This window comes from Balaenoptera acutorostrata, chromosome 2 (genome assembly GCF_949987535.1).
Source record: "Balaenoptera acutorostrata chromosome 2, mBalAcu1.1, whole genome shotgun sequence".
Taxonomy (NCBI): Eukaryota; Metazoa; Chordata; class Mammalia; order Artiodactyla; family Balaenopteridae; genus Balaenoptera; species Balaenoptera acutorostrata.
The window spans coordinates 170,870,757-170,942,845 of record NC_080065.1 but is presented as its reverse complement, the minus strand read 5'-3'; the positions used below and the strand labels follow the sequence as shown (position 1 = coordinate 170,942,845).

Sequence of the window (72,089 nt, the reverse complement as noted above, 5' to 3'; positions counted from 1 at the left end):
CCTGGGATGTGCAAGGCCTGAGTCACCTTTGTAGGACAACTGTTTCTGAAGTGGTTACGAATGGGGGGTTGGTCACCAAGGTCACCTTTGTGGGATGGATGTAGCTGGAGTAGATGCAGGCTGGAGGAACTTTCTCAAGGTGTGCTGGAATGAGCCAGGGCTGCCTTGGTGGACATTGCATCTGGAGTGGGCACAAGTCAGGTTTTTCATGGGGTGTACTGAGCTGGGACAGGGCCACATTGGCAGAATGGCTGGAGCTAGAATGGGCACTAGCTGGGGTTTTTCACAGGGTATACTGGGCCAGCCTGGTGAGAGTGAAACTTGGTTGGGTGGCTGTAGCTGAGCAAGTGCAGGCCAGACTTTTCTCAGAGTGCACTGGGCTGGGCTGAGGTTGCCTTGTGCACTCAGGTTGCCATGGCTGGAGCTAGAGTGAGCATGAGTGATAGAGGTCCCTGGATATGCCAGGCCAGCTGTGGTTGTCTTGATGGGGTGGCTGGTGCTGAAGCAGGCACGGGCTCTGAGGCATGCTGGGGCAGCCTTGCCAGGGTTGCTGGAGCACCAGGAACCTTTCAAATTACTCCCTCTGTGCTGGGATTTGGAGTGAGTTGGTTTGTGCACAAGTCCTTTAATAGCAGGATCCTGGTTTCCTACAACTTTCTGGCTCTCCTGAGTGTAGCCTGCTGGCTTTCAAAGCCAGACATTTTGGAGGCTCAACTTCTGGGCCAGGCCCCCAGGGCTGGTATGCATGATGCAAACTTCCTAGTTCATGATATCCTGTCCTGCTTGTGGGTCACTGCACCAGGGGTGTGCGTCCTGACTAGATTGTGCCTTTGTCCTTCCTACCTGTCTCAATGTGTTTTTTTCTTAATATCCTTAATCGTAGATATTTGCTCTACCAATCTTCAAGTCATTCTCAGAGACAGTCATTCTATATGTATTTGTAGTTTTGGTGTGTCCATGGGAGGAAATCAGCTCAGGATATTTCTACTCTGTCATTCAGATCCTACCCATATATGTTTCCTTTTCATTTTGTTGTTTCTTTTGCAGGGCAGAAGCTTTTTATTTTGGTGTAGTTCTACTCATTGATTTTTTTCTTTCATTCTTTTTACTTTTGGTGTCATATTCAAAAAAATCACTGCCAGTGTTGAACAGCTTTCCCCCCATGTTTGCTTTTAGGTGTTTTGTGGTATCAAGTTTTATGTTTAAGTCTTTGATCTATGTTGAGTCAATCTTTGTGAGTGGTGCAAGATAAGAGTCCAATTTTATTTTTCTTCATGTTTTCACCACACCATTTGTTGAAGAGACTATCCTTTCCCCCTTGGGTGTTCTTCACTCTCTTGTCAAATATAAGTTGCCTGCATTTATTGGGGTTTAATTCTGAGGCCTCTATTCAGTTCTAATGGTCTCTGGGTCTATTTTTATGTCAGTACTGTGCTGTTTTAAATTCTATAGCTTTGAAATCAGGAAGTGTGATGTCTGTTTTTCTTCTTCTTTCTTATGATTGCTTTGGCTATTTGGGGTCTTTTGTGGTTCCATACACATTTAGCATTCTTTTTTTCTATTTGTGTGATAAATGTCATTGGGCCCTTTGGTTTTGGATAGGTGAGGTTGTCAGGAAAGCAAGTGATGAGGACCAGTTAGTAAGAAATTGGAGGCATGGCAGCAGAGACAGATGGCAAGAAGCATGAGGACAAGGAAATTTCCCAGGAGCTTGCTTTCCTTCCAGCCACCCATTTCTGGTTCTGACCCCCATGCATCCCTCATGACTATGTCCAGAGCTTTTCTAGTGACCACGGTCTGTGATTCTCATTTCTACTCAGCCTTAAGTCAGTGAGTTTTTCCAACTTGATCTTTCTCAGCTGCTCCTGGCTTGAGCTGGCTTGGCTCCTGGGGCTTGGATGTATCAAAGAAGGGCCTGGGATGTGATTTTTTTAGCCCTGCTTGGTGCTGAGGCCTCAAGCTGCATTCAGGCCAGGCTTCTTTCCTTAGGCTCCTGGGGAGGGCAAAGCCTAGAGGAGGCTACCAGGAGAGCCCAGGCCTAAGTGAAAGAAACATCTGGAAGAAATGCACAGGGATTTTTGTGGGAGCAAAAGAGGAAGAGGAGAAAGCAAACAAAAAAGTGATAGTGATTGCATTGAATCTATAGATGGTTTTGGGTAGCATGGATATTTTAACAATATTAACTCTTCCAATTCATGAACACAGATATTTTTCTATTTGTTTCTGTCTTTGGTTTCTTTCAACAAAGTCTTGTAGTTTTCATTGTACAAAACTTTTCACTTCTTTGTATTCCTAAGTATTTTATTGTTTTTGATGTTATTGTGAATATGATAGCTTTTTAAAATTTCTTTTTCAGATGTTTCATTGCTATTATATAGAAATGCAACTGATTTCTGTGTATTGATCTTATATGCTGCAATTTGACTGAATTCATTGGTTAGATCCAATAGCTTTTTCATTGAGTCTTCGAGATTTTCAATATGTAAGATCATGTCATCTGCAAATAATGGCAATTTTATTTCTTTCTTTCCGGTTTGAAAACCTTTTATTTCTTTGCCTTGCCTGATTGCTATAGCTAGGACTTCCTTCCAATACTATGTTGACTAATAGTGGTAAGCCTGGGCACCCTCGTCTTGTTCCTAACCTTACAGGAAAATCTTTAAATTTTTCTGTTTTATAATTAAAAAATAAATTATAGTCCATTGAGTATGTTAGCTCTGGCGTTGTCATATAGCATTTATTATGTTGATATATGTTTCTTCTACATCTAATATGTTGAGGGGTTTTGTCATGAAAAGATGTATTTTCTCAAATACTTTTCTGCATCTATTGAGGTGATTCTATAATTTTTATCTTTCATTCCACTAATGTGGGGTATCACATTTATTGACTTACATATGTTGAATTATCCTTGCATCCTAGTGATAAATTCTACTCGGTTATGGTGTATAATCTTTTTAATGAGTTTTCAAATTTTGTTTGTTAGTATTTTGTTGAGAATTTTTCATCTATGTTAATCAGGGATAATGGTCTATAGTTTTCCATTCTTTTAGTGTTCTTATCAGGCCTTGGTGTCAGGATAATTCTGGCTTTATAAACTGAGTTTGGGAGTGTTCCCTCCTCTTCAGTGTTTTGGAAGAGTTTGAGAAGGATTGTCATTACTTCTTTAAATGTTTGGTAGAATTTGCCAGTAAAGCCATCTTGTCCTGGTGGTTTCTGTGTTAGGAGGTTTCTGGAATGTTCTAGAGATGTTTGTTAGTTCCATTTATTATATTGTACAGTTTAAGTGTATTTTTTCCATTCTGATTTTTTGTCGGGATGATCTATCCATTGTTGAAGGTGAGATATTTAAGTCCCCTACTATTTTTTAACATCATTATTTTTTATTTATTTTTTAGTTACTTTGTATACAGCAGGTTCCCTTGGTGACTGATTTTATACATATTAGTGTATATATGTCAATCCCAATCTCCCAATTCATCCCACAACCATCACCCCCCATCCCTGCTTTCCCTTTTTTGTGTCCATATGTTTGTTTTCTACATCTGTGTCTATTTCTACCTTGCAAACTGGTTCATCTGTAACATTTTTCTAGATTCCACATATATGCGTTAATATATGATATTTGTTTTTCTCTTTCTGACGTACTTCACTCTGTATGACAATCTCTAGGTCCATCCACATGTCTACAAATGACTCAATTTCGTTCCTTTTTTATGGCTGAGTAATATTCCATTGTATATATGTACCACAGCTTCTTTATCTATTTGTCTGTCAATGGGCATTTAGGTTGCTTCCATGACCTGGCTACTGTAAATAGTGCTGCAATGAACATTGGGGTGCATGTGTCTTTTTGAATTATGGTTTTCTCTGGGTATGTGCCCATTTCCTGTCTCTATACTTTGTCTATAGCACATTCTCTACCTACAGCCCTGGAAGACCTATTGAAATCACATGCCTTTCACATCCAGCACAACCTAAGTTTCTGATGATCACAGATAAAAGAGATCAGCCTTCACAGTTAACATGACCATTTTTGTTTTGGAAATTTGTGTTGTCCTAAATTTACAACTCTTTAAACATAACTGTAAGTTCCTTTAATAATCACTCTCTCTTTTCTAACCACTGCTTCTTAACTATCATGTTATCTCCATTCTTGAACTTACTTCTTGACATACAATAGTACCTAATTGAGCAAATCTTTAAAAGAAGTTCTAAACATGGTAGGTATAATGTCAGCATCCTTAGACATCTAAAAATATACTTATTTTCTTTCATATATTAATGATAATTGCCTGGATAATAAATTCTAGGTTCTCGCTTGCCTTTTTTAGGACTTTGAAAATATACTTCATTTTCTCCTGTATTCATTATTAAAGATGAGCTCTCTGAAGTCCACCTATTTTTTATCCTTTTAAAAAAGAAAAATTGTAGATGGCTTTCTGTATCCTTGGGGTTGTAACACTTTTTCCAGGGTCTGTATAAGTGCTAGTCTTTTCTCAGTTATGTTGCTCAATCCACAGTGCTCCTTTAAGTATAAAAAAGTATGTTTTCTTCAAAGCAAGAAGATTCTTTTCTTATTTTTAAATTTTTTCCCTACTCCTACCTTTTAATCTATTTCCATCTGTAACTCTCTTTAGGAAGAGCTGAGTTTCAGTCTTCAGAGTTTAGATCCCAGGGAGAGGACTGGGGTTGGCGGCGTGAACACCACCTGAAGGGAGCTAGTGTGCCACACCTAGCAGGGAGGGAGTCCAGGAAAAAGTCTGGAACTGCCTAAGAGGCAAGAGACCATTGTTTCAGGGTGCACAAAGGGTGGGGATTCAGAGAAATGCCTCAACCAGCTCCAGAGAGGGGCGTGAGCTGCAGCTATCAGTGTGTACACCAGAGATGGACATTAAATGATAAGGCTGTTGCTGCAGCCACCAAGAAACCTGTGTGCAAGTACAGGTCACTATCCATACCTCCCGTCCCAGAAGCCTGTGCAGCCTGCCACTGGCAGAGTCCCGTGATCCAGGGACAACTTCCCCAGGAGAACACATGGCATGCCTCAGGCTGTTGCAACGTCATGCCGGCCTCTGCCACCACAGGCTCGCCCTGCATCCTGTACCCCTCCCTCCCCCTGACCTGAGTGAGCAACAGCCCCCTAATCAGCTGCTACTTTAACCCCGTCCTGTCTGCGTGGGGAACAGACGCCCTCAGGTGACCTATATGTAGAGACGGAGCCAAATCCAAAGCTGAACACCAGGAGCTGTGCGAACAAAGAAGAGAAAGGGAAATTTCCCCCAGCAGCCTCAGGAACAGCAGATTAAATCACCATAATCAACAGGATATACCCTGCATCTGTGGAATACCTGAATAGACAACGAATCATCCCAAAATTGAGGTTGTGGACTTTGGGAGCAACTGTAGACTTGGGGCTTGCTTCCTACATCTAACTAGTCTCTGGTTTTATGTTTAAATTAGTTTAGTATTTACAACTTATTATCACTGGTAGACTTGTTTATTGATTTGGTTGCTCTCTTCCTGTATTTATATATATATATATATTTTTTCCCTTTTTCTCTTTTTGTGAGTGTGTATGTGTATGCTTCTCTGATTTTGTCTATATAACTTTGCTTTTCCCATTTGCCCTAGGGTTCTGACTGTCCCCCCCCCTTTTTTAATAGTAATCTCTTTTTTTAAAATTAATTAATTTATTTTTTAATATTTATTTTTGGCTGTGTTGGGTCTTCGTTTCTGTGTGAGGGCTTTCTCTAGTTGTGGCAAGTGGGGATCACTCTTCATCGTGGTGCATGGGCCTCTCACTATCGCGGCCTCTCTTGTTGCGGAGCACAGGCTCCAGATGAGCAGGCTCAGTAATTGTGGCTCACAGGCCCAGCTGCTCCACAGCATGTGGGATCCTCCCAGACCGGGGCTTGAACCCATGTCCCCTGCATTGGCAGGCAGATTCTTAACCACTGCACCACCAGGGAAGCCCCCCCCCCTTTTTTTTTTTGATAGTTTTTAGTGCTTTTTATCATTGGTGGATTTGTTTTTTGGTTTGGTGCTCTCTTTCTTTTTTTCTTTTTTAATATTTTTTTCTATTTTAATAACTTTATTTTATTTATTTATTTGTTTGTTTGTTTATCTTTCTTTCTTTCTTTCTTTTTCTCCCTTTTCTTCTGAGCCATGTTGCTGACAGGGTCTTAGTGCTCTGCCCTGTTGTCAAGCTTTAGCCTCTGAGGTGGGAGAGCCGAGTTCAGGACACTGGTCCACCAGAGACCTCTTGGCCCTGTGTAATACCAAATGGCAAAAGGTCTCCCAGAGATCTCCATCTCAATACTAAGATCCAGCTCCACTCAACGACCAGCAAGCTACAGTGCTGGACAACCTATGCCAAACAACTAGTAGGACAGGAACAAAAAACACACCCATTAGAAAAGAGGCTGCCTAAAATCATAAGTTCACATACAACCAAAAACACACCACTGGACGTGGTCCTGCCCACCAGAAAGAAAAGATCAAACCTCATCCACCAGAACACAGGCATCAGTCCCCTCCACCAGGAAGCCTACACAACCCACTGAACCAAACTTACCCACTGGGGGAAGACAGCAAAAACAATGGGAACTACGAACCTGCAGCCTGTGAAAAGGAGACCCCAAACACAGTAAGTTAAGCAAAATGAGAAGACAGAGAAATACACAGCAGATGAAGGAGCAAGGCAAAAACTCACCAGACCAAACAAATGACGAGGAAATAGGCAGTCTACCTGAAAAATAATTCAGAGTGATGATAGTAAAGATGATCCAAAATCTTGGAAATAGAATGGAAAAAATACAACAAACATTTAACAAAGACTTAAAAGAACTAAAGAGCAAACAAACAATGATGAACAACACAATAAATGAAATTAAAAATTCTCTAAAAGGAATCAATACCAGAATAACTGAGGCAGAAAACAGAGAAGTGACCTGGAAGATAAAATAGTGGAAATAACTACCACAGAGCAGAATAAAGAAAAAGGAAGGAAAAGAATTGAAGGCAATCACAGAGACCTCTGGGACAACATTGAATGCACCAACATTCAAATTATAGTGGTCTCAGAAGAAGAAGAGAAAAGAAAAGGGACTGTGAAAATATTTGAAGTGATTATAGTTCAAAAATTCCCTAATATGGATAAGGAAATAGTTAATCAAGTCCAGGAATGGCAGAGAGCCCCATACAGGATAAATATAAGGATAAACACGCCAAGACACATATTAATCAAGCTTCCAAAATTAAATACAAAGAAAAAATATTAAAAACAGCAAGGGAAAAGCAACAACTAACATACAAGGGAATCCCCATAAGGTTAACAGCTTATCTTTCAGCAGAAACTCTGCAAGCCAGAAGGGAATGTCAGGACATATTTAAAGTGATGAAAGGGAAAAACCAACAACCATCATTACTCTACCCAGCAAGGATCTCATTCAGATTCAATGGAGAAATTAAAATCTTTACAGACAAGCAAAAGCTAAGAGAATTCAGCACCACCAAACCAGCTCTACAACAAATGCTAAAGGAATTTCTCTAGGCAGGAAACAAAAGAGAAGGAAAACACTTACAATAACAAACCAAAAACAATTAAGAAAATGGTCATAGGAACATACATATCGATAATTACCTTAAATGTAAATAGATTAAATGCTCCAACCAAAAGACACAATCTCACTGAGTGGATACAAAAACAAGACCCATATATATGCTGTCTACAAGAGACCCACTTCAGACCTAGGGACACATACAGTCTGAAATTGAGGGGATGGAAAAAGATAGTCCATGCAAATGGAAATCAAAAGAAAGCTGGAGTAGCAATTCTCATAACAGACAAAATAGACTTTAAAATAAAGACTATTACAAGAGACAAAGAAGGACACTATATAATGATCAAGGGATCAATCCAAGAAGAAGATATAACAATTGTAAATATTTATGCACCCACAGCACCTCAATACATAAGACAAATGCTAACAGCCATAAAAGGGGAAATCAACAGTAACACAATCATAGTAGGGGACTTTAACACCTCACTTTCACCAATGGACAGATCATCTAAAATGAAAATAAATAAGGAAACACAAGCTCTAAATGATACATTAAATAAGAGGGACTTAATTGATATTTATAGGACATTCCATCCAAAAGCAACAGAATACACTTTCTTCTCAAGTGCTGAAAGAACATTCTCCAGGATAGATCATATCTTGGGTCACAAATCAAACCTTGGTAAATTTAAGAAAATTGAAATCGTATCAAGTAATTTTTCCGATCACAAAGCTATGAGACTAGATATCAATTACAGGAAAAAATCTGTAAAAAACCCACAAACACATGGAGACTAAATGATACACTACTAAATAACCAAGAGATCACTGAAGAAATCAAAGAGGAAATCAAAAAAATACCTAGAAACAAATGACAATGAAAACACAATGACCCAAAACCTATGGGATGCAGCAAAAGCAGTTCTAAGAGGGAAGCTTATAACAGTACAATCCTACCTTAAGAAACAAGAAACATCTCAAATAAACAACCTAACCTTACACCTAAAGCAATTAGAGAAAGAAGAACAAAAAACCCCCAAAGTTAGCATAAGGAAAGAAATCATAAAGATCAGATCAGAAATAAATGAAAAAGAAATGAAGGAAACGATAGCAAAGATCAATAAAACTAAAAGCTGGTTCTTTGAGAAGATAAACAAAATTGATAAACCATTAGCCAGACTCATCAAGAAAAAAAGGGAGAAGACTCAAATCAATAGAATTAGAAATTAAAAAGGAGAAGTAACAACTGACACTGAAGAAATACAAAGGATCATGAGAGATTACTACAAGCAACTATATGCCAATAAAATGGAAAACCTGATAGAAATGGACAAATTCTTAGAAAAGCACAATGTTCCGAGACTGAACCAGGAAGGAATAGAAAACATAAACAGACCAGTCACAAGCACTGAAATTGAAACTGTGATTAAAAATCTTCCAACAGGGAATTCCCTCATGGTGCAGTGGTTACGAATCCGCCTGCCAATGTAGGGGACATGGGTTTGAGCACTGGTCCAGGAAGATCTCACATGCCATGGAGCAGCTAAGCCCGTACACTGCAGCTGCTGAGACTGTGCTCTAGAGCCCATGAGCCACAGCTGCTGAGCCTGTGTGCCACAACTACTGAGGGCCATGTGCCTAGAGTCTGTGCTCTGCAACAGGAGAGGCCACTGCAGTGAGAGGCCTGCGTACTGCAGTGAAGCGTGGCCCCTGCTCACCACAACTAGAGAAAGACCATGCAGCAACGAAGACCCAATGCAGCCAAAAATAAATAAGTAAATTAATAAAAAAAAAATCGTCCAACAAACAAAAGCCCAGGACCAGATGGCTTCACAGGCGAATTCTGTCAAATATTTAGAGAAGAGATAACACCTATACTTCTCAAATTCTTCCAAAATATAGCAGAGGGAGGAACACTCCCAAACTCATCTATGAGGCCACCATCACCCTGAAACCAAAACCAGACAAAGATGCCACAAAAAAAGAAAACTGAAGGCCAGTACCACTGATGAACATAGATGCAAAAATCCTCAACAAAACACTAGCAAATAGAATCCAACAACACATTAAAAGGATCATACACCATGATCAAGTGGGGTTTATCCCAGGAATGCAAGGATTCTTCAATATATGCAAATCAATGAGATAAACCATATTAACAAACTGAAGGAGAAAAACCATATGATCATCTCAATAGATGCAGAAAAAGCTTTTGACAAAATTGAACACCCATTTATGATAAAAACCCTCCAGAAAGTAGGCATAGAGGGAACTTACCTCAACCTAATAAAGACCATATATGACAAACACACAGCCAACATTGTTCTCAATGGTGAAAAACTGAAACCATTTCCACTAAAATCAGGAAAAAGACAAGATTTGCCCACTCTCACCACTATTATTCAAAATAGTTTTGGAAATTTTAGCTACAGCAATCAGAGAAGAAAAAGAAATAAAAGGATCCAAATCAGAAAAGAAGAACTAAAGCTGTGATTGTTTGCCGATGACATGATAATATACATAGAGAATCCTAAAGATGATACCAGAAAACTACTAGAGCTAATCAATGAATTTGGTAAAGTAGCAGGATACAAAATTAATGCTCAGAAATATCTTGCATTCCTATACACTGATGATGAAAAATCTGAAAGAGAAATTAAGGAAACACTCCCATTTACCATTGCAACAAAAAGAATAAAATACCTGGGAATAAACCTACCTAAGGAGATAAAAAACCTGTATGCAGAAAACTATGACACTGATGAAAGAAATTAAAAATGATACAAACACATGGAGAGATATACCATGTTCTTGGATTGGAAGAATCAACATTGTGAAAATGACTATACTACCCAAAGCAATCTACAGATGCAATGCAATCCCTATCAAATTACCAATGGTATTTTTCACAGAACTAGCACAAAAAATGTCACAGTTTGTATGGAAACACAAAAGACCCTGAATACCCAAAGCAATCTTGAGAAAGAAAAATGACGCTGGAGCAATCAGACTCCATGACTTCAGACTATATTACAAAGCTACTGTAATCAAGAGAGTATGGTACTGGCACAAAACAGGAATATAGATCAGTGGAATAGGATAGAAAGTCCCGAGATAAACCCACACACATATGGTCACCTTATCTTTGATAAAGGAGGCAAGAATATACAATGGAGGAAAGACAGCCTCTTCAATAAGTGGTGCTGGGAAAACTGGACAGCTACATGTGAAAGAAAGAAATTAGACCACTCCTTAACACCATACACAAAAACAAACTCAAAATGGATTAAAGCCCTAAAGGTAAGGCCAGACACTATAAAACTCTTAGAGGAAAACATAGGCAGAACACTCTATGACATAAATCACAGTAAGATCCTTTTTGACCCATCTCCAAGAGAAATGGAAATAAAAACAAAAATAAGCAAATGGGACCTAATGAAACTTAAAAGCTTTTGCACAGCAAAAGAAACCATAAACAAGATGAAAAGACAAACCTCAGAATGGGAGAAAATATTTGCTAATTAAGCATCTGACAAAGGATTAATCTCCAAAATATACAAACAGCTCATGCAGCTCAATACCAAAAAAAACAAACAACCCAATCCAAAAATGGGCAGAAGACCTAAATAGACATTTCTCCAAAGAAGACATACACATTGCCAATAAACACATGAAAGGATGCCCAACATCACTAATCATTAGAGAAATGCAAATCAAAACTACAATGAGGTATCACCCCACACCAGTCAGAATCCCCATCATCAAAATATCTACAAGCAATAAATGCTAAAGCAAGTGTGGAGAAAAGGGAAGCCCCTTGCACTATTAGTGGGAATGTAAATTGATACAGCCATTATGGAGAACATTATGGAGGTTCCTCAAAAAACTAAAAATAGAACTAACATATGACCCAGCAATCCCACTACTGGTCATATACCCTGAGAAAACCATAATTCAAAAAGAGTCATGTACCACAATGTCCATTGCAGCTCTATTTACAATAGTCAGGACATGGAAGCAACCTAAGTGTCCATCGACAGATGAATGGATAAAGATGTGGCACATATGTACAATGGAATATTACTCAACCATAAAAAGAAATGAAATTGAGTTATTTGTAGTGAGGTGGATGGACCTAGAGACTGTCATACAGAATGAAGTAAGTCAGAAAGAGAAAAACAATACCATATGCTAACACATATATATATATAGAATCTAAAAAAAAAAAAGTTTCTGAAGAACCTAGGAGCAGGACAGTATAAAGACGCAGACATAGGGAATGGACTTGAGGACAGGGGGAGGGGGAAGGGTAAGCTGGGATGAAGTGAGAAGTGGCATGGACATATATACACTACCAAGTGTAAAATAGATAGCTAGTGGGAAGCAGCCACATAACACAGGGAGATCAACTTGGGGGAGATCAGCTTGGTGCTTTGTGACCACCTAGAGGGGTGAGATAGAGAGGGTAGGAGGGAGATGCAAGAGGGAGGAGATATGGGGATATATGTATATGTATAGCTGATTCACTTTGTTATACAGCAGAAACTAACACACACACACCATTGGAAAGCAATTATACTCCAATAAAAATGTTAAAAAATATCAATTAAATCATCTGTTCTACTGTGTCATTTAAAGCTTGTGTTTCCTTATTAATTTTCTGTCTTGATGATCTGTCCATTGGTGAAAGTGAGGTGTTAAAGTCCCCCAATATTATTGTGTTACTGTCGATTTCCTCTTTTACAGCTGTTAGCAGTTGCCTTATGTATTGAGGTACTCCTATGTTGGGTGCATATATATTTATAATTGTTATATCTTCTTCTTGGATTGATCCTTGTTCATTATGTAGTGTCCTTCCTTTTCTCTTGTAACCTTCTTCATTTTAAAGTCTATTTTATCTGAAATGAGTATTTCTAATCCAGCTTTCTTTTGATTTTCATCTGCATGAAATATTTTTTCCATCCTCTCACTTTCAGTCTGTATGTGTTCCTAGGTCTGAAGTTGGTGTCTTGTAGACAGCATATATATGAGTCTTGTTTTTATATCCATTCAGCAAGCCTATGTCTTTTGGTTGGAGCATTTAATCCATTCACATTTAAGGTAATTATCAATATGCATGTTTCTATTACCATTTTCTTAATTGTTTTGGGTTTGTTTTTGTAGGTCCTTTTCTTCTCTTGTGTTTCCCACCTATAGAATTCCTTTAGCATTTGTTGTAGAGCTGGTTTGGTGGCTTTTAGCTTTTGCTTGTCTGTAAAGCTTTTGATTTCTTTGTCAAATCTGAATGAGATCCTTGCCGGGTAGAGTAATCTTGGTTGTAGGTTCTTCCCTTTCATCACTTTAAATATATCGTGCCACTCCCTTCTGGCTTGTAGAGTTTCTGCTGAGAAATTAGCTGTTAAATTTATGGGAGTTCCCTTGTATGTTATTTGTTGCTTTTCCCTTGTTGATTTTAAGAATTTCTCTTTGTCTTTAAGTTTTGTCAGTTTGATTACTATGTGTCTCAGTGTGTTTCTCCTTGGGTTTATCCTGCCTGAGTCTCTCTGCGTTTTCTGGACTTGGGTGGCTATTTCCTTTCCCATGTTAGGGTAGTTTTCAACTATAATCTCTTCAAATATTTTCTCGGGTCCTTTCTCTCTCTCTTCTCCTTCTGGGATCCCTATAATGTGAATGTTGTTGTGTTTAATGTTGTCCCAGAGGTCTCTTAGGCTGTTTTCATTTCTTTTCATTCTTTCTTCTTTATTCTGTTCTGTGGCAGTGAATTCTACGATTCTGTCTTCAGGTCACTTATCCTTTCTTCTGCCTCAGTTATTCTGCCATTGATTCCTTCTAGTGTATTTTTCGTTTCAGTTATTGTATTGTTCATCTCTGTTTGTTTGTTCTTTAATCCTTCTAGGTGTTTATTCTTTAATTCTTCTAGATCTTTGTTAATCATTTCTTGCATCTTCTTGACCTTTGCCTCCATTCTTTTTCTGAGGTCCTGGATCATCTTCACTATCATTATTCTGAATTCTTTTTCTGGAAGGTTGCTTATCTCCACTTCATTTAGTTTTTCTGTTTTTTTATCTTGTTCCTTCATCTGGTACATAGTCCTCTGCCTTTTCATTTTGTTTATCTTTCTGTGAATGTGGTTTTCATTGCACAGGCTGCAGGATTGTAGTTCTTGCTTCTACTGTCTGCTCTCTGGTGGATGAGGCTCTCTAAGAGGTTTGTGCAAGCTTCTTGATGGGCAGGACTGGTGGTGGGTAGAGCTGGGTGTTGCTCCAGTAGACAGAGCTCCATAAAACTTTAATCCACTTTTCTGCTGATGGGAGGGGCTGAGTTCCCTCCCTCTTGGTTGTTTGGCCTGAGGTGACCCAGCACTGGAAACCACAGGCTCCTCAGTGGGGCTAATGGCAGACTCCAGGAGGGCTCACACCAAGGAGTACTTCCCAGCACTTCCGCTGCCAGTGTCCTTGTGCCTGTGGTGAGCAACAGCCCCCCCCCACCTCTGCAGGAGACCCTCCAACACTAGCAGGTAAGTCTGGTTCAGTCTCCTATGGGGTCACTGCTCCTTCCCCCTGGGTCCTGAGGTGCACACTACTATGTGTGTGCCATCCAAGAGTGGAGTCTCTGTTTCCCCTAGTCCTGTCAAAGTCCTGCAATCAAATCCCACTAGCCTTCAAAATCTGATTCTCTGGGAACTCCTCCTCCTATTGCGGGACCCACAGGTTGGGAAGCCTGATGTGGGGCTCAGAACCTTCACTCCAGTGGGTGGACTTCTGTGGTATAAATTTTCTCCAGTTTGTGAGTCACCCACCCAGCAGTTATGAGATTTGATTTTAATGTGATTCTGCCCCTCCTACCATCTCATTGCAGCTTCTCCTTTTATAATAATGTATAATGGAAAATAACCTGAAAAAAATTTGTATAAAACCGAATCACTTTGTTATACACCTGAAACTAATACAATGTTGAAAATCAACTATACTTCAATTGAAAAAAAGTTAAAAAAACGCACAAAATGTAAATCTTTAATGTTCTCACCATAACAGCAACAAAATTGTAAATATATGAGGTGCATGATTTGTTGACTTACCTTATTGAGGTAAACATTTTGCAATATATATGTGTATCAAATTATCATATTGTACACATTAAATACACACAATGTTATATGTCAATTATATCTCAATAATGCTTGAAAAAATATTATTGAATACACTTAAAACACTGATGTACACATATATAGCAATGTTGGGGACACTGTTCATTTTTCCATAATACAGATTTTTATTATAACATTCCCCCCAAAACGTCATGTTCTTCCCCCAAAATTTCTTCTGGGGATCCTTCTAATTATCTAGAATATTTTTTACTCATTCTTTATAGTAGCTGTGCATTTTCCATGATATGGATGTACCACAATTTATTCAGTCATTATCACATTTGTTGTTGCTAATCTTTGAGAAAATAATTCCACAAAAAACATGAAAGCACATATTTTAAGTTTTGATACTTTTATTTCATTTATTTTGGAAAGTTCCTAAAAGGAGAATTCCTGAAAAGAACACAATTTAATTTTAATAAATTGGATTCCAAAAAAGCCATAACAGTGCACACTTATACCTGTGAAGCACATAAATGCCCTTTTCTACACATCATACCCACCAATAGATTTTAGAGTGCTTTTTGGCTTCTGATGAGCTGAAGGTTGTTAAATAATATATATCACAATTTAATTTTTTTCTTTGTGGGGCATAACTGGTTATTGTTGACACTGGAGTTTGCAATTTATTTCAATCACAAAGTTTTATTATGATTCATATGACCTGCTATCAAGGACAATTTCCTTAGTCACAGAAAACTAAAGAAAATCTTTTCTACATCAAGAGAATCTTGACTTGGACCTTATTACTGAGACTCACAATTACAACAAAACTTTATCCTCTTTTGTCATGTGAAATGTGGGATTGCCCCAGAGAAATGGGGGATTTTGTCATGTGAAATGTGGGATTCACAATGTCAGAGAAGAGCCTTACCTGGATGCCTTTCACAGCCATTGTTCTCAGTAGCAGCTGGTCAGGCTTCCTGCTTGTATTCTGTGTTCTAAGCAATAGAGGCATCATCCACTCTGGCCTTAGGTAGCCATCTGGGTTTGCATGTGTTTCCACATGCAGTCATGGATCTCCTCTTGGGAGTCCAATACAACACCTCTCTAATATTCGTATAACCAACTGTGAAATGTTGTTTATCTCTATTGGTTACTTCAGCCTTATTCATAGTTCAATCTGTTTCATTTTTTGATGAACCTTATAATTACTTTACATAGACTACCAAACTCAAAAACACTCCAATTATTTTTATCTCTGTGCATCAAATTTCACCTATTTATGCATTCATTATAGATAAATGACAGTGACTCCTAAGAGCTTAAAAGTATCCCATAAGGAAAAAGACAGCTATGAATATGCACTGATTTCAGAGAATCTGGGGAATATTTGGCATGGGCAGATGGTACCTTCTCTAAATAGGTGACAGGTAGGTGTAGCTTATTTCCACTTTCTATCTTGAGTTACCAGTGCACTTACTGGATGAAGGATCTGAAGCTAGACCAAAAAAAGCTTCTATCCAAGACAGGCAGGGAGAATAGAGCCAAAATATTGAGTTTTCTAGGGTATTTAAGAGAAAAAAATATTGTTTTTATTGTCCATGATAAAACCAATTCTTTTTTTACATTGTCAGTCACATATGTCTTTCACAGGAACTTGGTACTTCTAACAATGGAAATTAACAAGACCTGAAGCACCAATAATACCAAATAAAGCTGAGCCTCAAGAACACTGAAAAATGTCTAAATATTTCAGATATAAAAAGAGAAGATTGGAACTTTGTGTTTATGAACTGGTTTGATGAATAACAATTGAATTGATCCATTTTGAAAATACATTATTAGAAACTGATTGAGAAAAAGCTCCTTACAAACTATTTATGATTGAATTAATATTGTCAATCGAATTCAACCATGTGGTTTGCCTATAGGGCTACAGCAAAGTACTTCATGCTGGAAAATGTGAATTTGATGCTCCTGGAGTCTTTGTTCTTGACCCTCTAGATAACTGTTTTCCACCTTGATAGGTATGTGTTCCATTTAGAGACTGGATGTTTCCTCAGGACCTTCTGGAAAGCTCCTAACACATCTTTGTCTCTCAAGCTTAGATGAGTGGATTGAGCATGGGTGTGAGGACAGTGCAAAATACAGACACAGCCTGCTTCTGATCAGGGGTATGAGAGGAACCAGGTGTCATGTACATATAAACATATGGTCCTAGATAAAAGCTTACCACTGTTAAGATGGGAGAAACAGGTGACCAAGGCTTTGTTCCTGCCTTGGGGGGATTTCATATGCAGGACAGTGAGGAAGATGAAGGTGTATGAAGCCATAATAAATCCAAAAGGGATGATGATAAATGTGATGCCCATCACAGAGACCACTACTTCATAGGTGGAAGTGTCTTTGCATGAGATCTTCATGATTGCTGGGATCTCACAGAAGAAATGGTGGATTTCTCTGGAGCCACAGATAGGCAGATTCATAGCATAGAATGTGTGGGCTGTAGAAGCTAAAATGCCCCCAGCAAGACACTATGACCATTTGCACAGACCCCTTGGTTTATAATGACTGCATATCTCAAGGGGTTACAAACAGCTACGTATCAATCATAGGCCATGAGGGTCAAGAGGATATATTCAGCACCCCCAAGAGTAAAGAAGAAAAATAGCTGGGTTCCACAGCCAACACGAGTGATGTCCTTCCTTCCAGAGAAAAAGTTTACCATCATCTTTGCAACAGTGCCGCTGATGAGGGCCAGGTCTATGAGAGAATGGTGGCTGAGCAGAAAGTACATTGGAGTGTGGAGCCTCAAGTCCATCCATATCAGGAGGAGCAGGATGAAGTTCCCAATTACTGCAGCAAGCTAGATCAGGATGATAAGGTAGATAAGAATACTGACATACTTCATATTGGGGAAGAGTCCTGAGAGAATAACACCTGTTGTTAATGTCTCATTTTCTTCCTCAATGGCTATGACTGATCTGGTCGAACCAAAAGAAGAAGGAAAGGGGAACAAAAGTCAAACTAAATGCTTTAAATACTTTAAAAATATTTTATTGGTCAAGTATTGCTGTAATAATGTGAGATAAAAAATGACTCCACAAATGTCAATGGCTTATGACAATAAACATGTATTTTCTTGCTGCCATGTCTGTAAGTCAGGTGGAGCATTTTGCTTTAGGCTGCCAATCAAGTACAGATATACTCCACCAATACTTCTCTCATTCTGGGGCTTGCTCTTCTTAAGGAAGATGGCAGAAACCAAAAATGGGCAAGAAAAACTACATGATTCCCCCTAATGCCTGAACTTAGAACTGACTCTATTACTTGCTACCACATTCCCCTGACTAAAGCAAGTAGAAGCCCAACATCAATGTGGTGGAGAAATAAACTCCACCCACAGTGAACCACAAAAGGATGAGGCATGAAGAGAGAAACAGAAACAACTAACATGATCTATTATATTTCTCATAGTTCCTACCTCCACCATCCTCAATTTCATGATTTTGATGCTGGGTTTTCAGATGTTTCATAATTTAATTTTTAGTCTTCTGTTTAATGTGTTCTGTTAAGCCTCAGTAATAAAGATCTATGGGTTTCCTATGATCACAAACTATTTTCACTATGGAGAATGCCTTGAGATCATAGGCAGCCATTTCTTATAGCCACGGCTAGATATGCAACAGGTAAACACACAAACTTTTTTTCTTAGCAGTCCTCTACCTATGGATCTGGTTACATAAATCCATGGAAGAAACCATAGATAAATGTGAAATAGAGTGCAGCAAAATGAATCTGTTGTCCTTGTACTTGAATCTAGGAGGTCTTTTTCTAAAACAACACACATCAGCCAAGGAATGAACTGATATAGTCAGTGGTGTGTTTTCCTTTAGATTTATTCATAGAAACTTATATAAACCACATCAGGATAAATTCAGAAAAAATAACTAAATCAGATTTCATAAGCTCTACATGAGAAATAAGATTGTGCCTGCATTCAAGAGGAAACATATTCCTCCCTAAAAGTTTGTGGAAATAGAAATGGAGAATTTTCTACTCTAAGCAGCTTGAAACAGGCTAGAAGCAACTAAGCATGAAATGTAATTTTTACGACCATGTCACTAGTTACGCAGATTGTATTTAGGCGTTAAGAAAACGTCAATCTACAACAAATCTGTAGGGTAGGAAAATGCAATTAAGGGGTGGGGTAAGGGACAAATTTCAAAAGGAAAACTCTGATTGGTACATGAAAAGTTTATTAAGATTTCCCACTTTCCCAACCAACACTGCCAAGTGGTACCACCTGGTGGCAACAGTGGTGATGTGTAAATTCCCACTGAAAAATGAAGATGACACTGAGGATTTACTCTTAATGCTGCTTCATTGATGTTTACTAGGTTTACTTACTTCTGGGACCCAATAATTATGTTTTCCCATGAGCTGACTACTAAATTTCCAGATAGAGGTTATGGAAAGCTCTTAAGAACAGTGGGACAAGGAGGTGAAAGTTGAAGAAAGAACCAGATCCAAAAGGTGATTTAATTTAGTAAAAATGTTCTTAACATTTGTCCTGTATCCTTAAAGTTGCACCAGGTTAATTGAACTAAATATTCCCCCTTGGCTTTCCAAGTTGCTACAAAGGACTCTATTAAGGGGAAATATTTACCCCGAAGAGAGGCAAAACAGTAGATATAATTATTGGAAGCCAGGCCAGTCTCTTCATCATTTTACCTGTGCTTGTTTACCTATACACACTGGATTTTCCTCAAAAAAACATGCTTCCCCAAAGTAGTGATGTTCCTGGTTGCTTCCTGAAGAAGGCTTGGTGTTAGGAGACTGGAGCATTTTGTTTTCCACCTGCAAGTGGTATTTCTGAGATCATATAGACAATTACATGTACACATGACAACAGCAAGTGCCCCAGAAGATCCTTGAGGCAAATAGGAAACCACAGAGGAAGTGAGTCCCTAGATACCCATTAAGTGATATGTTTTTCTCTATTGCATTGGGTTTTCCTTAAAACAAGACTCTGGGGTGGGGAGGATTACCGGTGTTTATCCGGGATTTTATTCTCCTGTGTTGCTTAAATATGTCCCACATTTTAGTTTCTCATGAAGCCTCATTTATTTGGGATGGATTTTCTGACTCATCAATAAATTATGTTCTGGTAAACCATTACTGAATTTACTTGAAGATGGTAAATTTTACTTTCTCCAGTAGCAGTCACATACAGAAGGGATTTTTCTCTCTCGCAGATTCAAAACACGTTGTCGCTCAGGACAAACATAGCTCTTCATCATCATGAAAACTGGCCATCTTTGCTTTCAAATAATTTCTTTCCTAATGGTTTTCCACAAGTAATATGTAAATATATTATCAGTGATAAAGCTTTTTAAAAATACACAGTTACAAGAAGTAACTAGTGAAATCTACTTATTCTCCTATCTCTTCCCATACCCTCCCTGGAGGTAGTTATTGATAACAAATTGTTGTGCATCTTTCCAACCATATATGAGATTTCTCTCTGTTTCATTTCTAGCTTTTTAAAATAAATTTTTATTTTGAAATGATTTTAGATTTACAGAAAAGATGCAAGAATAATACAGAGAATTCCCATACATCAGCTTCACTTAATGTTAATGTGTTTGTTAAAACTAAGAAATTAACATTGGTATATTGCTATTAACTAAACTCCAGACCTCATTTGGGTTTCACCAATTTTTCCACTAATGTTATCTTTTTCCCTTCCAGGATTCAATCCACGATACCATGTTTCATTTAGTCATCATGCTTCCTCATCACCTCCTATCTGTGACATTTTCTGTGTTTCCATTTTTAAAGACTTTGAAAATTTAAAGAGTATTGGTCAGATATTATGTACAATATCCCTCAATCTGAGTTTCTCAGATGTTTTGCTATGACTAGATTAGAGTTATGTATTTAGAGAAGATTATCACATAGATAATATTATGTCTCATCAAGGGATACGTGACGTCAACATGAGTTATTGGTGGCTTGTTAACATTCATCACTTAGTTAAGGTAGTGTTAGCCAGCACATTTCCATTTTAAAGCTACTATTTTTCCCCTTCTGTACTCTATTTTTGGAAGTGAATCTTTTAAATCCAGTTCACACTTAAGGGGATAAGGGCTTAAGTTCCACTTTCAGGGAGTGAGTATCCACATATTTATTATTTGGAATCCTGTAAAGAAGTTTCATCCCTTCTTCCCCATTTGTTTATTAAACCATTTATTTTTATCAGTATGCTCTCACGTATATGTATATTCAACTTTGTGTTATAATCCAACACCACGTTATTTATTATTCACTGTGTAAATACCTAGAAGGAGAATTGTTGGCTTTTAGCAAGTCTGTATTTAACCTGATAAACATTTGTGAAAATGCTTTTGAAAGTGCTGTACCATTTTGTATTCCCACTCTGGCCATCAGTTGGTATTGTCAGTTATTTGAATTTTAGCTATTCTAACAGATACGTAGGGCTATGCTATGTGATTTAAATGTCATTTCTATTACTCACATTACTAACAGATTTGATCATCTTTTAATTGATTTTGGGTAAAGTTTCAGGTCAAATCTTTTATATATATATTCTAATTATTGATAATTCAGAGTTTAAAATTTTTTTTAATTTTTAAATTTTGATTTATTTAATTATTTATTTATTTGGCTGTGCTGCAGAGCTTGCAGGATCTTTTTTTTTTCTTAACTTTTTTTTTTAACATCTATATTGGAGTATAATTGCTTTACAATGGTGTGTTAGTTTCTGCTTTATAACAAAGTGAATCAGTTATACATATACATATGTCCCCATATCGCTTCCCTCTTGCATCTCCCTTCCTCCCACCCTCCCTATCCCACTCCTCTAGGTGGACACAAAGCACTGAGCTGATCTCCCTGTGCTATGCGGCTGCTTCCCACTAGCTATCTATTTTACATTTGGTAGTGTATACATGTCCATGCCACTCTCTCACTTTGTCCCAGCTTACCCTTCCCCCTCCCCGTATCCTCAAGTCCATTTTCTAGTAGGTCTGTGTCTTTATTCCCGTCTTCCACCTAGGTTTGTCATGACCATTTTTTTTTTTTTAGATTCCATATATATGTGTTAGCATACAGTATTTGTTTTTCTCTTTCTGACTTACTTCACTCTGTATGACAGACTCTAGGTCCATCCACCTCACTACAAATAACTCAGTTTCGTTTCCTTTCATGGCTGAGTAATATTCCATTGTATATATGTGCCACATCTTCTTTATCCATTCATCCGATGATGGACACTTAGGTTGCTTCCATGTCCTGGCTACTGTAAATAGAGCTGCAATGAACATTTTGGTACATGACTCTTTTTGAATTATGGTTTTCTCAGGGTATATGCCCAGTAGTGGGATTGCTGGGTCATATGGTAGTTCTAGTTTTAGTTTTTTAAGGAACCTCCATACTGTTCTCCATAGTGGCTGTATCAATTTACATTCTCACCAACAGTGCAAGAGGGTTCCCTTTTCTCCACACCCTATCCAGCATTTATTGTTTGTAGATCTTTTGATGATGGACATTCTGACTGGTGTGAGATGATATCTCATTGCAGTTTTGATTTGCATTTTGCTAATGATTAATGATGTTGAGCATTCTTTCATGTGCTAGTTGGCAATGTGTATATCTTCTTTGGAGAAATGTCTATTTAGGTCTTCTGCCCATTTTTGGATTGGGTTGCTTGTTTTTTTGTTATTGAGGTGCATGAGCTGCTTGTAAACTTTGGAGATTAATCCTTTGTCAGTTGCTTCATTTGCAAATATTTTCTCCCATTCTGAGGGTTGTCTTTTCGTCTTGTTTATGGTTTCCTTTGCTGTGCAAAAGCTATTAAGTTTCATTAGGTCCCATTTGTTTATTTATTTTTTTATTTCCATTTCTCTAGGAGGTGGGTCAAAAAGGATGTTGCTGTGATTTATGTCATAGAGTGTTCTGCCTATGTTTTCCTCTAAGAGTTTTATAGTGTCTGGCCTTACATTTAGGTCTTTAATCCATTTTGAGTTTATTTTTGTGTATAGTGTTAGGGAGTGTTCTAATTTCATTCTTTTACATGTGGCTGTGCAGTTGTCCCAGCACCATTTATTGAAGAGGCTGTCTTTTCTCCACTGTACATTCTTGCCTCCTTTATCAAAGATAAGGTGATCATATGTTCATGGGTTTATCTCTGCCTTTCTATCCTGTTCCATTGATCTATATTTCTGTTTTTTGCCAGTAGCATGCTGTCTTGATTACTGTAGCTTTGTAGTATAGTCTGAAGCCAGGGAGCCTGATTCCTCCAGCTCCGTTTTTCTTTCTCAAGATTACTTTGGGTATTTGGGGTCTTTTGTGTTTCCATACAAATTGTGAAATTTTTTGTTCTAGTTCTGTGAAAAATGTCAGTGGTAATTTGATAGGGATTGCATTGAATCTGTAGATTGCTTTGGGTAGTAGAGTCATTTTCACAATGTTGATTCTTCCAATCCAAGAAAATGGTATATCTCTCCATCTATTTGTATCATCTTTAATTTCTTTCATCAGTGTCTTATAATTGTCTGCATACAGGTCTCTGTCCCCTTAAGTAGGTTTATTCCTAGATATTTTATTCTTTTTGTTGCAATGGTAAATGGGAGTGTTTTCTTAATTTCTTTTTCAGATTTTTTCATCATTAGTGTATAGGAATGCAAGAGATTTCTGAGCATTAATTTTGTATCCTGCTACTTTACCAAATTCATTGATTAGCTCTAGTAGTTTTCTGGTAGCATCTTTAGGATCCTCTATGTATAGTATCATGTCATCTGCAAACAGTGACAGCTTTACTTCTTGTTTTCCGATTTGGATTCCTTTTATTTCTTTTTCTTCTCTGATTGCTGTGGTTAAAACTTCCAAAACTATGTTGAATCATAGTGGTGAGAGTGGGCAACTTTGTCTTGTTCCTGATCTTAGTGGAAATGGTTTCAGTTTTTCACCATTGAGGATGATGTTGGCTGTGGGTTTGTCATATATGGTCTTTATTAGGTTGAGGTGAGTTCCCTCTATGCCTACTTTCTGGAGTGTTTTTTTATCATAAATGGGTGTTGAATTTTGTCAAAAGCTTTCTCTGCATCTATTGAGGTGATCATATGGTTTTTCTCCTTCAATTTGTTAATATGGTGTATCACATTGATTGATTTGCATTTATTGAAGAATCCTTGCATTCCTGGGATAAACCCCACTTGATCATGGTGTATGATCCTCTTAATGTCCTGTTGGATTCTGTTTGCTAGTATTTTGTTGAGGATTTTTGCATCTATGTTCATCAGTGATATTGGCCTGTAGTTTTCTTTCTTTGTGACATCTTTGTCTGGTTTTGGTATCAGGGTGATGGTGGCCTCATAGAATGAGTTTTGGAGTGTTCCTCCCTCTGCTATATTTTGGAAGAGTTTGAGAAGGATAGGTGTTAGCTCTTCTCTAAATGTTTGATAGAATTCGCCTGTGAAGCCATCTGGTCCTGGGCTTTTGTTTGTTGGAAGGTTTTTAAACACAGTTTCAATTTCAGTGCTTGTGATTGGTCTGTTCATATTTTCTATTTCTTCCTGGTTCACTCTCGGAAGGTTGTGCATTTCTAAGAATTTGTCCATTCCTCCAGGTTTTCCTTGTAGTAATCTCTCATGAGCCTTTGTATTTTTGCAGTGTCAGTTGTTACTTCTCCTTTTTCATTTCTAATCCTATTGATTTGAGTCTTCTCCCTTTTTTTCTTGATGAGTCTGGCTAATGGTTTATCAATTTTGTTTATCTTCTCAAAGAACCAGCTTTTAGTTTTATTGATCTTTACTATCGTTTCCTTCATTTCTTTTTCATTTATTTCTGATCTGATCTTTATGATTTCTTTCCTTCTGCTAACTTTGGGGGTTTTTTGTTCTTCTTTCTCTAATTGCTTTAGGTGTAAGGTTAGGTTTTTTATTTGAGATGTTTCTTGTTTCTTAAGGTAGGATTGTACTGTTATAAGCTTCCCTCTTAGAACTGCTTTTGCTGCATCCCATAGGTTTTGGGTCATTGTGTTTTCATTGTCATTTGTTTCTAGGTATTTTTTGGTTTCCTCTTTGATTTCTTCAGTGATCTCTTGGTTATTTAGTAGTGTATCATTTAGTCTCCATGTGTTTGTGGGTTTTTTACAGATTTTTTCCTGTAATTGATATCTAGTCTCATAGCTTTGTGATCGGAAAAATTACTTGATACGATTTCAATTTTCTTAAATTTACCAAGGTTTGATTTGTGACCCAAGATATGATCTATCCTGGAGAATGTTCTTTCAGCACTTGAGAAGAAAGTGTATTCTGTTGCTTTTGGATGGAATGTCCTATAAATATCAATTAAGTCCCTCTTATTTAATGTATCATTTAGAGCTTGTGTTTCCTTATTTATTTTCATTTTAGATGATCTGTCCATTGGTGAAAGTGAGGTGTTAAAGTCCCCTACTATGATTGTGTTACTGTTGATTTCCCCTTTTATGGCTGTTAGCATTTGCCTTATGTATTGAGGTGCTCCTATGTTGGGTGCATAAATATTTACAATTGTTATATCTTCTTCTTGGATTGATCCCTTGATCATTATGTAGTGTCCGTCTTTGTCTCTTGTAATAGTCTTTATTTTAAAGTCTATTCTGTCTGTTATGAGAATTGCTACTCCAGCTTTCTTTTGATTTCCATTTGCATGGAATATCTTTTTCCATCCCCTCAATTTCAGACTGTATGTGTCCCTAGGTCTGAAGTGGGTCTCTTGTAGACAGCATATATATGGGTCTTGTTTTTGTATCCATTCAGCCAGTGTCTGTCTTTTGTTTGGAGCATTTAATCCATTTACATTTAAAGTAATTATCAATATGCATGTTCCTATTACCATTTTCTTAATTTTGGGGGGTTTGTTATTGTAAGTCTTTTCCTTCTCTTGTGTTTCCTGCCTAGAGAAGTTCCTTTAACATTTGCTGTAAAGCTGGTTTGGTGATGCTGAATTCTTTTAGTTTTTGCTTGTCTGTAAAGGTTTTAATTTCTCTGTCAAATCTGAATAAGATCCTTGCTGGGTACAGTAATCTTGGTTGTAGGTTTTCCCCTTCATCACTTTAAATATGTCCAGCTTGCAGGGTCTTAGTTCCCCAGCCAGGGAGAGAACCCAGGCCCCAGCAGTGTATGCACTGAGTCCTAACTACTGGAACACCAGGGAATAACCTTTTATATGTTTTCTGCATATAAGTTCTTTATCAGCTATATGTTTTGAAATTATATTTTTCCCAGTTTATGGCTTGTAATTTTCTTAATCATGAATTTTTAAAAACATTTTTATAGATATATAATTCAAATATTGTAAGTTCACCTATGTAAAATATATACAATTAAATTGTTTTTAGTAATTTAGAGTTGTACAACTATCATCACAATCTAATGTTAGAGCATTTCATCATTGCAAAAAGAAACACTATACCAAGTAATAGTCAACCTTCATCCTCCCTTTCCCCAGCCATAAGCCCTCACTAATTTACTTTGCTTCCATACATTTGCCTAATCTGGAAAATTCATAGAAATTAAATCATATAATGTGCGGTTTTTTGTAGTTTGTTTTTTTCACTTAGCACAATGTTTTCAGCGTTTATGTATGTTATAGCACAAATCAGTACTTCATTCCTTTTTAATGCTAAATAATAATCTATTTTATTGATATAACACAGTTTGTTATACATTCATCAGATTATGTGTATTTGGTTTTCATTTTTGTCTATTATAAATAATTTGTTATGAAAAATTTTGTGCTTAAGTTTTTGTGTGGCTATATAATTCTATTTATCTCAGGTATATAACTAAAAGTAAAATTACTTGATCGAATGGTAACTCTATGTTAAACATTTTGAGAAAGTGATACACAGTTTTTAAAAGTGACCACACCATTTTACACTCCCACCAGCAATGTATGAGGGTTAAAATTACTCTACATCTTTGCATACACTTGTTGTCCGTTTTTTCTGTCTTAGACACCCTAGCAGGTATGAAGTGATATTTTATTGTGGTTTTGATTTGCGTTTCTGTAATGACTACCTGAAGTCAACCATCATTTCAGTGCTTGTGTAGCCTTTGTATATCTTCTTTAGAGAAATGTCTATTCAAATCCTTTGCATATTTCAATGGGGTTTTTCATCTTTTTTATTATTATTTTCCAAGTCTAATGAGGAATAATTGACAAATATAATCATATATATTTAAAGTGCACAATGTGATGATTTGACATATAGATTATGAAAATATTATCAAGATCAAGATAATTAACATGCCCATCACCTCACATAGTTAAATCCTGTGTGTGTGTGTTTTGTGTGTGTATGTTTGTATGTGTGTGTGTGGTGAGAATGCTTAATATCTACTCTCAGCAATTTTCAAGTATTCAGTTCCATATTATTAACTATAATCGCCATGCTATACACTGTCCTCAGAATGAGTCATCTCAAACTCTTCCCAGAGGAAGAAACACTCCCATGCTCATTCTATGAGGCCACCATCACCCTGATACTAAAACCAGACAAAGATATCACAAAAAAAGAAAATTACAGACCAATATCACTGATGAATATAGACACAAAAATCCTCAACAAAATACTAGCAAACAGAATGCAACAACAAATTAAAAGGATCATACACCATGATCAAGAGGGATTTATCCCAGGGATGCAAGGATTCTTCGATATATGCAAATCATTCAATGGGATATACAATATTAACAAACTGAAGAATAAAAAACAAATGATCATCTCAAATAATGCAGAAGAAGCTTTTGAGAAAATTCAACACCAATTTAGGATTAAAAGTCTCCAGAAAGTGGGCAGAGAGGGAACCTACCTCAACATAATAAAGGTCATATACAACAAACTCACAGCAAACATCATTCTCAATGGTGGAAAACTGAAACCATTTCCTCTAAGATCAGGAACAAGAAGAGGATGTCCACTCTCACCACTATTATTCAACATAGTTTTGGAAGTCCTGGCCACAGCAATCAGAGAAGAAATAGAAATAAAAGGAATCAAAATTGGAAAAGAAGAAGTAAAGCTGTCACTGTTTGCAGATGACATGATACTATACATAGAAAATCCTAAAGATGCCACCAGAAAACTACTAGAGCTAATCAATGAATCTGGTAAAGTTGCAGGATACAAAATTAATGCACAAAATCTCTTGCATTTCTATACACTAACAACGAAAGATTAGAAAGAGAAATTAAGGAAACACTCCCATTTACCACTGCAACAAAAAGAATAAAATACCTAGGAATAAACCTACCTAAGGAGGCAAAAGACCTGTACTCAGAAAACTATAAGACACTGATGAAAGAAATCAAAGATGACACAAACAGATAAAGAGATATACCATGTTCTTGGATTGGAAGAATCAATATTGTGAAAATGACTATACTATCCAAAGCAATCTACAGATTCAGTGCAGTCCCTATCAAATTACCAATGGCATTTTTCACAGAACTAGAACAAAAAATCTTAACACTTGTATAGAAACACATAAGACCATGAATAACCAAAGCAATCTTGAGGGAAAAAAAAATAACAACAAAAAAAAAAGAGTTGGAGGAAACAGGCTCCCTGACTTCAGACTATACTACAAAGGTACAGTACTCAAGAAACTATGGTACTGGCACAAAAACAGAAATATAGATCAATGGAACAGGATAGAAAGCCCAGAGATATATGCACACACCCACGCACCTATGGTCAACTAATCTATGAAAAAGTAGGCAAGAATATACAATGGAGAAAAGACGGTCTCTTTAATAAGTCATGCTGGGAAATCTGGACAGCTACATGTAAAAGAATGATATTAGAACACTCCCTAACTCCATACACAAAAATAAACTCAAAATGGATGAAAGACCTAAATGTAAGATTGGACACTATAAAACTGTTAGAGGAAAACATAGGAAGAACACTCTTTGACATAAATCACAACAAGATCTTTTTTGACCTACCTCCTAGAGTAATGGAAATAAAAACAAAAATAAACAAATGGGACATAATGAAACTTAAAAGCTTTTGCACAACAAAGGAAACCATAAACAGGATGAAAAGACAACTCTCAAAATGGAAGAGAATATTTGCCAACAAAGCAACTGACAAAGGATTAATCTCCAAAATATACAAAGAGCTCAGGCAGCTCAACATCAAAAAACCAAACAACCCAATAAAAAATGGGCGGAAGACCTAGATACACATTTCTCCAAAGAAGATATACAGATGGTCAACAAACATGTGAAAAGATGCTCAATAACACTAATTATTAGAGAATTGCATATCAAAACTACAATGAGGTATCACCTTACACTGGCCAGAATGGCCATCATCAAAAATGCTACAAACAATAAATGCTGGACAGGGTGTGAAGAAAAGGGAACTCTCTTGCACTGTTGGTGGGAATGTAAATTGATACAGCCACTATGTAGAACAGTATGGAGGTTACTTAAAAAACTAAAAATAGAACTACTATATGACCCTTCAATCCCACCAATGGGCACATACCCAGAGAAAACCATAATTCAAAATGACACATGCACCCCAATGTTCATTGCAGCACTATTTGCAGTAGCCAGGTCATGGAAGCAACCTAAATGCCCATTGACAGAAGAATGGATAAAGAACATGTGGTACATATATACAATGGAATATTACTCAACCATAAAAAGGAACAAAATTAGCTAATTTGTAGAGACGTGGATGGACCTATAGGCTGTCATACAGAGTGAAGTAAGTCAGAAAGAGAAACACAAATATCATATATTAACACATATGTGTGGAATGTAGAAAAATGGTACAGATGAACCTGTCTGCAAGGCAGAAATAGCGACACATACTTAGAGAACAAACGTATGGACACCAAGGCAGGAAAGAGAGGCTGGGATGAATTGGGAGATTGGGGTTGACATATATACACTAATATGTATAAAATAGGTAACTAATGAAAACCTGCTGTATAGCACAGGGAACTCTACTTCACTTCGCTATACTGTAGAAATTAACACAACATTGTAAACAACTATACCTCCCCCCTCCCAAAAGAACTAGTTTATCTTATAACTGAAAGTTTTTGTGCTTTGACCTACATCTCCCCATTTTCCCTACCCACAGCCCCTCAGTATTATACACCCTTTTTTCATAAAATAGCTTTTTAAATTACTTTTAAGTAACATCAAATAGTATTTGTCATTCTCTTTCTGGCTTATTTCACTTAGCATAATGCCCTCCAGATTCATCAATGTTGTCACAAATGACAAGATTTTCTTCTATTTTGAACAATATTTCTCTGTGTGTGTTTGTATGTATCATCACATTTTCTTTATCCATTCATGTGTTGAAGAGTACTTCACCTTTGAACACTTTAAACCACTTTTTTTCTTTTTCTTAAATTTTAAGTTTTATTTTCACTTCTTTTTGTCATTAGGCTATATCCCACTGGGGATATACAGCTAAATTACTGCATTTTATTTATTTATTTATTTATTTATTTATTTATTTATGGCTGTGTTGGGTCTTCGTTTCTGTGCGAGGGCTTTCTCTAGTTGTGGCAAGTGGGGGCCACTCTTCATCACGGTGCGTGGGCCTCTCACTATCGCGGCCTCTCCCTTTGCGGAGCACAGGCTCCAGGCACGCAGGCTCAGTAATTGTGGCTCACGGGCCTAGTTGCTCCACGGCATGTGGGATCTTCCCAAACCAGGGCTCGAACCCGTGCCCCCTGCATTGGCAGGCAGATTCTCAAGCACTGCGCCACCAGGGAACCCCTAAACCACTTTTTTAACCCATTTCAATTTTTTTCCCGTATCTTAGCTATGTGAAAAATGCCACAATGAACATGGGAGTACAGATATTTCTTCAAGATACGATTTTGTTTCCTTTGGACAATACCAGGAGTGGGATTGCTTGATCATATGATAGTTCTAATTTTAATTTTTAAAGGAACATATGTATCAATATATTGCCATAATGGTTTTACTGACACATTCCCACCAAGAGTCCGTAAATATTCTCTTTTCTTCACATTCTCTCCAACACTTTTTATCTCTTGTCAGTTTGACAAGAGACATCCTAACATGTGTGAGGTGATACCTCATTGAGGTTTTAATTTGCAGTTCCCTGATAGTAAAATTGAGCATTTTTTCAAGTACTGGTTGGATATTTGGATTTCTATTTTAGAAAAATGTCTATTCAAGTCCTTTGCCCATTTTTAGTTGGATTATGTTGGTGGTTGCTATTGGGTTATATATGTTCTTTATATATTTTTTATATTAACCTGTTATCAGATACATGGTTTGAAAATATTTTCATCCATTCTGTAGGTTACCTTTTCAATTTATTGGTTGTTTTCTTTGCTGTACAGAAGCTTTTTAGTTTGATGAATTCCCACTTGTTTATTTTAGCTATTGTTGTCTGTGCTTAGGGAATCCTATCAAAAAAATTTATTGCCAAGACCAATGTCAAAGAGATTTTTTTCCCTATGTTTTCTTCTAGGAGTTTTACAATTTCTGGTCTTATATTTAAGTCCTTAATCCATTTCGAGTTAATTTTTCTGAGTTATGTAAGATAAGGGTCTAGTTTTATTCATTTGCATGTGGATATCCAATTTTTCAACATCATTTATTAAAGAGGATATCATTTCGCCATTGAGTGTTTTTTGAACCATTGTCAAAGATTAGCTGAACATGTATGTGTAGGTTTACTGCTGGGCTCTCAATCTGTTCCATAGGTCTAAGTGCCTGCTTTTATTCCAGTACCATACTGTTTTGATTACTATAGCTTTCTAATACAGTTTGAAAAAGGGAATTGTGATGTCTCCAGTTTTGTTCTTCTTCCTTAAAATGGCTTTACCTATTTGTATTCTTTTGTGCTTTCATACAAATTTTAAGATAGTTTTTTTTCTATTTCTGTTTAAAATGCCATTGGGATTTTGATAGGAATTTTACTGAACCTGTGGATTGCTTCAGGTAGTATGAACATTTTAGCAATATTAATTCTTCCAACCCAAGAACGTGGGATTGTTTTTTTCCATTTATCTTTGTCCCCTTCAATTTCTTTGGTAAAAGTCTTATAGTTTTGGTGTACAGATCTTTCAACTCCTTGGTTAAATTCATTTCTATGTATCTTAATGTTTTGATGCAATTGTAAATGGTATTGATTTTTTAATTTCTCTTTCAGATAGTTCATTGTTAGTTTACAGAAATGCAACTGATTTTTGTATATTGATTTTTTTTCTGCCACTTTACTGAATTCATTTTTTACTCCTAAGAGTTTTTTTTGTGAAGTCTTTAGTATTTTCTAGATACAAGATCATGTCATCTACAAAGACAATTTTACTTCTTCCTCTCGAGTGTGAATGTCTTTTATTTCTTTTTCTTGGCTGATTATTCTGGCTAGGACATCAAGTACTATGCTGAATAGAAGTGGTAAGAGGGAGCATTCTTATTTCTGACCTAAGAGAAAAAGTTTATAATCCTTCATCATTGAGTATGATATTAGCAGTCAGTTTGTCATATATGACCTTTATTATGTTTAGTTATGTTTCTTCTATACTCAATTTATTGAGAGTTTTGTAATAAAAGGGTGTTAAATATTGTCAAATACTTTTTCTGCACCTACTGAGATGATCATATGAATTTATTCTTTATTCTGTTAATGATGGATATCACAACTTGATTTTTGTGTATTGAAGCCTCACTGCATTTGAAGCATAAATCTCACTTGATCATGGTGTATAATGCATTTAATATGCTCTTGAATTAGGTTTTCTAGTACTTTGTTGAAGATTTTAGCATCTATTGTCATCAGGGAATAAATATTGGCTTATAATTTTATTTCTTATGTGTCCTTATCTGGTTTTGCATCCGGATAATACTGACCTTATAAAATAAGTTTGGAACTGCCTCCACCTTCAAGTTTGTGGAAAAGTTTCAGAAGGAATACATTTTCCATCCCTTCACTTTCAGCAGATGTGTGTCCTTAAATCTTATGTGTGTGTCTTATAGACAATAGATAATTGAATCTTTTTTTTTTCTATTCAACATTCTATGTCTCTTGAGAAATTTAAACTATTTACATTTAGAATAATTATTGATAAGTAAGGTTTACAATTACCATTTTTAAATTGTTTTCTGATTATTTTGTAGTTGGCTTTGTCCTTTTTATTCACTCTTGCTGATCTTCCAATGAAGATCTCTTTTAGTTGAGTCTGTTTGGGGATCTTTGAGCTTCATGTACATGGATATCCATATATCACCGAAGATTTTTGAAGTTTTTCACATTAGTTCTTAAATAAGCTTTCTGCCTCTTCTCCCTCTCTCCCTTCTCCTTCTGGGACTCCCATAATGCAAACATTATTTCACTTACTGATGTCCCACAATTCACATAGACTGTCTCCACTTTTCTCATTCTTATTTCGTTTTTCTCCTCTGACTAGATAATTTCAAAAGATCTGTATTCAAGTTCACAGATTCTGCATGAGTAAGCCTGCTGTTGAATCTCCTTACTGTATTTTTCATTTCAATATATCGTTCTCCTGAGTTATTGAGTTGTCTGTGTTTTCTTGAATCTCATTGCACCTCCTTAATATAATCATTTGGAATTCTTTTTTTTTTTTTTTTTTTTTTTTTAGGTAACTCACAGATCTAAATTTCTTTGGGGTTGTTTACTTAAAAATTATTCTGTTCCTTTGGTGATGTCATGTTTCCTTGTTTTTTCATGTTTCTAATGCCTTTGCATTGATATCTGTACATTTGAGTGAGCAGTCACTTCTTCCAGTCTTTATGGACTGACTTCAGTTTGGAAAGACCTTCAGTTGAAGATGACTGTGAGGGCACCTGTGAGGTGGGGTGTAACATCTCTGGTTCCAGGGAGGGTGCAGTGTTATGGTCTCCTTGAATCTCCATCAGCTGAGGTCAACTTTGGGAAAGACTCTAGGATTCCATGATGACCAAGACTAAGGTAATACTGCAGGTGTGTGTGGTGACAGTGGAGGCTAAGTCTATTGAGGCCATCAGTGCAAAAAGCTACTGGGGTCCTCTTGTTCTCCTTTTTGCCCATTGGGAAAGTTCTAGCTGAGTAAATTCCTCTTAGTGCCAGGTCTGGGACACAGGTACTCAGAGCATCAGCAGATTCATGTCCTCGACTAAAGGTTTTGCAGAACTATAGTGACACCTGGGGCCTGTGGCACAGGAGCACTTGCTGTGGCAGTGGTGGTGGTGTGTGAAATGTAGACATGTGAAAGTCACTATGGAATGAGAGTCTGAGTTACTGGAGCTCGTACTAGTGACTCGGTCCTTGGGGAGAAGCAGGATGAAGCAGCATGGGACCAGGGATTAAAAGGCATAGCAATGACCTGGACCAGCTGTGGGGTGCAATGGAAGCATGCCCTGGGGATGGCAGGTCAGAGTCCTGACTCAGGTCCCAGGGTGTAGGACACAGAGCAACAACATCATAGCTCAGTGATGGTGGCTTAAAGACCCAACTCAGGACCCTGTGGGCAGGGCATAGAGAAACAATAGTGTGGCTTCTGTGATAGTAGGTCGAAGTTGTAACTTAGAACACTGGGGGCAGTGTGCAACACAGTGGCAAGGCATTTTGGCATCCAAATAACTAAGAGAGAGGTGCATCAGGAACTTGGATCCCTGGAGCCATATCCAGCCCCAGAGAAGAGACAGGGCAGAGGCAGTGTCATGATAAGCAGGGTTTCCACACAAGAAGGACATTCTCAGGAGGTACATGCAGTACCCTGGAAACAAAGAGTTAACAATGTTAGGGCACCTCAAAAAGGCATGTATTAGTCAATCAGGTTAACAAGGCTCCCAGTGTGGTCTCCTATCCTAGGGAGTTCTACCCTGGGGTGGCCAGTGCAGCCTGAATAAATTAGTTTAGTCCTTAGTTTCTCAGGGCCTGATCAAGGCAGTTAGATTCAAATGATATTGTTTGTCTATGACATCAGTTTATCCTTCTCATGAGTGTGGGTGATATCCAGAGATGTTTTGGGTAGAACGTGCAGGAGCTCAAGGCTTCCTGTGCTGTCTCATAGTCAATAATGTCTGGTATGTCTCAGTTAGTAATTAAAACTTTACATTTTCTAAGACATTGTTTATTTTTATTCAGATCTTTTATCCAAAAAGGTTGTATGCAAGGAAAAAAATTTTTATTTAACCTAACCAGGAACACACATTGTGTTTAAGAATTGGTTAGCATAAAATCTTGAATTTTTAAACGATTTTTAAATGAATTTACATAACCTCCCACCCATTGATGATTAATAGCCATCTTAACTTTTCATCTTTTCAAGCCTTTGGAAAAGAGGTTGATGATGATGGAAGGCCTTTTCAGGGTACCCCATGGAGACAGAAGTATCAATGAATGTGAGAAGAATGTACAGTTGAAGGAAATGAAGATAAACTTGCTTACCTTACAATGCCCTGTTCAGCAAAATTATTTTTATAAAGAGGATACTGGTACATGACACGTTTGGACAAAGGTAACTAATATTATCAGGGAATATCACACACTGTAGGAAAATTGAATTTCTAAAATGTTTGCCTATCTAACAAGGTTGCTTCTTAGTTCTGTTAAAATGAGCACTCTTCTTATATGCAACACATTTCTCTGTTGCCCAAACAGAAGAAGGTAAGGAAGTATGCGACTTGTTCTGACCAATCAAAGACCTCATTGTTTTCTCAACAGTGACCAGATCAATAGTGTGCTCCTGACCAGAATAGGGCAGACCTTGATGACCACATGAGTCTTTTTGCTAAAATTATTAAGATGGATTCTTTGCTGATGGCATTCCCTGACCACCTGTAGGGTGAGTGTCTTAGGTGTGTGACACATAACGTTCCCCTAAAAAGTCAGTTCAGCTAAGCTGGTTTCTATTATAACTGGAAAAAAACATCTCAAAGCACAAGCTTGGCTGATATAGTTCTTTAGAAGATAAGTTCTTTGAAAACATTATATCTGTGACTTTAGTGTTACTGGTTAGAAGAATGACAAGAGAGAGACTTTTTCAGGAGGATACAAGAAAAGGCAATGCCTGGATTCAATCAGCCTTAGAGCTGGGGCCCTGGACTAATATCCAGAACTATCTAAAAAGCACAAGTCACCAGTTCCACTCAGAAATAGCCCTAGTGTAGAAGTGATGTCACCAAGATGATAAAGTAGGAAACCCCAACCTCTATCTCTCCACAAAGGTCAGCAATTAGACAGCTATCCATAAACAAAACAGCTCTGGGAGAGCTCAGGATTCCACTTAAGAAAGTTCAGCAACACAGTGAAACAAACAAACAAACAAAAAACCCTGGGAATAACTGTATAAAGATAGAAAGAACAGTTTTATTTTGCCTGCATCATCCCAACCCCAGACTGGCACTGCTCATTGCCAAGAGAAAACTCCCCATCTGGAAAGAGTTTCTTTCACTGACAAGGGAAGAGTGGAGGAAGCAACCAGCTTCCCAAGCTGGCACCACATTAGGTCTCACTTAGGTTACATCCCACCCACAGAATGACAAAATTGAGATGTATAAGGATGGCTAGAAACAAGAATGAATATCAGGGGATACCAATAACAGCCATGCAACAAGAGTGACCACAATTCCTAGGGACCTACTCTGCAGAAAAACCCATCAACTTTTGCCACTGAAGAAACCAATGGCCAGCAGAGCTGCTGTGGTCCACCTTCAGATTTAACTGGCTTTCACCCCACAAATACCAGTCACTGAGTCTCTTCCCACTCTCTCTCCCACACCCACACCCAACAGTTACTTGTAGGCCTAGATCTGGCTCTGTCTCCTGTCACTGGCCTGCACCACAGGGCTTACCTGCATCTAGCACCTTCAGCTGTATATCTGCATGATCAGGTTCAACTTCAGTCACTGACACCCACTGCCATGCACACATGGCAAGAACTTGCAGTCACAGGAATGCACGCTGACAGCTAGGGCCCCCACAGCTGCCAGTGTGCCCACAGTTGGACCAGGTCCTTGTTATTGGCCACTGCCTACCACTATGTGTACATTAGAAGTCGGCCACTGCTACTCATAGGCACTTAGAGCTGGCATCCACAAATGAGTATGTGCACACCACTATTCTGACAACCACTGCCTACTCTGGTCCTAGCCACTAGACTGGGAGCAAAGTTGAGGATCACAAACACGCTTGCAGCCACTGCAGACCCCTGGCAGTGCTTGCCAAGGACCACAGAGTTGTTGATGCTGTGGATCACAGCAGCCTGACCCAACAAAATATTACACACGTCCCAGACTCAGAGCCACAACACACCAAACTGCACTTGGTGATGTGCACCACTAAACCTAGGGTCACTGGATGCTCCAGCATGTTCCAACATGCAGGTAAAGGTTTTTCATCACAGAAATCAGTCCATAAAGTCAGAGGTGACTGCTTTGTCAAATACATAGGTAACTATACAAGGTGACAAGAAGTTTAAAAATCAGAGAAAATGACACCATGAAAGGAACACAGTAAACTTACAATAACTGACCCAAAGAAATGGAGATACATAAATAGCCCAACAAAGTATTCAAAATAATTTTTCTAAAGATGTTCAGAAAGCTATAAGAAAACACAGATGCACAAGTTAACAAAGTCAGGAAAACAATACAAAAACAAAATGAGAAGTCAATAATGAGATAGAAAACATTAAAAAGCACTAAAAAGAAATTTTGGAGCTGAAGAATACAATGACTGGCTTGGAGAATTTAATAGAGTGATTCAACATCAGATAGGACAAAGCAGAAGGAAGAATAAGTCAGCTGATGCTTTTGAAATTATCCAGTCAGAGAAGCAAAAAGAAAAATGAAAACAAATGAAAAAAGTCTATAGGACTTATGGGACACCATTAGTACAACTAATCTAGGTATCCGTGGAATACCAGAAGGAGCAGAGAGGGAGATTAATAATTTAAAGAAATAATGGTGGAAAACTTCGCAAACCTAGGGAGAGATTTGAACATCAAAGTTTGTAAACTAATAAGTGACCCCCAAAATACAATCCCAAACAATATTCTCAGGTGACTTCAGCATCATGTTGCTATGTGTCATTCCTCTTTTCTTTCCCCTTTGATTAACAACTAAATGAAGATCCATAACCAAACATAAATGCCTCTACACATTACACCAGGGCACCTGGAAGATTTCTATCCCCCTGTGCAACCTAAAGTGGGAGGATAGGACCTTGGTGGGAGCTACAGAACCAAGGGAGTTGGTGAGCCTGCCCCACTCCCACTTGCTGCAATCAGAAAAAAAGGAAGCTAGAGAATACAAAATTGGGTGAATACCTACAGGCACTAGAGAATTCGTGGAGGTCCAGCCTGCCTGAGAGGAGAATTTGGCATGCCATCAGAGCAGAATAGAGATAAGTTTGGAGGCAGAGGAGAGGGTGGACACTTGCCAAGTGTCACCCAGGGTGACACTGCAAGGGGCTGAGCTTTTAGCAGCAGCTTCTCCAGCAGAGGTGGTGGGAAGCAGCAGCCTCTCCTACAGAGCAAGAAGAAAGCAAAATTGGTGAGCTGCAACAGTTGTGTGAGTTGCAGGTAGAAGGACCTATTTTTCTCCAGCAGCACCCATATTTCTGAGGAAAAAATTCCGTGGCTGAGAGGAGTGAGAGAAAAAGAAGGAAAGCAGATAAAAATAGCAAAGGAAATTGAAGGAACACATTTCCTTTGGATGCATTTCCTCCTGTCTGCTTTGGGACTTCAACAGGAGGTCTGCCCATGGACTTCTAGATGTGCCCCACTCAACGATCCCCCCACCAGTCCATGTGCACCCACAAAGCTTCAGGTTCTAAACCCACACCTCCCCACACTCTGCTGCTGGCTCTGTGTGTGCACTCAAGGGCATCCACAAAAGCCAGCTCTGGAAAAAGGAACAACAAACTTGCACATATAGCACCACCACCTGGAATAGAAAAGAAAAGTTTCTAATAGCCAATCTGTTGAATTGTAAGAACAAAAGAAGACATTAAAAAATCTTAAGGAGTTGTCTACTACTTCACTTGTGAAAGCAGAAGGACATACTTTCAAAAAGAATTTTTAAAATCAAGGAAACATGGTATCACAAAAGGAAAATGATCATTCTCCAGCAACCAAAGTCAAGGCATGAAATATTTTGATCTAACTGATAAAGAATTCAAAATAGCCATTATGAAGAAATTCAGTGAGCTACAAGAAAACTCAGAAAGACATTTTAGTAAACTCAGGAATAAAATTAATAAAATTAATGAAGGGGCGTTTTACTAAAGGTATTGAAATTATTAAGAACAAAAAAAAGAACCAAACAGAAATTCTGAAGCTGAAGAATTCAATATTGAGATAAAGATTGAAATAGAGAATATTGCTAACAGGGCAGACCAGATCAAACAAAGAATAAGTGAGTTGGAGGATAGGAATATAGAAATAATTCAATTATAAGAGGAGAGAAAACTCAGATTTTTAAAAAGTAAAGAAATTCTGTGAGAGCTATTGGATTTAATCAGAAGAGCAAATATAAGAATAATTGGTGTACCAGAAGAGAAGTAGAAAGAGACAGAAAGTTTATTTAAAGAAATAATAGCTGAGAACTTCCCAAACATGGAGAAGGACTTGGATATCCAAGCCCATGAAGCTAATAGAACACCTTATTATCTCAATGCAAAAAGACCTTCTCCAAGGCATATTATAATAAAACTGTCAAAAATCAATGATTAAGAAAGGATCTTTACCGAGAAATTCTAGTTCTGGGTATTTATCCAAAGAAAACAAAAACACTAGCTCAAAAAGATATATGCACCCCCATGTTCATTGCAGCATCATTTACAATAATCAAACCATGAAAACCTAAATTTCCATTTGACAGATGAATGGGTAAGGAAAATGTGATACACAGACATATAGACATAAATATTATTCAGCCATTTAAAAAGATGAAATCTTGTCATTTGTGGCAACATGGATAGACCTCAAGGACATTATGCTAAGTGAAATAAGTCAAACAGAGAAAGACAAAACCATATGATTTCTCTTATATGTGGAGTTAAAAAAAAAAAACTCATAGATACAGAAAACAGATAGGTAATTGCCATAAGCTAGAGTAGGGTAGTAGGATGGGGGAGGGAATTGATGGAAGGAATCAAAAGGTTAAAAAAAAGAAAAAGAATCTTAAAGGCAGTGAAAGAAAAAAGGAAAGTAACTGACAAAGGAATTCCCATTAGGCTATCAGTGGATTTCTCAGCAGAAATCCTACAAGCCAGGAGAGAGTGAAATGACATATTCAGAATGTTAAAAGATAAAAATTTCCTGTCAAGAATATTTTATCCAGAAAAGTTATCCTTCAGATATGAAAAAGAAATAAAGGCTTCCCATATAAACAAAAGTTGAGGGAGTTCACCACCACTAGATCTGCCTTGAAAGAAATGCTAAAAGGAGTTCTATAAGCTGAAGTGAAAAGACATCAATCAGCAACATAAAGACATATGACAGTACACAACACTCTGGTAATGGTGAAAATAGACAGTCATAATTAGAAAACTATAACTCTCTATTAGAATGGCATGTCAACCACCTACTTATAGTATAAATGTTAAAGGATAAGATCATTATAAATAACTATGAATACTATAATTTGTTAATGAATACACAGTATAAAAAGAGGTAAACTTTTACATCAAAAATATATAAGGGGAGCAGTAAAAGGGTGGAACCTTTATTAGATAAACAAATATATGTTGCTATCTGCATAAAATGGGCAGTTTTATGTATGAGATGTTTTATGTAAGCCTTATGGTAACCACAAAGCAAAATTCTAGAGTAGATTCACTAGACATAAAAAAGAGGAGATAGAGTGTACCATCATAGAAAACCACCAATTTACAAAGGTAGGCAGAAACACAGGGGGGGAAAAAAACCACTGGAGATACAAAACAAAGGAGAAGGCAAACAATAAGATGGCAGTGGTAGGTCCTTACATATCAATAATTACTCTAAATGAAAATGGATTTAATTCAATCCGAAGGCACAGAGTGGCTGGATGGATAAGAAAAGCAAGACCCAAGTATGTATTGCCTACAGGAGACCTATTTCATCTGGGGAAATGGGTTGATAATATTTCCCAAAAAAGGGATGGAAGATAATATTCCAAATAAGTGGCAACCAAAAATGGTGACAAGAGACAAAGAAGGTCATTATATAATGATAAATGGGTCAATACATCTAAAAGATACAAGAGTTATGAATATATACACACCCTATCTGAAGGGAGAAATGGACAATACAGTAATAGCAGGGGGCTTCAATACCCCACTATCAACAATGGATAGAACATGAGACAGAAAATCAACAAGGAAACATTGGAATTGAACCCTCCTTTGGACCAAATAGGATCAACAGACATATACAGAATATTCCATCCAACAGCAACAGAATATACATTCTTATCAAGTCCACATGGAATATTCTCCAGGATAGATTGTATGACAGGACATAAAACAAGACTCAGAAAATTTAAGAAAATTGAAGTCATACCAACAATCTTTTCTGACCACAATAGTATGAAGCTAGACATCAAAAACAAGAGGAAAGATGGAAAAATCTACAAATATATGGAAATTAAACAACACAATATTGAACAACGTATGAGTCAAAGAAGAATTCAAACGGAAAAATTTTAAATATCTTGGAAAAACACAAAGGAAGCACAATATACCAAAATATATAGGATGCAGCAAAAGCAATTCTAAGAGGAAAGTTCATAGTGATAAAGATCTTCCTTAAGAAAAAAGAAAGATCTCAAATAACCTAACTTTACACTTCAAGGAACTAGAAAAAGAAGAAAAAGTAAGACCAAAGTTAGCTGAAGAAAAGAGATAACAAAGATCAAAGCAGAAATAAATGAAAAGAAGGGAGAAAGCAATAGAAAATATCAATCTAATCATGAGTTGGGGTTTTTTGAAAAGAAAGTATCAGAACTTTAGCTAAACTTACCAAGAAGAAAAAAGAGAGAGAGAGAAGACTCAAATGAAATCAGAAACGAGAGAGGAGACATTCCAACTGATACCAAAGAAATACAAAGGATCACAAGAAACTACTATAAACAATTATACACCAACAACAGGACAACCTAGAAGAAATGGATAAATTCCTAGAATCATACAACCTACCAAGACGTAAGCATGATTTTTTTTTTTTATAGAATTTACTCTTTTTTTTTTATTTTTTATTTTATTTATTTATTTATTTATATTTATTTTTGGCTGTGCTGGGTCTTCGGTTCGTGCGAGGGCTTTCTCTAGTTGCGGCAAGTGGGGGCCACTCTTCATCGCGGTGCGGGGACCGCTCTTCATCGCGGTGCGCGGGCCTTTCACTATCGCGGCCCCTCCCGTTGCGGGGCACAGGCTCCAGACGCGCAGGCTCAGCAGCTGTGGCTCACGGGCCCAGCTGCTCCGTGGCATGTGGGATCTTCCCAGACCAGGGCTCGAACCCGTGTCTCCTGCATTAGCAGGCAGATTCTCAACCACTGCGCCACCAGGGAAGCCCCGTAAGCATGATTTTTAAAGTTGGGTATTCATAAACAGACACAGCATAGTTAATAGGAACACCAATGTTTAGAGAAAAAATGAATTTAGGCAAAACAGAGGAAAGCAAGCTACCTAAAAAAATATCGTGAGTTTCAGTACAATTTACAAAATCTCTAATGGAAGCCAAGAGAAAAGAAAATATTATCTTAAAACTGTAAGAAATTTTAAACATAAAACTATATATAGCAAACCTCTTTAACTGTGTATTCATATGTGTAGTTTTACTTATTAAAATTTATTTATAACCCCCAAAACAATATTCACAGTATTTCTATAATGATTCAGAAATGTGCATAGAAAAGCAAAAAACTTGAGCTATCTGATATGTACATTCCCCACAAAAGTCAACAAGGCAATGCTCCATCTTCTTGTTTCAGCTTTTATAAAGTAAACAAGGTCATTTTTGTGAAATATTTAGAGCCACAATTTTGCGTTTTGGTGATTTTCCTGTTTAAGATCGCCCCCAAGTGTAGTGCTGATGTGCTGTCTAGTGTGACTAAGCATGGATGTCTGTGATGTGCCTTACCAAAAACATTATATGTTACACTCACCTTGAGGCATGAGTTACAGTGCTGTTGACCATGAGTTCAATGTAAATTAATAATAAATATTAAATAATAAATAAAAATAAATATGAAAAAATAAACATATTAAAGACAATAAATTGTCTTTAAACAGAAATACACATAAAACACGGTTATGTATTTATCAATTGATAAAAATGTTGTGACCCCAGGGCCACACTAACCTAACCTTGCATTTCTTCTAGGAACAATGAATCAGTATCTGCTAATTCAGTGTTTTAAGTAACATTGTAGAACATAACTCCCACAAATAATGAGAATCAACTATACTTTTTGACTTTAAGAAATCAAGAAAAGGGACTTCCCTGGAGGTCCAGTGTTTAAGACTCTGCACTTCCACTGCAGGGGGCACAGGCTCAACCCCTGGTTGGGGAAATAAGATCCTGCATGCTGCAGTTCCCCATGTTGCATGGCATGGATAAAAAAAACCCAAAACAAAACAAGAAAAGTTAGACACTTTAGATCAAGAGGGAGAATTTATCTATAATCAATGTTTAATAAAATACTTCCCAATAATTTAATTGAAGAAAAAGACAAAGGTTCCAGAAGTCTAGTCTGAGATGCAAAAATGAATGGAAAGCAAATAAAAGCCTATAGATATAATTGGTGTGTACAATTGACTCAATTGTATTGGCCAACCACATTACAAAGGTTAATATAACAAATATAACAGAGAATTTGTAATAACTCTCAATGAATTTATTTATTCAGAAAAATAACCTGTAAAATTATTTGGGGACTGTTAAATTATATTAGTTATAAATTTCCATTAATTTTTTTTGAACTTTATTACTTCTTCCCCCAAAGAGTTTGCACAATCTTTTTTTTTTGAATTTTATTTTATTTATTGTTTTATACAGCAGGTTCTTATTAGTCATCAATTTTATACACATCAGTGTATACATGTCAATCCCAATCGCCCAATTCATCACACCCTCACCCCCACCTGCCCCCGCGGCTTTCCCCTCTTGGTGTCCATACGTTTGTTCTCTACATCTGTGTCTCAATTTCTGCCCTGAAAACCGGTTCATCTGTACCATTTTTCTAGGTTCCACATATATGCGTTAATATACGATATATGTTTTTCTCTTTCTGACTTACTTCACTCTGTATGACAGTCTCTAGATCCATCCACGTCTCAACAAATGACCCAATTTCGTTTCTTTTTATGGCTGAGTAACATTCCATTGTATATATGTACCACAGCCTCCTTTTTTTTTTTTTTAACATCTTTATTGGAGTATAATTGCTTTACAATGGTGTGTTAGTTTCTGCTTTATAACAAAGTGAATCAGTTATACATATACATATGTCCCCATATCTCTTCCCTCTTGCATCTCCCTCCCTCCCACCCTCCCTATCCCACCCCTCTAGGTTGTCACAAAGCACCAAGCTGATCTCCCTGTGCTGTGAGGCTGCTTCCCACTAGCTATCTATTTTACGTTTGGTAGCGTATATATGTCCATGCCACTCTCTCACTTTGTCACAGCTTACCCTTCCCCCTCCCCATATCCTCAAGTCCATTCTCTAGTAGGTCTGTGTCTTTATTCACATCTTACCACTAGGTTCTTCATGACCTCTTTTTTTTTTCCCCTTAGATTCCATATATATGTGTTAGCATACTGTATTTGTTTTTCTCCTTCTGACTTACTTCACTCTGTATGACAGACTCTAACTCCATCCACCTCACTACAAATAACTCAATTTCGTTTCTTTTTATGGCTGAGTAATATTCCATTGTATATATGTACCACATCTTCTTTATCCATTCATCTGTCGGTGGGCATTTAGGTTGCTTCCATGACCTGGCTATTGTAAATAGTGCTGCAATGAACATTCGGGTGCATGTGTCTTTTTGAATTGTGGTTTTCTCTGGGTATATGCCCAGTAGTGGGATTGCTGGATCATATGGTAATTCTATTTTTCGTTTTTTAAGGAACCTCTATACTGTTCTCCATAGTGGCTGTATCAATTGACATTCCCACCAACAGTGCAAGAGGGTTCCCTTTTCTCCACACCCTCTCCAGCATTTGTTGTTTGTAGATTTTCTGATGAAGCCCATTCTAACTGGGGTGAGGTGATACCTCATTGTAGTTTTGATTTGCATTTCTCTAATAATTAGTGATGTTGAGCAGCTTTTCATGTGCTTCTTGGCCATCTGTATGTCTTCTTTGGAGAAATGTCTATTTAGGTCTTCTGCCCATTTTTGGATTGGGGTGTTTGTTTTTTTAATATTGAGCTGCATGAGCTGTTTATATATTTTGGAGATTAATCCTTTTTCCATTGATTCGTTTGTAAATATTTTCTCCCATTCTGAGGATTTTCTTTTCATTTTGTTTATGGTTTCCTTTGCTGTGCAAAAGCTTTTAAGTGTCATTAGGTCCCATTTGTTTATTTTTGTTTTTATTTCCATTACTCTAGGAGGTGGATCAAAAAAGATCTTGCTGTGATTTATGTCAAAGAGTGTTCTTCCTATGTTTCCTCTAAGAGTTTTATAGTGTCCAGTCTTACATTTAGGTCTCTAATCCATTTAGAGTTTATTTTTGTGTATGGTGTTAGGGAGTGTTCTAATTTCATTCTTTTACATGTAGCTGTCCAGTTTTCCCAGCACCACTTATTGAAGAGACTGTCTTTTCTCCATTGTATATCCTTGCCTCGTTTGTCATAGATTAGTTGACCATAGGTGCATGGGTTTACCTCTGGGCTTTCTATCTTGTTCCATTGATCTATGTTTCTCTTTCTGTGCCAGCACCATATTGTCTTGATTACTGTAGCTTTGTAGTATAGTCCGAAGTCAGGGAGTCTGATTCCTCCAGCTCCGTTTTTTTCCCTCAAGACTGCTTTGGTTATTCTGGGTCTTTTGTGTCTCCATACAAATTTTAAGATTTCTTGTTCTAGTTCTGTAAAAAATGCCATTGGTAATTTGATAGGGATTGCATTGAATCTGTAGATTGCTTTGGGTAGTATAGTCATTTTCACAATATTGATTCTTCCAATCCAAGAACATAGTATATCTCTCCATCTGTTGGTATCATCTTTAATTTCTTTCATCAGTGTCTTATAGTTTTCTGCATACAGGTCTTTTGTCTCCCTAGGTAGGTTTATTCCTAGGTATTTTATTCTTTTTGTTGCAGTGGTAAACAGGAGTGTTTCCTTAATTTCTCTTTCAGATTTTTCATCATTAGTGTATAGGAATGCAAGAGATTTCTGTGCATTAATTTTGTATCTGGCAACTTTACTAAATTCACTGATTAGCTCTCCTAGTTTTCTGGTGGCATCTTTAGGATTCTCTATGTATAGTATCATGTCATCTGCAAACAGTGACAGTTTTACTTCTTCTTTTACAAGTTGTATTCCCTTTATTTCTTTTTCTCCTTTGATTGCCATGGCTAGGACTTCCAAAACTATGTTGAATAATAGTGGTGAGAGTGGACATACTTGTCTTTTCCTGATCTTAGAGGAAATGCTTTCAGTTTTACACCATTGAGAATGATGTTTGCTGTGGGTTTGTCATATATGACCTTTATTATGTTGAGGTAGGTTCCCTCTATGCCCACTTTCTGGAGAGTTTTTATCAGAAATGGGTGTTGAATTGTGTCAAAAGCTTTTTCTGTGTCTATTGAGGTGATCATATGGTTTTTCTCCTTCAATTTGTTAATATGGTTTTTCACATTGATTGATTTGAGTATATTGAAGAATCCTTGCATCCCTGGGATAAATCCCACTTGATCATGGTGTATGATCCTTTTAATGTGCTGTTGGATTCTGTTTGCTAGTATTTTGTTGAGGAGTTTTGCATCTATATTCATCAGTGATATTGGTCTGTAATTTTCTTTTTTTGTAGTATCTTTGTCTGGTTTTGGTATCAGGGTGATGGTGGCCTCATAGAATGAGTTTGGGAGTGTCCCTTCCTCTGCAATTTTTTGGAAGAGTTTGAGAAGGATGGGTGCTAGCTCTTCTCTAAATGTTTGACAGAATTCACCTGTGAAGCCATCTGGTCCTGGACTTTTGTTTGTTGGAAGATTTTTAATCACAGTTTCAATTTCATTTCTTGTGATTGGTCTGTTCATATTTTCTATTTCTTCCTGGTTGAGTCATGGAAGGTTATACCTTTCTAAGAATTTGTCCATTTCTTCCAGGTTGTCCATTTTATTGACATAGAGTTGCTTGTAGCAGTCTCTTAGGATGCTTTGTATTTCTGCAGTGTCTGTTGTGACTTCTCCTTTTTCATTTCTAATTTTATTGATCTGAGTCCTCTCCCTCTTTTTCTTGATGAGTCTGGCTAATGGTTTATCAATTTTGTTTATCTCCTCAAAGAACCAGCTCTTAGTTTCATTGATCTTTGCTATTGTTTTCTTTGTTTCTATTTCTTTTATTTCTGCTCTGATCTTTATGATTTCTTTCCTTCTGCTAACTTTGGGTCTTGTTTGTTCTTCTTTCTCTAGTTCCTTTAGGTGTAAGGTTAGATTGTTTATTTGAGATTTTTCTTGTTTCTCGAGGTAGGCTTGTATAGCTATAAACTTCCCTCTTAGAACTGCTTTTGCTGCATCCCATAGGTTTTAGATTGTCGTGTTTTCATTGTCATTTGACTCTACGTATTTTTTTATTCTTCTTTGATTTCTTCAGTGATCTCTTGGTTATTCAGTAATGTAGAGTTTAGCCTCCATGTGTTTGTGTTTTTTACGTTTTTCCCCTGTAATTCATTTCTAATCTCATAGTGTTGTGGTCAGAAAAGATGCTTGATATGATTTCAATTTTCTTAAATTTACTGAGGCTTGATTTGTGACCCAAGATGTGATCTATCCTGGAGAATGTTCCAAGCGCACTTGAGAAGAAATTGTAATCTGCTGTTTTTGGGTGGAATGTCCTGTAAATATCAGTTAATTCTATCTAGTCTATTGTGCCTTTTAAAGCTTCTGTTTCCTTATTTATTTTCATTTTGGATGATCTGTCCTTTGGTGTAAGTGAGGTGTTAAAGTCTCCCACTATTTTTGTGTTACTGTCAATTTCCTATTTTACAGCTGTTAGCAGTTGCCTTATGTATTGAGGTGCTCCTATATTGGGTGCATATATATTTATAATTGTTATATCTTCTTCTTGGATTGATCCCTTGATCATTATGTAGTGTCCTTCCTTGTCTCTTGTAACATTCTTTATTTTAAAGTCTATATTATGTGATATGAGTATTGCTACTCCAGCTTCCTTTTGATTTCCATTTGCATGGAATATCTTTTTCCATCCTCTCACTTTCAGTCTGTATGTGTCCCTAGGTCTGAAGTGGGTCTCTTGTAGACAGCATATATATGGGTCTTGTTTTTGTATCCATTCAGCAAGCCTGTGTCTTTTGGTTGGAGCATTTAATCCATTCACGTTTAAGGTAATTATCGATATGTATGTTCCTATGACCATTTTCTTAATTGCTTTGGGTTTGTTTTTGTAGATCCTTTTCTTCTCTTGTGTTTCCCACTTAGAGCTGGTTTGGTGGTGCTGAATTCTCTTAGCTTTTGCTTGTCTGTAAAGCTTTTGATTTCTCCATCGAATCTGAATGATATCCTTGCTGGGTAGAGTAATCTTGGTTGTAGGTTCTTCCCTTTCATCACCTTAAGTATATCATGCCACTGCCTTCTGGCTTGTAGAGTTTCTGCTGAGAAATCAGCTGTTAACCTTATGGGAGTTCCCTGGTATGTTATTTGTCATTTTTCCCTTGCTGCTTTATAATTTTTCTTTGTCTTTAATTTTTGCCAATTTGATTACTATGTGTCTCAGTGTGTTTCTCCTTGGGTTTATCCTGTATGGGACTTGCTGAGCTTCCTGGACTTGGATGGCTATTTTCTTTCCCATGTTAGGGAAGTTTTCGACTATAACCTGTGCAAATATTTTCTCTGGTCCTTTCTCTCTCTCTTCTCCTTCTGGGACCCTTACAATGTGAATGTTGTTGCGTTTAATGTTGTCCCAGAGGTCTCTTAGGCTGTCTTCATTTCTTTTCAATATTTTTTCTTTATTCTGTTCCGCAGCAGTGAATTCCACCCTTCTGTCTTCCAGGTCACTTATCCATTCTTCTGCCTCAGTTATTCTGCTATTGATTCCTTCTAGTGTAGTTTTCATTTTCATTATTGTATTGTTCATCTCTGTTTGTTTGTTCTTTAATTCTTCTAGGTCTTTGTTAAACATTTCTTGCATCTTCTCTATCGTTGCCTCCATTCATTTTCCGAGGTCCTGGATCATCTTCACTATCATTATTCTAAATTCTTTTTCTGGAAGGTTGCCTATCTCCACTTCATTTAGTTGTTTTTCTGTGGTTTTATCTTGTTCCTTCATCTGGTACATAGCCCTCTGCCTTTTCATCTTGTCTATCTTTTTTTTTTTTTAAACATCTTTATTGAAGTATAATTGCTTTACAATGGTGTGTTAGTTTCTGCTTTATAACAACATGAATCAGTTATACATATACATATGTTCCCATATCTCTTCCCTCTTGCATCTCCCTCCCTCCCACCCTCCCTATCCCACCCCTCTAGGTTGTCACAAAGCACCAAGCTGATCTCCCTGTGCTGTGAGGCTGCTTCCCACTAGCTATCTATTTTACATTTGGTAATGTATATATGTCCATGACACTCTCTCACCCTGTCACATCTCACCCCTCCCCCTCCCCATATCCTCAAGTCCATTCTCTAGTAGGTCTGTGTCTTTCTTCCCGTCTTGCCACTAGGTTCTTCATGACCTTTTTTCTTTTCTCTTAGATTCCATATATATGTGTTAGCATACTGTATTTGTTTTTCTCTTTCTGACTTACTTCACTCTGTATGACAGACTCTAACTCCATCCACCTCACTGCAAATACCTCCATTTCATTTCTTTTTATGGCTGAGTAATATTCCATTGTATATATGTGCCACATCTTCCTTATCCATTCATCCAATGATGGACACTTAGGTTGCTTCCATGTCCTGGCTATTGTAAATAGAGCTGCAATGAACATTTTGGTACATGACTCTTTTTGAATTATGGTTTTCTCAGGGTATATGCCCAGTAGTGGGATTGCTGGGTCGTATGGTAGTTCTATTTTTAGTTTTTTAAGGAACCTCCATACTGTTCTCCATAGTGGCTGTATCAGTTTACATTCCCACCAACAGTGCAAGAGGGTTCCCTTTTCTCCACACCCTCTCCAGCATTTGTTGTTTCTAGATTTTTTGATGATGGCCATTCTGCATCTTGTCTATCTTTATGTGAATCTGCACAGTCTTGAATATTTGCTTATCTGCATGGGTTAGCACCAAAGGACAAACTATGGCATAGCTATTGACCCCAATAATCTGGAACCACACTAATAGAGGTTTACTTCTCCATGTTATAACTACTGATAATGAGAAGGTAAAGTCCACCCAATATATGAAGACGAAACAACTCACCACCAGCAAGATGGCCTGGGAAGCCCTTTTCACTGGTGAGACTCTTGGGAAGAGGCTGGTGCTATAAAAGTGCTGGGAGAATCTCTTATTTCTCTGCAAAATAATCACTATGTAGCCACTAGAGAGGACCATTAGCCCTATGAAGTAACATCTTTCAATGTCATTAGTGTGAAAAATAAGTTTCTGTGCATATAGCTCATGGGCTAAACAGAACAGTGGTCGGTAATAAACAGAAGACTGGCTTCAGTCCCATTAGGAGTGACCACAGTAGAGTAGAAGGTTACTTATTGACAGACAGGTTGAGAACCCATGAGAAGATGCAGAATCCTAGGGGGTGATTTGGAGAAATATGTTTGAAATTTGCCAAGGAGGAACTGTTGGGGCTGATGATGATGGCCTGGAGCATGCTCAGGAAGCAGGTTGTACAAATGGAGAGACCCCTCAGCACCTTGTTTAAAAAGACAATTATACCTTACATCATTCTGAATATTCTGTGACCCAAACAAGTCTGAGGACACCAGTATTATCATGGTGAAGAGCAGCAGTATGTGGATCAAGGACAAGTGACTAATTGTCATGTCAAGGTGCTTAAACCTGTGAGTAAAAACAATGGTGAGGATGTGGAAGAGAAGAAGAAAAATGTTTGTTGAGATTCCACAGCTGGCTTGTGAATAAAAGGAGTTTCTCATGACAATGTAACTAGGAAGTTTGGTCATCTTCATAAAATATTTAAATGATATCTGTGGAGAAAAACAAGAGATCTGATGATAATAACATTATTTCTGCATGTTCCAAATTATCATCAACAATGTTCAACAATCTCTGTGATCTGGAGTCAGCAGTTTCTATACCTAAAAATATACATTGAAAATATCTATTCATTTTTACTGAACAGTAATTATTGACAATAGGATAGTGACTTCTCACATATATCTTGACACTTAGCCTATATGAATTCTGAAGTAAAACAACAAAACCTTAAGATCTGAAAACAACTAAAGCTTTCAGATTCAAATTTGGGCACTCATTTTAGTAAATGAAGCCTGGACTTCATGATGATGGTGAATGTTGCAGGAATATGCCCCAGTGTTCACCAAGGTCCCACCTTGATGGGAGCAATCAGTGCTTGTCTCCATGGCAAACCATTTACCCAATTCTGGACACCAGAGTTGGTCCTCAATCATGTACAATCATGTGATTCAGAAGCTAGTAAGTCGTTCTGCTTCAGTGGGAAGGGGAAATAAAGGAAGAAAAGGAAGGGGTATAAAGTAAAATATATCCACTCAGCAGTTCCAGGGTGAGCTTGACAGAGGTGATTGTGTTGGGACATCAAGAAAAGCAAGGAAATTAGTTGTGTGCATCTGTGTCCACAGTTGTAAAATTAGAAAATAAGAATATCCCTAGAGTCCTAGTACAGTATGAAATATATAAATTATATAAAGCATGTAAGTCAGTGTCAGAATAAAGAGATAAATCACATTAACCATGAAGTAACAGACTATTTTCTCATTATCCTGTTGGTCTATATCATCATCATTTTGTTATTTACACTATTATCTATGGGAAAAACTCTTGTTCAACAAAATAATGAGTACAAAGGTCTAAAGAATATTTGAGAGATAAAAGTAACACTGTAAGAAGAGGGTTATAGTGGCTCAGGGAAATAAGTGGTGTGTACTTCCTCAAAACAAGAAAAGCATGGAGGGAATTATTTTAAAAATCCCTGTGGCATGTGTGGAGAAGGTAAAGCTGTGCTAATTTGTTTGTGAAATATTCAACTGCAATGCACTACCAATAAATGAATGAAATCTAATTCTCCAAACCATGGCACAGGTTTTGATAATTGAATGCAAGGTTTGGTTCATAGATCTCTCCTGTTACTAAGATGTTTACAATCCCAAGGCATCTATATTATTGTGGAGAAAAAGTAGGAAAACAGAGACAGGGTAAAAGAAAACAGAGGAGTTCCACCACAAATAGAAAATAACACTCATGGAAAACCTACATTCTAGTTTTGCTTATGTTTTCCTAAACACTACAAAACTTACAAATTTTACAAAAATTACTGTGAAAGCAAAGTGTGATATCTTTTGTCAAACCATTTGCATAGTCTTATGCCCTCATTTTCTTTGCTCACAAGTGTAGTAAAATGGCATAGAGTATAATCACTTTTTCACATTAGGCCCTTGAAAGTCAGCTGAAGGAAAAAAAAGATTTTAAATCTATAATTCAGAACCAGTCAAACTCAATCTTTCCTCTCTTCTTAATGAGATCAGCTGGCATGCACACTAGAAGAGAAAGAGAAAAGAATTTTCCACTTGAATCAGTTTAAGAACTAATGGGGCTTCCCTGGTGGTGCAGTGGTTGAGAATCTGCCTGCTAATGCAGGGGACACGGGTTCGAGCCCTGGTCTGGGAAGATCCCACATGCCGCGGAGCAACTAGGCCCGTGAGCCACAACTACTGAGCCTGCGCATCTGGAGCCTGTGCTCCGCAACAAGAGAGGCCATGATAGTGAGAGGCCCATGCACCGTGATGAAGAGTGGCCCCTGCTTGCTGCAACTAAAGAAAGCCCTAGCACAGAAATGAAGACCCAACATAGCAATCAATCAATCAATCAATCAATCAATCTTAAAAAAAAAAAGAACTAATGAATCTTAAAAGCTTTTGCACAGCAAAGGAAACCATAAACAAGACAAAAAGACAACCCTCAGAATGGGAGAAAATATTTGCAAATGAAGCAACTGACAAAGGATTAATCTCTAAAATTTACAAGCAGCTCATGCAGCTCAATAACAAAAAAACAAACAACCCAATCCAAAAATTTGCAGAAGACCTAAATAAACATTTCTCCAAAGAAGATATACAGATCACCAACAAACACATAAAGAGATGCTCAACATCACTAATCATTAGAGAAATGCAAATCAAAACTACCATAAGGTATCACCTCACATCAGTCAGAATGGCCATCATCAAAAAATATACAAACAATGAATGCTGGAGAGGGCGTGGAGAAAAGGGAACCCTCTTGCACTGTTGGTGGAAATGTAAATTGATACAGCCACTATGGAGAACAGTACGGAGGTTCCTTAAAAAAGTAAAAATAGAACTACCATATGACCTAGCAATCCCACTACTGGGCATATACCCTGAGAAAACCATAATTCAAAAAGGGTCATGTACCACAATGTTCATTGCAGCTGTATTTACAATATCCAGGACATGGAAGCAACCTAAGTCACTTGGTTACAGGAACCTAAGTTCCATTCATCCACCGACAGATGAGTGGATAAAGAAGATGTGGCACATATATACAACGGAATATTACTCAGCCATAAAAAGAAATGAAATTGAGTTATTTGTAGTGAGGTGGATGGACCTAGAGTCTGTCATGCAGAGTGAAGTAAGTCAGAAAAAGAAAGACAAATACCATATGCGAACACATATATATGGAATCTAAAAAGGTTCTGATGAACCTAGGAGCAGGACAGGAATAAAGACACAGACATAGAGAATGGACTTGAGGACATGGGGAGGGGGAAGGGTAAGCTGGCACGAAGTGAAAGAGTATCACTGACATATATACACAACCAAGTGTAAAATAGATAGCTAGTGGGAAGCAGCTGCATAGCACAGGGAGATCAGCTCGGTGTTTTGTGACCACCTAGAGGGGTGGGATAGGGAGGGTGGGAGGGAGACACAAGAGGGAGGGGATATGGGGATATATGTATACATATAGCTGATTCACTTTGTTGTACAGCAGAAACTAACACAACATTGTAAAGCAGTTATACTCTAATAAAGATGTTTAAAAAAAAAGAACAACTGGAAATTTTCTTATTGTATGCCCTTAAATGTAAGGTTTTTTTTAATGTGAGTTCTATGATATTTTGTCATTTATTTTTCAGAGCCAAGAAGGAAAATTTTCTGCTATACCAAATCTGTCTTTTTATTCACCATATTTGTGGACAAGCTACAATTTTCTTCTCCTTTGGAAGCATAAAATATAGAGGATAGGTAGTTTTTAGTTAATTGTGGATGACTAAAATTGACATTTGTGATAAATCACCTGATTTTATGAATAATATTTTGATAATTAAATTACAATCTGAGTTTGAAGTACATTAAAATTTATCAATAAATAAAATATTTTGAACAAGAGAAAGGAAATTTTCCTAATTATTTTGACTTACTCTTATCCATTAATTGTGGAAACAAACTGAAATATAAAAAGTAATGGAAAGTACTTTGTCAGTCTTACCTTAGAGCTTTACATAATTTAAATAGTAAAATTAAAATGTTTCATTAAAATCTGTGGTTGACATTTTATGCTCTTTTCTAATTAAATATGAATTACTTTTCCAACTGTGCAATCAACTATATCACCAGAAAGAAGATACCTCAAGTTATATGTCATAAGCAATAAGAATTTGTTCACTAATTACAGTGATTTAAAAAATAAAAATATGATTACCTGTTAAAATCATGTTATACCATGAATTTTTAAAAATATGAAACACTATTTTGCCACATAAGTAAAATAATTCTACCACTTTCCTCCCCTTTCACAACATTGTTGGAACATTTCAAATCAAATATAATGCTCTAAAATTTTAAATAATTAAGCGAGAAGGAAGGGACACATACATAGGTCTTAGAATTTGAGGAAGTAAACATTTTTTTTAAATTATGAAATTCACCGTATTCTTCTACTCTCAAACATTTTGGTTTTTTTTTTTTATTTTATAAATTTATTTATTTATTTATTTTTGGCTGAGTTGGATCTTTGTTGCTGCACGAGGGCTTTCTCTAGTTGCGGAGATGGGGGGCTACTCTTCGTTGCGGTGCACAGGCTTCTCCTTGCAGTGGCTTCTCTTGTTGTGGAGCATGGGCTGTAGGCACATGGGCTTCAGTATTGTGGCACACGGGCTTCAGTAGTTGTGGCTCGCAGGTTCTAGAGCGCAGGCTCAGTAGTTGTGGCACACGGGCTTTGTTGCTCTGCGGCATGTGGGATCTTCCTGGACCAGGGCTTGAACCCATGTCCCCTGCATTGGCAAGCGGATCCTTAACCACTCCACCACCAGGGAAGCCCGGAAGTAAACATTTTAAAGAAACATAATGGCCTACATTTAGTATAACCAGATTCTACAAAAGATACCAGAAATAAGTACTCAAAAAGAATTAAAGGGGCTTCCCTGGTGGCGCAGTGGCTGAGAATCTGCCTGCCAATGCAGGGGACACGGGTTCGAGCCCTGGTCTGGGAAGATCCCACATGCCACGGAGCAACTGGGCCCGTGAGCCACAACTGCTGAGCCTGCGCGTCTGGAGCCTGTGCCCCGCAACGGGAGGGGCCGCGATAGTGAAAAGGCCCGCGCACCGCGATGAAGAGCGGCCCCCACACCGCGATGAAGAGTGGCCCCCACTTGCCGCAACTAGAGAAAGCCCACACACGAAAACTAAGAGACCCAACACAGTCATAAATAAATAAATAAATAAAATAAATAAAGTATAAAAAAAAAAAAAAAGAATTAAAGTCAAACGTTGTTTTTAAAGTAGCATAAAAAAAGAGTATAAGATTTCATTCATATAAATAAATAGAAATTTAGAAATTAATGGTTTCTAAAAAGTTTTTGCTTAAGTGAGCCTTTCATCTAAAGTATACCAAATTTATTCTGAGTATTCTCATAAGTCATTCTACACCTTAAGATAAAATCCTGCCACCTACATTTGCCTGGGTAGACGCTGGAGAGCAAATCACTGAAATCAAAGACTTGGATCTAAGCTTCTTTTCCCCTGCCTCCTCCTCACTGTTTCCCAGACTGGGAAATAAAGTGACACTTACCAAACGGTCCTTGAGGGTGTGTCTGTCTTGAAAAAGGAGAGTCAAGCTGCAGTTACATGGAAAGGATATCATTACCTCATTTTTTCCCAATGAGCAATTTTCATGTTACCTTTAAAGCATAGCAATGTCTGTTTGTTTTGGAAAAAAGGAGTCTCAAAAGGGGAAAAATACTTCGTTTTCAAAGTAGAGCAAAGTAAGTGGGACACCTCAGTTGAATACTTTTTAATGTTGTAACCCACAATGTACAAACCTGGGATGTTCATGTGGCTATATCATGGCAAGCAAAACAAAATCCCCACACTTTGATTCTACTTTCTGCATGGATATAATGTAAGATAAACTCGAACACATTGAGAACTGGAAATAGCAATATGAAATCATAGATTTTGACATATATTACCTAGCTTTTCTCACTGAAGTAGCTGAAAGTAAAGAGACAAGAACAATGAGCATGCTCCACAGCCCGATTTTTATTGCTAAATATCCATTTCCCTGTAAGACTAACCATAAATCCTTGAGTAAGGAATGCACAAAGTACACTTTTATCAAAAATGAATAAATTATGCCAACACTAGTGAGATTGTTCCAAAAAAAGACAGGAAAGAGTTCTGGCAGAGAACACGGTAAGAAGTGGATCACGGCCTTCTACCCCAGGGCCCTCCAGGCCCTCCGGCCTCCGGTGGGCAGGTGAACTGGAGGGACCCCCGGGACAGGCTCGGGCTGTGTCTTGTGGAGCCCTAGAGCCCTCACCACAGCTGCCCACAGGCAGGGCCCAAGCCTGGAAGCAGCAACGAACCTCTCCCCCACCCACACCTCTGCAACCTAATGGCGGCGGCCCCTCGGAGCCCCGATCCCGTCCACAACTGGGTGTCTTGACTCAATGCTGCAGGGCTTATGCAAAACCTCTGCCAGGCCACCAAGGACGTGGTGCCTTTGGGCGTTGGGAGTGGCAGGGTGAGAAGAATGGCAGCCACTCGAACGCTGTGGAGGGCCTGGGAAGGTGGGTCTACGTGGACACCAGCTCGGCCATCCTTAGGCCTTGGAGCCCACGTGGATCCAGGACCTGAGGCGAACTCTCTGTTCCAATTGGACGAGACCTCACCTCATCCGGACAATGATGGACAAAGGCCTCAATGGGCCCAGAAGGTGAGCAGAGCCCCGGTTGACGACGGGCAGAATATTAGCTGGTCATCGGGAGGCTGGTCATCGTTCTACCAAGACCTTGATGTCAGAAGATAGAAATGGTAGAATAACGTACCACATGTGGCCAATAGGAAGTGCCCACCACCCTTTGGGAATATTTACTGGTCGTTTATAGAAGGCCTGTGTATATAGTATGAAAAAGCTGCTCTCAGCTTTCCCCCCAACCTTTCAAAAGAAAACTTTCACTACATCTAAGCCTTCTAGATGTAAAGAGGTTGCCTACACATGATAGAGTTAGAAAGTCACATGTCTTGTAAATGCCCATTTGTTTTTTAAAAAAAACCATAGAAAAGAAATGTCTTCTGGAAATGACTTTTCAAAATGGAGTTGCTTGACCACCTCTAGAAGATACATCAGGAGCTACAGAGGTCCACGTTTGTTCAGTGGGTTAGAGGACATGGAATTGAAGATGTTGAGGAGGAAGAAAAGAAGGTTCTATGCCAGACTGGTCACACTTAGAAGACATTTCCATATTAGAACCATTGTTTTGTGTGTGCATTTTACTCCTCACTACTGTATATATAGTTGACAATAAGTACTTTTTTGAAACATCTAGTCTTTCTAGATGTTCTGAAGTGTCTGATATATGTTCAAAATAGAGGTAGTAAAAAGACATTTTGTAAATATCTTTTGTTAAAATTCATAAGAAATGTTGTTTTGGTGTGGGAAGTTGGCCAAACCACCTTTTTGAACAGTATGCATTGTGTTTGTTTGTGCCGTGGTTCAAGGTCGGGGGGAGGAGAAGGAAATGCAAAGATTGATTTTATGGAGCCAATAAAGACCCTTGGAAAAATCGGCCTGGTGCCTTGGTTACAGGGTTCCCAGAAGCCTTACCAGGTGAGTAAGGAAGGTCATTTCCTGGCAGGTGCAGAAACCTCAGGATATTTGGGGGAACTAGAGAGTAGAGAAATTCACCTAAATTTATACTTATTGCAGGCGAAATCTGATGACAAGTCCTTGGCTTGGCTTCTTATCTTCAAGAGCCTTTTGAAAGTTCAAGTTAAGATTCTGTACGAAAAGTTTCAGCAAACCAAAAGTACAAGAGCCTGTATGGTCAATTGCTCTTCTTTCTGCACTTATGTAGATAATCAGGCCAAATTTATTGAAATGACTTGATTTACAAACAAATTAGTCTTACTATAGTTATCTTTGATAGAAATTGGAGTGATTCTAAAGAGAAATATTATGTATTTTCTGGAAATTATAATACACACTTGTGGATATTACATTCTAGTTCTGCTAATTGCCTTTGAGATTTTGTTTTCTATCTGTAAACTGAACTGGATCCTGAATTCTTTTAGTTTCCTCCAATATTTGGCTACAACTCTCCATACTAATATTTTCAATTTTTATTCCACCATTCTGCCTTGGAATCATTGAGAAACAAACCTTTCCTTTTTCCAAAGCCATACAAGCTAAAGTTGAACAACTTGATGTAAACTTAAGAGAAATTACTACAACAACCTATGTATAACCAATTTTCATGCCTGTTGCTATATGGGCCACTCAGAAAGATCACTCAAGACATTCAAACTGCAAACCTGGAAAATCTGTCAGATTGCCACTATTTTCCCTCACTCTATTTGCAGATGCTTTGAGCCTCACATCTAGAAATCTTCTTGACCAGCTACCCTCAGAACTCAGAAACTGGTTTATAATTTGTTCCAATCACTAACTATTATTTTTTCCTTTTTTCCATAGAAAGCACTTATTAAGTTCCAAGCTTCTTGCACAACACAGGCCTAACTTTGGGAGTTGTCTCCTGAAATTACATATAACTGTTTAACTGGACTGACTTATTCTCTGGACCAAGAGACTGATTCAGTGAGATGTGGAGCAATCTATCAACTTAGCTTCTAAAAAAGGAACTGATGGGGTTCAGGGAAGGCCACTGCAAAACATGACACTTTGGCATATTAATTGTTTTGAATTAAAGTTACTTAAGAAACAAGTGAAGAAGGACACTCTGACTCTACTTTGTCCCCCTGAAAGAAGAAAATAAATTTCCCACATGAAGGGTACCCTCCTGGCACCTGGAAGATTGAGAGAATTCTTATTGCCAGAGATAGGAAATTCAGGGCCAGAAAGGCTGTGTAAGTATACCTCATTTTATTGTGCTTTCCTTTGTTGCAAAATGCAGATAAAGCATTTCTTTCTTTTTCTTTTTTTGCAGATTGAAGGTTTGTGGCTACCCTGCATTGTCAGATAATTGTTATCATTTTTTAGCAAGAAAACATTTTTAAGTTCATGTATGTACATTTTATTTTTAGACATAATGCTATCACAGACTTAATAGACTACAGTATAGTGTAAACATAACTTTTATATGCGCTGGGAAACAAACACGTTTGTGTGACTTGCTTTATTGTGATATTCCCTATACTGTAGTGGTCTGGAATGGAACCTGCAATATCACTGAGGTATGCCTGTATAAACAAACATTTTTACCTCTTCATTAATTTGGTACTCCAAGCCCAAACCCCTCTGTCTTGTCAGTTCTTTACAAATATATTATTCCTTTGTGTAAAAGGTATAAAAGCTACCTGCTTTGGTCACTTCTTCGGGTCACATATCTTTGGGACCCCTACCCATACATAATTAAATTTGTTTTTCTCCTGGTAGTCTTTCTTTTATTAGAGAGGTGTCTCAGCCAAGAACCTAGAAGGGTAAAGGGAAAATCATCTTTCCTATTCTAATCAATAAAACTGGGGAAAAAAAATAAAAGGGCGTTCCTTTTTAGGCATACTCCATCTTACTTCCAACAGAAACCATACTATAGACACTTTCACACCTTCTTGCCTCTGTAACCACAAGCATGCTCACAGATGCACCTCCTACTCTCCTGCCCAGAGTGCAATGGTTTTCCCTCTTCACATGGCCCATACCCACCCTCCTAATGTTTTTCAAGACTCTCTACACCCTTATATCTTCACTTTGATGAATTTTCCTCCTCTCTATGACATTTTTTAAACAACTTTTTTGTTTTTCAGGAAGATGTACATGCATTTTATTTTTCAAAATGCCACTCTGCCAAGATATGCACAGCTGGTAAAAAGTTATTTATGACACATTTTAAAGACAGTAACAAACAGTATTCAAGGGCCATCATCACAATAGGTATAGAGAGGAGCTGCTACAGTGAGGTTTTGTAGTAGAGGAGAGGAATTAGGCTCAATTCCAAATACAATAAGGAAAAGTGAGGATTTATAGCCAAGGAGCAGGGTTCGGGGGTTGGGGGTGGGCTGTCGGTGGATGGAAAATTAGTAAGAGAAAACATCAGGAATAAGGAGGATTCTGGCCAAGCTAAGCTAACAGGATCCTTGCTTAAGGCAGGCTCAGGTGATCAGATATTGCCTGAGTTATATTGGGGAATGAGGAACCTACTCAGATAGTGAGGGTGATCTCAAGGGTGGGAATTCTGGTCAAACTGACTTAGCAATGCTAAAATTGGACTTACTAAAATTAGACAATGAAGAGATGAACACAGAACTTCAAAAGGCAGGCCTAGTTGAAAAAGAGTTCAGAGGAGACTGAGTAGAGTTTGGATGAGGAGAGAATTGTCAGGAAAATTGAAAATTTCCTCTACCATTTTATGTTCTTCTGTCTGTCTAAGAATTAAATTGACATGAGACAGATTAGCAGGAGAAAATCAAACAAAATCTAATAACATGTACACAAGGGAGAGAACCCGAAAACTGAGTAACTCACCACAGTGCCTGAAGCCCTCACCTTAAATACTATCCCTTAAAACAGAACAAGGGAGGGTGGAATGTCAATTATGGAAGGTTACCAGGAAAAGCACAGTAAACAAGGGTAAGGTTGTTATGCAAATATAAGTCATTGCCTTCTCCATTGATGAGAGTTTCTAGAGATTTGGCCATCCCCTTCTGGTACAGCAAGGGAGACCCCCCACCAAATGGAGATTTCCCTAATATATGTAAATGTCTCTTACAAAAGGGCAACTTTTACTCAGTTTTCAGAGCTTCTATATTTGCAGTTTCTTTAAAATAACCAATATAAGATAATCCCAATAAAATAAAATTTATATTTTATAAGACAAAAATTTAAACATAAAACTTTTCTACGCCAACTTAGGCCTCTTTCCTCCCCTTTGGTGTGTATTGTGCATCTGCATTAATCAGCCCTCCATAGGAGAAAACATTCCTTCTTAATTCAGTAAGGGGTCACAATGACCCACTACGCACTTTGTAGTGCAAATCTGGATTGTGTAAACTGTCAATACAGTGTATAATATATAACCCTTTGTATCAAAAAACGTATAAAACTGTTCTTTGACCTCTAATGGGTGGAACAGGCCTCAGAGCTTTCTGAAAGACTGCTCCTTGGTTATAATCCTCAGGTTGGCTAAATAAAATTTGCCATTTCTATCTTAGATTGACTATTATATTGATTAAATATTTGGTCTACATTTGCATGGCAGAGCCAGCAGGATATCAAAGACACCCAGCAAAGAACATCTAGAGTCTACCCTGAACTGGTACTTGGTACCAGCATGGGCCCTTTGAGCCCCAACAGCTTCTCGGTACCCCTTAGGTGTTCTGATGAGTTCCCCTGATATCTGAATTTCATTTTTTTTAAATGATGATCTTAAAATTTTTATTTGAGCTGTTTTTACTTGAGTCTTGGAGTCTCACGGGCCACCGATGCATTTCCTAGGCAGGGACCTAGGGAGATCTGGGTAGGAGGCCCAGGGAAACAGAGGTGGCTGGGTTTTTTAAAAATTTGGCTTAAATTGGAAAACAAAATGTTGAATTATAGTCTGAACAAACCATTTACTAGTGAAATGAGAGACTGAATTATTCAGCCCCAAAGAATAAGGGGCATTTGCTCCTTCCAGCCACTAGCTGTCCACAGGTGACTGAGAACCTAGTGGAAGTGTCTGAGGATCAATCTTTTTGACATGGAGCCGTCCCACCAGGTACCCCACTACAACCATTAAGTAAATACTCCTCTTTCAGGGATACACAATAGAGGTTGATCGCCTAGTACTCCAAGCACTCACAGTGGTTTTAGACTGTCAGAGGGAGAAGCCGAAACATGTAAAAGAGTCTAGTGGACCCAAGGGTGATTCCTTGGGGAGCTAGACTCAGAAGCAACACAGGTTTGATCTACCACACTGTCCTCAGAAAGTTTTTCAGATCATATCTCATATCTGAATTAGACTACCAAATTAATACTGGGAAATTTTGCCTCAAAGGCCAAATAGCTCCCTGATGGACAGTCACCTATGAGGATACCAGCTGGATTTATGTATAACATAGAACTGATCATTGCAAGTACTTAATTGGGAATTAAAGTAAATCCTGTCCTGAAATGGCTGAGATAGGGGGAACTTTGGCATTTCAAAACTGATTTTTGTGTGTACAGTTAGAGAAAGCCAGCAGAAGGTAAGACTTCTTACCATGTCAGTCAGTCTCCTGGATCCCTGCCTGCAGGGTCTATTGGAAACAAGAGGGGTAAGAGTTTTTTCTCTTTTCTAAAATTAGATTAGCAGGAGAAGATATTTGTAGGACTAGCTCCTTGGATACTTTGAATTGGAATGACAGTTGTTAAAATTTTAGAGCACTCTTATCTTAAACTACTGTACCCATTTGAATTGGTATGCAGAAGTCCCCAAAAGCCTCCAAAATTTCAAAATAATCTCATTGAAGGATTTGTTGTAGAAGGCTAATCAAAGATTAATGACATAAAATGTACCTAAAACAAAAAACTATAAGACTGATGTAACTACTGCTCCCCTCTATCCTCCTTTATTTGAGTACTCATTCTACTAATCGTCTGTCTGAATTGCCTTTCCACTCTGAAAAGACGATTAAAAGGTTATCTATAGAAATGGGGCCATGTGAGGCTGTAGGTGATCCTATTTAGGACAAGGCCAAACTGAGGGGCATAGTTAAAGAATTTCATAAACCCAGGGAGGATCCTCAAAACTTTTTGTGAATGCATTACAAAATGGGATGCCACAGGTCACACTAAAGTCATGACCATAGCTAATATTCAGAGCATGATAGAAATTGTTTTTTGGCCTTCATCCCTAAGCTAAATGAAGGAAAGAAAAACATTCCATCATAGGTTGATGGGCATGTCAGTCCTATGATATTATTGGGGTGGCCATCCAATTCTTTGAGGAATCAAAAACAGCTATCCTTGTTTTACAAATCTAGTCATTACAGGACAAGAGGTGTGGCTCCAGAAAAAATTCAAAGCCCACTAACTTTTTGTATCACTCCCCAAACCAAAACCTCCTCTGTTTACCAATTTTTTTTTTTTTTTTTGGCTGTGCAGTACAGCTTGTGAGATCTTAGTTACCGACCAGGGATCAAACCCAGGAACTTAGCAGTGAAAGAGCAGATTCCTAACCACTGGACCTCTAGGGAATTCCCTAGGCTATCTTTTTAAAATGCAAATTTCAGGAAGGTAAAACAAAAAGGGGGTAGGTCATATGGAATTTTACTTGTCAAGGACAAATACAAATCTTAAGTGACTTCCCTTTAAATATCAGCAAAAAGAGTTTAGCCATCTAAACAAGTGACCTTGATTTGTTCTATCTGCCGGAAACCAAATTTGAATTCAACCTCTTTTGTAACTAATGGGTTTTCTATTATTGTACCTGATTCATGGCTGAAAATTTGAAATGAGAACTATGAGGTCTCTGGGTCTGTTTGTGTGTTTTTATGCATGCATGTATCTATCTATATCTATGTCTATATCTATATCTATCTATATATGTATGTGTGTGTGTTATATAGATGTGTGGTATTGCCAGAAGTGATTTGTAAAAGAGCTTTATTTAATTGGCTTAAAGGAAATTAAGTGCTTATATAAATACTCAGAAATATAAAAGAAACTGACCAAAATGAATTTCAGGATTCTGTGTTCTAGGACTAATTTTTAATAAATAAAAAAATTTGTTTGGTGGTCTAAATATTATAGACATGACTTTAGAGTCATTATTATAATTTCCTTGTACCAAGGTTTACTAAAAGTCAAATCAGATCTTATTATTTCGTTACAAAATTTGTCAGCAAGAAAAATAACTTGGTATAATAAAAATTTTTATAAGTAAATTAAATGTAAGTGGGTTAAGAGTTTTTAGGTAAACCCTTTAAGAAAAATTATGTTTTATGATGTGTCTACTTAAAAATAGTTTGCAGTACTAAAATTGAATTAGTAATTAAAAACTCCCAACAAACAAAACACCAGGACCAGATGGCTTCACAGGTGAATTCTACCAAACATTTAGAGAAAAGTTAACACCTATCCTTCTGAAACTATTACAAAAATTTGCAGAGGAAGGAACACTTCTGAACTCATTCTATGAGGTCACCATCACCCTGATACAAAAACCAGACAAAGATACCACCAAAAAAAAAAAAAGAGAGAGATAATTACAGGCCAATATCACTGATGTACATAGATGCAAAACCATCAACAAAATACTAGCAATCCAAATCCAACAATACATTAAAAGGATCATACACCATAATCAAGTGAAATTTATCCCAGGGATGCAAGGATTTTTTTCAATATCCACAAATCAATCAATGTAATACACCACATCAATAAATTGAAGAATAAAAACCATATGATCACCTCAATAGATACAGAAAAAACTTTTGACAAAATTCAACATCCATGTATGATAATAACTATTCAGAAAGTGGGTGTAGAGGGAACATACCACAACATAATAAAGGCCATATATGAGAAACCCACAGTTAACATTGTACTCCAAGGTGAAAAGCTTAAAGGATTTCCTCTAAGATCAGGAACAAGACAAGGATGTCCACTTTTACCACTTTTATTCAATATAGTTTTGGAAGTCCTAGCCACAGTAATCAGTGAAGAAAAAGAATAAAAGGAATCCAAACTGGAAAAGAAGTAAAACTGTCATTGTTTGCAGATGACATGATACTATACATAGAAAATCATAAAGATGCCACCAGAAAATTACTAGAGTTCATCAATGAATTCAGCAAAGTTGCTGGATACAGCATTAATATACAGAAATCTGTTGTATTTCTATACACTAACAACAAAAGTTCAGAAAGAGAAATTAAGAATACAATCCCATTTACCATTGTATCAAAAAGGATAAAATACAGAGGAATGGACCTACCTAAGGAGGCAAAAACCTGTACTAGGAAAACTATAAGACACTAATGAAAGAAATCAAAGATGACACAAACAGATGGAAAGATATACCACATTCTTGGAATGGAAGAATCAATATAGTTAAAATGACCCAAAGCAATCTACAGAATTAATGCAATCCCTATCAAATTACCAATGGCATTTTTTATAGAACTAGAACAACAAATTTAAAAATTTGTATGGAAACACAGAAGACCCCAAACAGCCAAAACAATCTTGAGAAAGAAAAACAGACCTGAAGGAATCACGCTCCCTGACTTCAGACTATACTACAAAACTACAGTAATCAAAACAGTATGGTACTGGCACAGAAACAGACGTTAGATCAATGGAACAGAATAGAAAGCCCAGAAATAAAACCATATATGTATGGTCAATATACAATGGAGAAAATACGGTCTCTTCAATAAGTGGTGCTGGGAAAACTGGACAGCTACATGTAAAAGAAGAAATTAGAACATTCTATAACATCATATACAAAACTAAACTCAAAATGGATTAAAGATCTAGAAGTAATACCAGATACTATAAAACTAATAGATGAAAACATAGGCAGAACACTTTGACATAAATCACAGCAATATATTTTTCGTAGATCTCACTCCTAGAGTAATGGAAATAAAAACAAAAACAAACAATGGGACCTAATTAAACTTAAAAGCTTTTGCACAGCAAAGGAAACCATAAACAAAACAAAAAGACAACCTATGGACTAAAACAAAATATTTTCAAACGATGCTATCGACAAGGGATTAATTTCCAAAATACACAAACAGCTCACACAGTTTAATATTAAAAAACCAAAAAATCCAATAAAAAAATTGGCAGAAGACCTAAACAGACATTTCTCAAAAGAAGACATACAGATGACCAGCAGGCACATGAAAAAATGCTTAATATCGATAATTATTAGAGAAACGCAAATTAAAACTACCATGAGATATCACCTCACACTAGTCAGAACAGCATTCTTCAAAAAGTCTACAAACAAGAAATGCAGGAGAGGGTGTGGAGTAAAGGGAACCCTTCTACAATGTTGGTGGGAATGGAAATTGGTGCAGCCACTATAGAGAACAGTATGGAGGTTCCTTAGAAAACTAAAAATAGAGTTACCATATGATCCTGCAATGTCACTCCTGGGCATATATCTGGACAACACTATAATTCAAAAAGATACATGCACCTGAATGTTCATAGCAGCACTATTTACAATAGTTAAGACATGGAAACAACCTAAATGTCTATCGACAAATGAATGGATAAAGAAGATGTGGTGTATATATATATATATATATATATATATATATAATGGAATATTACTCAGCCATAAAAAAGAATGAAATAATACCATTTGCAGCAACATTCTTGGACTTAGAGATTATCCTATTAAATGAAGTAAATCAAAGACAAATACTATACAATATCACTTATATATGGAATCTAAAACAATGATACAGATGAACTTATTTACAAAACAGAAATAGACTCACAGACATAGAAAACAAACTTATGGTTACCAAAGGGAACAGTGGGGGCATGGGGGGAGAGACAAATTAGGAGTATGGGATTAACATATACACACTAATATATATAAAATAGATAAACAACAAAGAACTACTGTATAACACAGGGAACTATATTCAATATCTTGTAGTAACCTATAGTGGAAAAGAATCTGAAAAAGAATATATAACTTAATCATTTTGCTGTACACCTGAAACTAACACAACATTGTAAATTACCTATTCTTCCATTTTTAAAGTGGCAAAAAAAAATTAGTTCAGAATTTTGGTAGCTTGAAACTTTGTTTTGCTAAGTTAAGTTAAAGATGGAGGTACTGGAGGTTCCCCGGTGGCCTAGTGGCTAGGGTTCTGGGCTTTCACTGCCATGGCCCATGTTAAATCCCTGGTTGGGGAACTGAGATCCCACAAGCTCTGTGGTGTAGCTGAAAAAAAAAAAAGATGGAAGTCCTCTTGGCCAAATCAGAGTGTTATTTTCTTTAGTTCCCAATTAGTAGATACTTGCAAGTATTAGTTCAGTAAGTGTTATACATAAACCCAGCTGGTGTTCCCCATAAGTTGCTGTCCATCAGGGAGCTGTTTGGCCTTTGTTTCAAAAATGTATATAACTGTGCCTCTGACTTCTAACAGGTGGGACTGTTCTCAAAGAGGCTCTCAAAGAGGCTTTTTAAACTCAAGCAGGAAAACTATGAGGTCTCTGTCTGTGTCTATCTGGATGGATGCATACCTGTATGTATGTTATAAATATGATATGTCCCTACCTCCAAATGGTATTATCAAAATTAATTTGTAAAAGAACTATATTTAACTGACTTAAAAGTAAAAGTTTAAAAATCAAATAATTCTAAATGTAACTTAAACTAACCCCAATTTTTAAAGGATTATGTGATCTAGAATTAACTTTAATGAATAAAAACAAGTTTAAATTGGTGATTTACTTAATATAAACATGTCTTTAGAGTCATCAAAAATTAAGTATAATACTTGTACTGTACCTAGGTTTACTGAAAGTCAATAAGCTCATATTATCTATGTCATAAAATTTGTCAACAAGATAATTAATGGTAAGATGATATTTTCATAAGTAATAAAATAGAGATAAATGGGCTGAAAGCTTTAGGGTGAACTCTTTAAGAATAATTATTTTTTATGGTATGTCCACCTAATAACAGTTTCTCCCAATTTTTGGTAACTTGAAACTTTAGAGTTCTGCTAAATTAAGTTAAATAATGGAAATTTATTAAAAGTCTAGATCATTTTCAATAAGATTAAATACTGAAATATTAATTGCTAATGAAATCTATGTTTACCTACTTTAAAAAATTTATTTATTTATTTATTTATTTGGCTGTGCAGTGTCCTAGTTACAGCATGTGTGATCTCCATTGCCATGGGCGGGATCTTTGTTGTGGCACTCAGGATATTCGTTGCAGCATGCGAGATCTTTAATTGCAGTATGAAGGATTTTTAGTTGCAGCATGTGGGACCTAGCTCCCTGACCAGGGATTGAACATGCGCCCCCTGCATTTGGAGCACAGTCTAAGCTACTGGACCACCAGGGAAGTCCCTATGTTTACCTACTTTTGACCTTTTATTATAGAGACACTAAATATATTTGAAAGTATTAATAAATATATTTTATGCTTTCTTGAAAGATTGTAGTATGAAATGGTATATATTTCTAGAAATTAGTTTTTAAAATAGAACCTTGAGAAAAGAATTTTATTCATGGTCAAGACTAAGAGTAGATTGAATTTAATTAAGTAAATACATTTTAAATATTAAGTGAAATTATGTAGAACTAGAATTATGTAGAATTTTGGTTATTTTCTCTGTTAAGAGACAAAGTTTTCTCGAAATAATCTAATTTTCATAACAGGTTGTGAAGTTTCTTTACTAGTAACTTTCTGCACTTGCCTTTGAAATCTTTTATTGTCATTTTGGTTATGTGAATAAATATTGTTTCACAGTGACTTATGATCCTACTTGGCCAACCATTTAAAACATTTTGATATCTTTGACAGACTTTCTAAAATCAAATTTTAAAAGAAGTTTTTTTGACCTCAAGCTAACTTTGGAATATTTCAGACAGTCCCTGGATGTCTCAAAGAAATGCATTAAACTAATTAGGCTTAGCTGGTATATTAAATTACATGGGAAATATTGTTGAGTGAATAATGATAAACTTCTCAAGTTATATTGTATGGGTAAATATTATCAGTACAAACATTTTAGAAATTATATAAAATAAAATTTGAAATGCCCAGGTACATTATCAGTCATAATACTAGTTATTACCTTAAAATGTTGTATGTCAAGAAATAGCCAAATTTCCTTGACAAGTGCATTATAATCAAGTCTTTATCAAGCTTTTTAAGTCCTTTGTCAATTATAGACAGTTATTGTCTTACTCTGATGCTTTTACAAAATGCTTATAGATAATTTGCTTTTATGCTCCAAAATTAGTTAGACTTGGTAACAAAAGGACTTCCACCTTATAGGAGGGCAATTTCAGCAATGGCTTTTCTTATGTAAGGCTACTACAGAAATAGTAATAGAGTCTCCTTGAACTATTTATGTCCCACACTCAGTTGAATCTCTTCTAAACTCTCACCATACTCAACACTATTCTGTTAGCTGTAACTTCTTATGAGGTATTTTTGCTTTCTTCACCTAATACTTCCTTGACTCCACGTAATAACCTTAACCTCACAACTTTGCTTCCAGCACAACAGAAAGGAAACAACCATGACTGTATTTTGTTAACAGATTAACTTCTTGCTCCCAGGAATGACTTACAAAAGTCCCTATTGATAAGATTGACCTAATTTTAAATACAGATGGTTTCTACTTAAGGGATGAGCAAGGCCATTACCCAGCTGGATATACAATAACATTCACAGTGGACATAATTGAAACCTCTTACTTACCAGAAGCAAAATCAGCACAACAATCCAAATTAATTGCCTTAACCTGAGCTTGTCAACTAGCTAAAGACCAGATAACATTTATACTGACAACCACTATGCCTCTGGAGTGGCACACAAATTTGGAATGCTACGAAAGCAATGAAGTTTTTAACCTCTACAGGATAACCTATTTAAAAAAATAGAAGATAAGTTGCAGAGTCATTAATTGTTATACAACTGCCAAAACAGCAATAATTAAAACACCAGGGCATTCCAAATCTGATGCTATGGAAGCTTAAGGAGCTTAAATCTCTGCTTCTGAATTTGTTATTGTTGTTGGCTATACTAATTGTGTCATATTATTTATAGAATAATAATCTCTTGTGCCTCTCCATATAGATTCAAAACACCAACTGAAATAATGATATCTAAGTGACTTGAAACTTTGATAATATATATAGTTCTATATAAAATAATGGGCATACACAATGCACATACAGGGTAAAATTGGCATAAGTCCTATTGGACAACCTAGAATTGACTATCAGTCCCTACCAAACATTCTATTAGCCTAACGCCCCAAAAGGAAACAAAGAACTGGGCTACTAAGACCTGACATCAAGAGACATAATGGATCGAGGGCAGGCAAGCAACCATCCTGGCATTGGATTACCAAATATTTGATCACCTAATGCTATCAAAAGATTAATGATCAAAAAGGGGAAATGATGAAACAAAATTTGAATGTTAATGCAGGACAAGAAAAAATTAAACATAAAATTCTCTCTTTGTCTTTGTTTGGGCCTTCTCTCTCTTTCCCTAATGTGCATGGTGCATCTCTATTACAAATTAACTAGAGCTCCACAAAGATGGGATTGCCTGCTCAACCATAAAGATCATTTCTTTTTCCTTTCTTCTGATGCTAGCAGTGTAAAGTCTTAAAAGAATAGTGTTTTTTTTCAAGCTCTGTAGGAGGTCATAGTGACTCGCTGCTCACTTTGTAGTGCTTACCTGGACAGGTATCATTCAGGAACTTTATGTAAAATATCAGTATGTCATTTTGATGTATGATCCTTTGTCTAGAAAACATATATAATTGTGCTTTTGACTTCTAACAGGCAAAACAGTTCTCAGAGCTTACTGAGAATCTTCTTCCTGGGTTATAATCCTAAATTTGGCTCACAGAAAATTCTTTTTTTTTTTCTTCTTGATAGTTAATTCAATTTTCATCAACACAATGAAAATATTTTTTCCATAAAATAGCACGTTTTTTAGAAACCATAAATAGTATTTATTAGTTTACAAATCTCAGAATGCTAATGTAAAACACAGTCTATAATTGATTACTTCTTAACTTTTGCTAGAAAGTAAGGTTTTTAAGTTAAGAGTTGTAGGGACTTCCCTGGTTGCTCAGTGGTTAAGAATCCTCCTGCCAATGCAGGGAACACAGGTTCAATCCCTGGTCTGGGAATATCCCACATGCCGTGGAGCAACTAAGCCTGTGCACCAAAACTACTGAGCCTGCACTCTAGAGCCCATGAGCCACAACTACAGAGCCCGCATGCCACAACTACTGAAGCCCATGTGCCTAGAGCCCATGCTCCACACCAAGAGAAGCCACCACAATAAGAAGCCTGCATACTGCAACAAAGAGTAGCCCCAACTCACAGCAACTAGAGAAAGCCCATGCATAGCAATGAAGATCCAACGCAGCCAAAAATAAATAAATAAAATTTTTAAAAAGTTAAGAATTATAATTAAAATAGGAAATTAAAGCAACTAAAAATTGATAAGAAAAATATCTTTGTATGAAAGGTGGGGGAAGGCATAAGGAATGGAAATGCATTTTGTTAAGGGAAAAGAAAGTAATTTTGTCCTAAAGCCAGTTATTTCTAAATGGGATAGAAAATAAGGGACAAATTAATATGAATACAGAAAGTTGTAGAAGGCTTGTGAGGGAAAAAAACAATCTTATAAAGGAATTCTATGTGTGATCAGGATTGGCTAAGATTAGAATAAATTTAATAAAGTAAATTAATTTTAATATACAAGGTTACATGATGCAAAACCTGAATTTGGTTTCTTTCTCTGTTAAGGGGACAAAGTTTTCTTACAATATTGATTTGCTTTTGATAATAGATTGTAAAATTTCTTTACCT

General features: G+C 37.0%; 1 protein-coding gene and 1 pseudogene across 1 annotated transcript; both read right to left on the bottom strand.

Moving 5' to 3' along the window:
• Positions 1–16,655: 16,655 nt before the first annotated feature.
• LOC130707224 (olfactory receptor 2T11-like) lies at positions 16,656–35,187 on the bottom strand (annotated as a pseudogene).
• A 604-nt stretch (positions 35,188–35,791) lies between these two features.
• LOC103015088 (vomeronasal type-1 receptor 5) lies at positions 35,792–51,463 on the bottom strand. Its single transcript, XM_057540447.1, is given in 9 exon segments — positions 35,792–35,808; positions 36,541–36,604; positions 50,109–50,369; positions 50,371–50,426; positions 50,429–50,520; positions 50,564–50,746; positions 50,748–51,014; positions 51,016–51,130; positions 51,385–51,463. Coding segments are annotated over 9 exon segments (1,134 nt in total).
• Between the last annotated feature and the right edge of the window lie 20,626 nt (positions 51,464–72,089).